Source organism: Coffea arabica, chromosome 6e (genome assembly GCF_036785885.1).
Source record: "Coffea arabica cultivar ET-39 chromosome 6e, Coffea Arabica ET-39 HiFi, whole genome shotgun sequence".
Lineage (NCBI taxonomy): Eukaryota > Viridiplantae > Streptophyta > Magnoliopsida > Gentianales > Rubiaceae > Coffea > Coffea arabica.
Genome location: NC_092321.1, coordinates 2,501 through 72,089, shown reverse-complemented (window position 1 = coordinate 72,089; position 69,589 = coordinate 2,501). Strand labels below are relative to the sequence as shown.

The window sequence follows — 69,589 nt, the reverse complement described above, 5'->3', positions numbered from 1 at the left end:
GACATAAATTGCTCCTAAATCTAATAATGTTCCAAGGACAAATGTTGTCTTGCCTGATGACATGTTAAAATAGACTAGAAACTGGAAATATTCAGAAGTAAACAATATTTTCTGTGACATTCATCAACTACATTTTTTAAATGGAAAAGCAGAGAAAACATTATTAAATACTTAATTAAGTAAGATGAATCAAATAAGCTAAAACCACCTGTCCCATGATATCTTAAAAAAACACTCTCCTTCTAAACGTTGCATGAAATTTGGATCCACAGCAACTGCCAAGTGGGCATAACCTGAATTACCTTGAGTCTTCCTAGAGCCATTGTGACAGCACTATATATCACGTGAAAGACAGCTAAAAAGAATATGAGGATGTGTAACTGATGCAGTCCATCAACAGATATCAGTGGTACTCGCCCCTGTTGAATATTGTCAGATTAGTTTGCAGTAGAGCCTTATACATGCAACTATCTCATGATTTAGGGAGACCCATGCATAAAAAACTCTTTATCAAACAAAATAATCTCGTCATGAAGGAAAATCTACACTCTAGGTGTGGATGGGTTTAAGCGTTTAGGCAAAGGGAAAAATTCTGAAAAGGGCGTGCTTGGAGGCCAAATGCACAAGGAAAGTTTAACTTTGGAGTATTCACTATGAAGGGTATTTTTCCTGATTTCTGTATAAAACATACAATTACATTTTATAATGAAGCTAGTAAAAGTGCCCTTTATAAAAAGTAGCAGAAACTTGCGCATTCTCTACGAAATAAGGCTCCAAGGGTAAGTGAGAGGGATGGGAGGGAGTGCAAGTGAGAGGTCTCGGGTTAAAGCCCCCCTACTCGCACTTAAACAAAAAAGCTCCAGGATACCAGTTTTACTAATTTTCCCTGAACTAAAAGCTATTTGCAAATATATCATGGTAATCAAGAAACAAACGGTGCAAATCGAGTTCCACACAAAGATAGGAAGCAAAGATTAATTTACCTGACACAATGCAAAGAAAAAACAATCAGACAAAATCAGCAACCAAATTAAGATCTCCCTCATGAAGGAAGGAAATTATAAACAAGAAGAAGGAGAAGAGGCCATCCACTACATCTAGAAATCAAAAGCACCATTGAGCAACATTTTCTTTCAACCATTTGTGTCTGCAAGAAAGTTGTAAATTTTCTCTAAATCTGCTTAAAAATACAAATTGGGCCTCAGATGATGAATTTTTAACTAGGAAAATGTAAAAGAGAAATGAATAATTAACTATATTTTTATTTTATTTTATGTTCACTTTTTTAAGCAGGGGAAGGGTGGGATTACTTAGCGAGGAGGGGGAGGGGCATTTGAACCCAAGAACTTTAAATCTTGGGGCCTCAACCTTAGCAACTAAACCTAGGCCTCCTCGGCTGAATAATTAACCATAAAATTCAAGAATCATGGAGAGATTGTTAGTGTATTTCCATAACCATCAACTATGTATTGAGTTTGTCTGCATCTTAAGGGAGATATTAAGGATGCATACGTACAGGTAAGTTTACTAGCTTGACTGATCAATGCTTGAAAATGAAAAAGACACTCCTAAAATGCTAAAAACAAGTATAAACAACAATAGAAAAAGGATGTGGTATTGTGCAAATATGTCATTTCATCTCATCAACAGAACAGAGATGATTTTGAATTCACTCTAAAAGAAGGCAGCTCTTGCTTATTTTCAAATGAATCTGTCATATAGTTGAGTAACATCATGAAGAACCTGATCAATAACATTCTCTTCTGTTGTCCTCTAAGGATAGAACAACAAGAGAAAGAATTATCTCCTGAATTGCATTTTGTATTGAAAAATTTCACAGTTTTTGTGACTCCTATTGGTTGGGAAATTCTGACATGTGAAAGGCATATAGAAGCATCTTCATTATCCCATTCTCCTTGGTTTATTCAAGGTATTATTAAAGAATATTCATGCATGTTGACTTCTAAGAAACATCAATTCTTCAACAGTGCTTTAGCTAATAAGAGATCATCTATATGGTCAGTAATCATCAGTCGCTCAACGAGTTTTACAAGAAAGCCCAGTTTCACCTTTGTCAAATGAGCAAGGAACATGAATTACCTGCTTGCAAGAAGGCTCTTTAGCACCAGCAGCCAGAACTCTACGCTCGTACCCTATAAGCCTCCGACGATGTCCATCATTTTTAGTAGCAACTTTGTCACGTGCACGACAGGGCAGCATAGAGTCAGCAACACCAGAAGGTACACAGATTTGGGTGATGTAATACTGACTGAATACGAGAAGTAGTGAGATAAAACCGAGAATCATCAACTCTGCCCATTAGATCACGTAAGGTTAGTCAAAGATTGAAATGCTATCTAGTAAACGTTTTACTACATTACCTAAAAAGAAAAAAACCACGGACATGGTGTGAAATGACAATAGAGAAGTTACACTGCATACCATTTTTTACCTTCTCCAAAGCTTCATAAAGAGCTTTCTTGTGCCTATCCGTTAACCACTGATGAAGAAGAAAAATTACGAAAGAAGAATTAGCAAGCAGGAAGAATAGAGGTCAGAGGGGTGGGGGAAGGCAAAATAATAATGACAATAATCGAAGGAAATTGCTTATAGTCTATAGAGAGCATTGCGGAATGTGAGAAGAAAATTAAACAAAAATATCCACTAAAAGGGAAAAAAGAAGAAGAAGAAGACGACAGAGAAACAAGAAAAACAAACGTCAAAAGATATTGTCAATACTCCAGAGCAATACGTTTGCGAGAAGTATATATATATATATATATTGAGATCAGGGGGGCAATAATTGGTTGAAACTTGGGTTGAACAATCAGTTACTTGTAGCACAAATTAAAATAATAACTCGGGCAGTTAACAACAAAAGAAAAAGAAAAGAACTAAGAAGTCAACAAGCATGCGAAGTAAGGAGACACTGGAGGAGGGATTGAGCTGCAAATGTGTGCATAATTTGCAGACTGCAACTATCTAAAAAGTGTTACTCACAGTTCCAATTTTGTGGAGAAGTTTCTCCAAGGCAATGGAAATGAGGATGATGACAGCACAAACACCAGCCACAGCCCATGTGGGTGTCTGGTCAAGCTGCCTTGAACTTCCTCCACCTCCACCTGCCATGGTTTTTCTATATCAATCCAGCGGTTTCAGCTTTCTTTGGTCTTCAGCACTTGGAATCTTTTTCTTCTTCGGCTCCGAAACAAACTTAACACCGCAATTTAGAAATATCCTCTCTTTCTGCACAAAAAATTTGTTCTTGTTCAACTAAGGCTACAAACAAAATACTCTATTACCACTGGGATTAAATATGGCATAGTAGTAGTAAACAATATATATGTATATATATATATATATATATATATATATATATATATATGTCTGGTCCGATCTGGTGAATGGAAGTTGCAATATGAAATGCACGCGCATTCACTGCACGTCTTGATGCCACATTCACACACCGGTATTTACATTAATATATGTATCTATTAGTAGTAGGAAGTAGTAAATAGTGCTCGTAGAGAGCATTTATTGCTCCTCCTAGTAAAGCGAACTAAATCTACTATAGACAGCCCAGCGAACATAGAACGCGGCGGGCGGATTGGGGTGTCTTCTCTTACTGATACCATTACAGTAGTAATTACTTGGGGGAGCCTGGAGTTATGAATCCGTTATCCAATAAAAAGACGACCAGCAAAGTCTTGATGCCTTTTAGTCTTATACTCCTCTCCGATTTTTTTGGGGTGTGTTCGTAGAATAGGTAAAAGATTTTTTTGAGTATATTCGTTCGTCTTTGATAGGGTGCATTTTGTTGGTAATTTTGTGAATATTTTTTCCTTAATTTTGGACTAAATATTGTATTAACTGCTAAATTCTATTTATATTTGATTAATGGCATTAATTGCAGGAAAGCGGAGCAAAAATTGGTTAAAGGAACAATTTTTCATTAAACTTCGAACTAGTTTGACTTAAGCGATGTCAAGACCTGCTATCAAGTTCCAGAGACTCTAAGATTTTTTGTGCGTGGAAATAACCTAGTTCGAGTTAAACTCTGACTAGAATGATCCTGGTTGTATGGATAGAGTATTATTTGGAATATTATTGGAAATAATTATTGTAACACCTTTTATAATATGAGGTATGTGAGATAAAAATATGATTAAAAATATAAAAAGATGAATTGAAAAATACATTTATGATGCAAGCGAAATATTATTTAAATAGTACTTCTAAGGAAAGGAGAACAATTGCATCGTGTCTATTGGTTTTGGAAGAAAACAAGGATGCATCTCTTGTATCTCTGGTAGCCGCATGTCGATGGAAAATCGTCATACGTCTGCGTTGGGATTTTTCTAGGCGATGGTTTTTCTTGCTAGTCAAGGGTAAAATTGAAGATTTGATTCCAAATATTTGTAAAATTGAAATGATTTTTATTTATTTCTTTTAATTCATTGATATTATGATTTCGATTTAATTTCTTATAATTATTTTATTATTTGAATGTCAAGGGATCGATATTCTAATTAACCTAATAATCTGCTGCTATATTAACCAGCTAAATTGAGTGTGTTTGGATTGAAATGATTTGAAAAAAAATAATTTGCTTCACAAATCTCAATCACCTTTTTGTCTCAAATATATCACATCACAAAAAGTACTACAGTAATTATCTCAAATAAATCATCCAAATAAATTCCTAATCAAACAAACTTAATTAGTTGATATTAGTTGTAACTAGCATGATTAGTTTCATATTAGCGAAACGTATGATTTAATTTAAACAAACTCTAGTAGTGTGAGGATTCGTAAAATTTTCTTATTTTATATCATTTTATTCTACTTCTTTTCGTGCATTTTCTTTATTTTATTTTACTACCTTAATTTTCTAAACATTTTATAAGTGAATATAGTTTTAAAAATATTTTTCTAGTATAAGTTAGTTCGTGTTAATTTGGAAGTGTATTAGGGACGTGGGACCCGCTAGTGCGTAAAGTGCGGTAAATTTCGACGACTAAGTAAAGTTTTGCATAAATGAAGATTATTTATAAGGTGTTAAGAGATAATTAGAGATTAGTTAGATAAATTAACCTTTGGTAGACAAAAGGATGAGAATAAGCTTAGGATAGCTAGGTGTCATGAAATCATTGGTTGTGGACTTTGACCAACCTTTCTTTACCTTTACTAAAAATCAAATTTTGACTAAAATTCCCTTCATTTTCCTTCTTGCTTGGCCGGCTATTGAGAGAGAAAAACCAAGAGTGAGACTTCACTTTGTTCTTCAATTTATTGTCCAAATCTTGAGTTCCAACCGATTAAATCGCAAACCCCTCCATAAAAATACTAACTAAGGAGGAATAAAGGTTTTGGTAGAGGGATTTTTGTAAAAGAAACCCTAAACTACCATCTTTCCTAAGGTTCCAAGGTAACTCACCTAGAAATTTCCTTTTTGCTCTTAATAATTACAAATTAGTGGATTAGAGTTGTTAAATAAGTAATTTTCTGAGAAAGTTTATGATTTGAAGTAGGGTTATGGTAAATTTCAGTTTTTATAGTGAATTTTCTGTCCTCATGTGATGATTGATGATTAGCCATGGTTTGGTAGTTTGTTATGTGTAATTTTGAATTTGGATATGTTAGTTTCACTTGTCTACAAAAAATTTCAACTTGTGTACCTCAATTTCAGTTTAAGGTTTTGAATTTAGGGCTTTATTATCGTTGGTTTTAAAGCTCTTAAATGGCTAAGATTGAAGGGTATTATGACCCTAAGGAAGTGTGTTTAATAGCCTAGTATTTGTATGTACAATTGTGGTTGAAATGAGTTGTGATTGGTGACTATTGTAGGGTGGAAAAGTAGAGAATTAAGGGGAGGTGTTGTCCAATTGTTTAGGCCGTTTGGTTCCTTTAAGTTTGAGTTGCATTTTGGTAGAAATGAAGGGTTTTTGTGTTGTTCGTATCCCTATGACCAACTATTACCTTTTTTACTCAAAAGTTACATTTTATCTCTTTGTACTAGTAGTTAACTCGGAGAGGCATACAACTTGTAGTCGAGTCTCATTTATGTATTCCGTTTATTGGGTTTGTGAATGTGGGAACCCTAATTATCTTGTCATGGTTATTTTAGGATTTCTCGGTGATTAAAACCATACTTTGGGCGAAAATTTTTGAAGTTATCTTTACTTGAACTGGTGAGTGTACCATTCCTTTGATTTGTTGATTAACTGGTTTACTTGTACTTGAAATCTGTGACTTGAATGACTGTGAACTCTGTTTATTCTGAATGAGACGAGAGTGTACTTTATCACACTCGTTCTCTTGCCTATGTGACTGTTTACTGTATAAATTGGAATATATTACTGTGCCTGATCTGATGTCATTTAGAAGTGTATCCAACGACCTTCTTGTTAAACTTGAGTTCAACCTCATGGGGAGTCAATTGAATCGAGCCAGTAAGGGCTTGGTCGAGAAAAATTGACAAACCATGGGGACTGTTTCTGGGAAATCTTTGGGTATTGAAGATTCTGAATTCCCGGTATATTTGAGTATTACCATTTTTGTTCTTGTTTGACGTTCGGGCCCGGTAAGGGGTATGTTTGGCGAACGGAATTTAGCGTAAGAGGAGTCTACGGACATGTTTGTTCCATTAAACGTTGACGGAGGGTTAACGAGTTTGGATCAAGTATTGCAATGAAAATTTTGGCTCTTGAGAGCCACCAGTATCCTTTCTATTTGAAATGTTTATTCATTTCCCTATTTGGCATGTATATTTGATTGATTAAAAGGATGATCCATGATTCTCGATTGTTTGTATTTTTTGATATTTAATTGAGCGTAAACTCACCCTTTTCCGTTGCATTTGTTTTCCTTACAGGGAACAATGATTTGGAACTATGATGTTTTGAGAAAAGAGTCGAGCTAGTTTAAATATTCTTTTGTATAGCTCCTCTGTAATCGGAAAACCCTAATTGTATCTTAATCAAATGTGTCCCTTTTGAGTTGTAAATTTACCAATGTGTGTATATAAAAGTGTTTGGTCTTGTCTATGTGACTCATTTGATTGGGAATGTACATTCTCTAGTATTATATATAGTTTGCTTGTACTTGATTGGGATTCGGACGAGTGCAGAGTTTGGATGTGGAAAGAAAAATTTTGGCGGGAAACTATTTCACTGAATCCGGCCGTATATCCGGCCAGCTCTTGGCCGGATATCTGGCCGGATTAGCAGGGGAATTTGAAAAAAAATTTTGGTTGCTCACTGCCTTGAATCCGACCGGATTGTGACGTGGCAACTACTGTTCATTTTCATTTTCGTTTTCGTTCTTCATTATTCGTTGTACGTGAATCGTTTGATCGCAGTGTTATCGCTTAGAATGGTTTGACTTTCGTGTTCTCGGCTTAGTAATCTCCGATTGTGGGTTTCTTGGGGTTCTATCGTGCGTTACGTAGGGTTTGTGAGTGTTTTGACTCCGTAGTCTTGTCGAGAGTTGGGCAGGCGGTCCGCCGAACCCTCTGGTTCGCCTTAGGGGAAGGTGGGGCTGTGACAAGTAGTATGTTTGTTGGTTTTAGTTAAGACTTTTCTAATTTTTAATGTAATCGAAAAATTAAATTCCACGGTTCTACATGAGATTATTTCTTGGTTAGGAAATAATTAACGGTAGTACTTTAATTATCGATAAAATAAGTAAGAGTTGGCTGTCAGTCTGTCAGAGTTTGTTTATGATTATAACCAATTTATTAATAAATAATTGAATTATTTTGGCATTGATGATCCGTTTGTGAACCGTATCTGAAAAGTTACACCTTTGAATAGAGTTTTTCTATTATTGATTTATTTCCTATTTATTTTTGTGATTTACTTTCCTTAAATTAGTTAATGAGTTATTTTCTAATTTTCTAAAATCGCCCCATAATTCTCACTTTAAACAAAAAAACAAAACAAATTTTTTCCAATTCCTTCTGCTCATAGCCATACGCAAAATCTATAATTTCTTGAGTAAGTTTTATTATTGTACAGGCGCAGCCCTTTCCCCCGAAGTCACGATTAATATTTGACTCCAATGAAGGCGTGATTAGCGTAGAAGCCGGCGGAAAAATTCCAACCTAGTAGGGATTAACGTCTATTCATAGTCCCCCAAACTTTTTTGTCCGTACCTACTGTATCGCTGTTGATGGTGTCGCCACTTGCCTGTGGTGCTCTCCAGCTAAAAAACTAGTACTTGGGGACCACATAAGCATTGCATGGGTTCAAAGCGCAATCATACGGGATCAATAGTTGCAAACTAGTCTCCGCTTGATAAAATCATCTTTGAAATCTGAAATATAGGTGTTGAACGAATTAAGCTACTTAATTTTAAAAATTTATTTTTATTTGATAACTAGCTAAATTTAAACACTAATTGGTATGAGAATTTAAACATTGAATTGAAATAACGTTTAGAGAGGGCAAAGGTGCCTGTGCATGTGATAGAAGAGAAGGTTTATGTATATACTTAATGGGGGCGTCCGGGGGGGGGGGGGGAGCCTGCAAAATGCACAGGAGTGAATGCCTGTGTTATAATTTGTCAAGTATCATGAGATTAAAAAAGAAAAGAATACTATCAATATCTATAAGAAAATGATAAAGTATAGTGATGTTTAAATGCACAAATAGAATCAAATATGCTAATTTGTTTAAGTGGAGAATTGTAAAAGTAATCAAATGGTCATTTAATCACATTATCATAAGTCGGTAGGAATTTTCACAACGTTTGCTGAGGAAATGTTGACAAAAAGTTGAATCAGTCTCGTTCTTGCAATTGTAATGATTAGAAAGAAAATCAAACATATTTTTGCAGTACTTTCCTTTGTTATCAAAGGATTATGAAATTTCACTACAATAATAAATTCAGCATAGTGATTCTCCGCAAACAATTCGACACAATTTCGATTCAGCAACAGTTAACGGGTAATTTTGGAGTATGCTAAATCTTAAGGCTATTTTTTTTTTTGAAACATAAAAAGAAAACCTCCATTCATGTCAAATCTTCAAATCTTAAGGCTATTAATCTTGATGTTTTGTTGAAAGAGATAGAGGTAAGGTAAGGTGATCCGAATTTATCTCAGCCAATAACCTCCGACTACAATAAATCAAAAGAAAAGGGTTTGTATATTCTGACAGAGCAACTATGTGTGTAAGAGTAAGACGATGACTGTGTATGCAATTACAGAAACTGGAACAGTATTCCGAACAGAGAGCATCCGACCCGGCCCTATGTTTTGTCGCGGAAATGTTCATCCATTTGGAATTGGATTTGGTCATCATATATTTCATTGATGTTGTCGTGCTGGGCGCAAACGCATCTAAGAGCCTTGAGAATTCAGCCCAAACAAGAGAGTCCGACAACATTACAGACTCCGCAATGAGAGGGACAGGCGGGGTATGTATCTACTGGCTACTGCATCGTACTCTTCCAAAACTTCCCCTCTTCTTGGATAACAACAGATTTGAGAATCCAGTTCCAGACTTGTTCCGCTCAAAATGTCTAGTGGTATTTACTTGGACAAATCTTCTTCTTACGAGTGAGGAGCACATCTTTAATTTTGATTAATTAGACTCATAGAGACTCCCAAGTCACTCATCAGGATATCCTAGTACCCTTTATTCCGACAGGTGCTTCCTCTTCCTGCAGTACCACCATACTCGCATTTCATTTCCATCGCTCCTCCTTTCTAGTTTTTCTGATTCTTTTTTTTCCATAACAATAATAACCCAGTAGTATTATCAGGTACCGGAATTCACCATTAGTCACCATGTCCAAGATTCATCCGGCTGAAAATCAAGGGCGACACCGACCGAGTCGACATTTAACAACACCTATACCTGACCATCCTCTTCGTCCTGGCCCTAGTCCCTCCGTGCTCACCGTCTGGAAGAAATCCAGCATGAGTTTCCAGGGAACTGATGGTTTCACGGTTTTCGATCACTGTGGAAGATTGGTTTTCCGAGTAGACAACTATACCAGAAAGAGTTGGGCTGCTGCAAGCGCCGGACTCCTCCTCATGGACGGATCCGGCAAAGGTCTACTCACATTGAAACCCCAGGTACCTACCTACCACACCTACTTCTTTACCAATCCTCGGAATCCTGGGAACAAAAAATCATATCAAGCTACTAGTTTGTTCTATTCTCTGCACCATAATGAATCTAACCGCATGCTTGTTTACCTCCCTTTTATTTCATTCTCAATCGTGTTGCCAAAGTTGCTCAGCGTGCAACATCAGTGGACAGGATATCGGGGCGAGGACAACCGATGCTCGAGGGCATTTACCATGAGAAGACCACCATCGCTGCTGATTCCCAGAAGTGCATGCGAGGCTGAAGTGTTTATAGGAGAGAACATAAAGGAAACCAGCGAGAGGAAACCTGACCTAAAAGCTGAGGGATCCTTCAGAAGGCGGAATTGCAAGATCGTCACTACTGCCACCGGCGAACTGGTTGCCCAGATTTCCCGGAAACGAATAAATACTACCCTTCTGCTGAGCGACGATGTTTTCACGCTCGTAGTACACCCTGGATTTGAGCCTGACCTTGTTATGGCCTTCGTAATCATCCTGGATCGCATTTGTTGCCAGACTCATTACGCCCCCATCCTCTGTTCATAAAACATTTTTTCTGTACATCTATTTGAATAGAGTCAGTTGACCCATTCCAAATGGCACTCCACTCATCATCAACTGAGCCGGACGCCAGGCACCCACTTCAACAACTCAGCTCCTACATCCACCTCTTTCTAATATGAAATCATCGTAGCAGACCCCCAAAATACTCTTCCGTGGCCAGCAGGCATCATGGAGTATGATGATGCTTGCCATGGATTTTGAAGTTTAGACACTTTTTTTTTTTTTGTTGGCGGGGGGGGGGGGGTGGTGTATTTAATCCTTTCACGGTCTAGAACTCTTGCTGCATGATCTGGTACAGTGCAGCTACTTTATTGACTTAATTTCTCAACAGTTATTTATTTTGACGAATTGAAGCCGAAATACAGTTACATAAATATTGGTAAATCTCGAAAGCCCGTGCTCGGGCAAGGTCATGCAATACCAGCTCACAATCCGAGTTCGGAGTAAAGAAACCTGATTGTTACTATTACACAGTGATGCGTCAGTGTAATAATATAGCAAGCTGTTGAGTTATTATTTCTTGATCCTATGACGCATAATGAAGTAACCACCACTAAACTAAAATCAGTGTCAAAAATATTAAATTGCCCTCTGCTCTGGAGGTCAATTTGAACAACCAAAATATACATGACGCGAGACAAAGATATGTTGCTTTGCTAGGATGAGATCGGCAAGGACAGCTCGCCTTCAAAGTTAGTTCAAACCACAGATCTATTCCTCTTTGAAGTAATCTGCAGAAGTAAAGAAAAATAATAGTACTGGTGATGATGATATAATGATAGTAACAAAATGATTATTAAACCTTCGATAGTAACAAAATGATTCTTAAACCTTTGAACCCTTTAGAAAAGGATGACTAAGACAGGACACATCAAATATTTCTTATTACCTTGATCAATCACCTGAGACATATATCTTATCCTCATAATACCTTCTCTCACTTTCTGTTTTCTTTTCATTTCGCTTCTGAAGGGAAAAAAAAACGAAGTAAATTGCAGCAAAAGATGAATAAATTAAAAATACAAAATTTCAATCAAATGTCAAAATATCAGATGAATACAGTGAAAAATCTCACATGCAAAACTGAAAACAAATCTTAGGATAAGAGGGATTGTAGAGCCTAAATTTGCTACTTTATCTGAGATTAGAAATTTCAGTAGAAACTATAACTCCATATCCAAGAAAATGCCAGATAAAGATTTTTTAGATTTCTCGACTAGCAACAATGACAAGAGAAGTCATATAGAGGATATAGGGAAACCTGGTATGCCTCATGATTAGAAACAATTCTCCTAATAATTGTGCTGGTTGTAATATCCAAAGGACTTTCTAGCAATTTTAAAATGCCCATGCTGATTGGGACGGCATATGGATTGCTCTTCTCCTGCAAGCCAACAGAATGAAAAGCAAAGATGTGGGGTCCCAGGGAGAAGATAGCCGAAAAAAAAAGAGCATCTTAAAGAAAATGGAACAGCTAAAAATGCAGCATAAACACTTGGCATACCTTCTGAAAATCATTATCCTCAGCTACTGTTCCATGGACAACTAAAGAAATATTGAAAGTTGTTATCTGCAATCGTGAGAATCTCCCATCAACAAGAAAACAAATGAGGGAAAGTTTCTATCTACAAGAAAATGAATGAATATGACAGTCATTCTCTTATACATTTGTTTAACTAGAAAATTTTCAGAAGGAAATACATGGTAATAGATAGTTGATGGGTCAGCATCACAATTGAGCAAATGTAGAAAACTTTCCAGGAGAAAAAACAAAAATCAGGGAAAATTTTCCTGCAAAAAAAGTTCAGCCCTCAAACTCTTTTGCTAACCAAATGTGCATGTGGGAGAAAATAACTGCTTTTTCTGCACTTTTTATTCACTTTCCAGTCTATAAAAGTGAGGAAACTGATAACTATTGAAAAGTACATAGCACAAGATCAGAAATCAATCAACCAAAGGCTCCACAAAGGACAAGGACAGCAGTGCAGGTTGCTGCAGACACTGCAAAGTGAACAATTTCTTTTGACAAAACTTTCGTGTGGAACAGTTACCAAACATGTTTGACAAAAGAACTTATCTTTTGTGTTTTTTCCTCTTGGGGATAAGCCCAGTATCTAATTTATACCTTTTCTCAAAAAGAGAAACAGAAAAATCTCTAAAATGTTTTAAAATGATAAAGCACACAACTCAAGCAGCCAATAAGCAGGTGCTACTTTATCCTATTCAAAAGTGTGAAAATACATCAAAAATGAAATAATGACCGAACATTATCCCAAAAATTTCCTGTGAATCTTCATGATTATTGCTAAACCTAGGCCAAATCCATCATTATTTTTGGAACTCTAACAGGCTTCAAATGACAAGATCTAAATGTGTACTGCTAATCTGTTACTGCTAAGATGAAAGATAATGAAACATTCAGATAATCGTATGCACTAGATTTTGGCAAGAAATTTATCTATTAGTAAAATAAACACACGGCGCAGTGGAAACTAGTTTTCCTGTAACATATAAGAAGAAAACAGTTAAACAACTGTATACCAATTGGTTAAATCTTAGAAATAAACAAAAGAAACAGACTTTTAACTGGAAATTAGTGCAGAATTGAGAGCAACAAGATGAACTGGATTAGAGAAGTGATTTCTTCACGATTAACAACCAATTTTACTGCTTGTACTATGATGAAAATATTAAAAACCAGCACAAGAATGTACCTTTTACATGAAAAATTACATGCAAGGAAAAGACGCACTCAAGGAATGAGAAATGCTAACAGTTGAATGAGTAGGCCATAAATAACAAATTTTCAATTTACCAATCCAAAGTGTCTGAAATTTTCAGTGTGGAAAAATTATGTAAACAATAATTTTGAGTCGCTCGAGACAGATTAAACAGAAAGTCAAGACTAAACCCAGAAAACGGGAAACAAAAAAGGACGGAATAATTGCAAATAACAGCATTATTACAGGGAAAGAAAGGCCAGAATAACAAATAAAGAAAACCTCTAACGAGTCATTATGACTAGTGCAAAAGATGTTAGAAGTCATAAAAGCAAAAAATAGAAACAGCTGCATGCAGTGAAAAAGAGTATAAAGCTACAAGGAAGCATCAAAGAAGTATGCAAAATATAAGATTGTTTCTCGCCTACAATTCTTCACATAAATAACTATCAAACTAGAATATGCCATATTCCATATAAAATGCAAAGAATTGGCAGCTACAAAAGACCACCATATTCAATATGCCATCATCATTATGCTTACCATATCTTTTGACACTTCCCAGGGAGCACCAATAATCACCTCATCCACATAACGGCAAGCCAAAACACTCAGGCTCCTTTCATGAAGATTCATAATTGGACGATGAGCCCCTCTATTGGCACTAGAAAAGCCACAAGAGTAACAGGAGATTCAAATATCTAATATATCAATAATTGTTAACTGTATTCTATATTTTAAGTTCACAAATAATTGAATGATTAAGAACCAAAGAGATGCTCACCACTTTCTGAAAAATCACAATGTACAAAATGAAAAATACACATAGACATGTATACACAAAGTTGCATGAGCAATCTTACTTGATATGTCACTAGAGACCTAACAAATGGGCACTGTATTTCACATTTGCTAACATCCTGTCCCAAATTGTTTACACATAAGGCTTCATTACTACCTTATAGGTATCAAATAATGAACTTAGCATTTAAACCCTGTATGACATTCCCTGGCCTTGGCTCAATTTGCTTTTACTTTGTGAGGAATACAAACTGTTCCATTTTTTATATGAGTAAATCTTATATACACTGATGGTGTATACACCATCACGGTTGGATATACGACACACATACAAAATTTGAGTTTCAAATCAAATTCGGATTATGTGTCATGTATCTAATGGTGAAGGTGTATACACTGTCAGTGTATAGAAGATTAATCCTTTTTATATTTGTTACCCTTTAGTTGTTTTGCCTATATATAATGACCGCTACTACGTCCCTCCCCCTCTCCTCCAAAAGCTCTCCTGTCTCATTCCCATTCACTGTGATATTGCCCAATAACATTAAAACTAGCAAAAGCGGAAAGCCATACAAACATATTTATGCATTAGATAGAGAGAGATAATGATTACTTCCACAGTTTGACTAACAATTCTGAAGTTTATTGTGACCGAGGTTATCGTCATTGAGGTTTGACATACTTGCTGCATGTTAGGAGCATTGGCCCATGTTGCTTTCATGATTTTTTGGCAAAAATTGCACCATAAAACCCACACATTGAAATTGCTTTAAACTAGAGATTTTTTAGCCAACCCTATTTATAGATCTGCCTGGTATTTTTGTGTCCTTTTCTAATTATCCAATTTGGCTTTAATTTCCATAGTTGCTTCAAGTTTCATTGTTGTTTTTCACTATACAGTGGATGGCAAAAGTTCTCATACCTAAGAGAAAGCTTGTTTTTTGGATTTTGGGAGCCATTTGGCTCAAGATGCAACAAAGCCACAACATATGGAAATAACTGAACTAATCCACAAAATGTACTCTATTCCATGCATTAAATCAGGACAAAACGAGCACTAGTCCCTCTTGGAACCTGAATGTAGCAATAATTACACTTGATCACATCTATTTCCCATCAATTATTGCCGCCTGTTGATATGTATAGCCTCATCCAAATTAATCATGAAGCCTGTGATACCTAGTGAGGATTGGGGGTTTCATCTGAATCATGTTCCTTCTGCAGCGGCCCCTTTCTCTCTCTCTAGAGAAAGCCTGGGGGAGGCGCGAAAAGCCAAGACAATAATGCATAGGCAAGCCAATTGAGATGATCGTATACATTCACCAAAAATACGATTTTTAGGTGAAGTTATTAGCCATTGTTTTTTAATGAGCAAATGAGGCGCCAAGCAAGGAAACTTACAATGTCACATAAGCTTCCTCTCCTCTCCTATTCCTATATTTTCTCTAACTACCTACATCTGTTCTCAATCTCCGAAAGAAGTGACAGGGTTTTAAAGGAAAAGGAAGAAAACAAAAGGAAAGAAATCACTGCCAATCCTACATATTGTCTAACCCAATGAATAAGTGGAATCTAAGCAAGCAAAATTGTACTCATCATATCATACTAAAAAGAAGTCCCATTTTCAGTAAGTTCAAAAGATCCTTAGTCCCACAAGATTAATACTGACAACAATCCTTCACAATTTAATTCCACCTCGTCCATAATGATAAATTCCATCACATCATTCCCAAAAACACAGTAGTTTTATGATGTAAAGTAAACCATATACATTCAACTTAGTCAGCCTATGAATCCCTAAATTTTTTATTACAAATCTAAGCCAATATTCACTAATTCTCTCTCTAAAGCATTCAGCTTGTAATATACACACACACACATATTGGCATGGACAAAAATGAAGATAGATAACTTAGTTAACAGCAAGGTAACAAGATGTATTAGAAGACCTAAACTTAGTTAACCTTGATAGTTCACTTTTGATTCCCTTAATTTGTCATTAGCAATTCTCTTTCTTAAAGCATCCAGTCCATAGAACTGCATGCAATAAGACAATAAATTAGTTAGTTAAAAGCATGGCCACAAGGTGTATTAGAAGGCCTAAATAAGCTAATTTTGTCATCTTTTCCTTTTTATGCCAAACAACTTAGATTAAAAGATCGAGAACATTTAGTCAAAACACAGGAGGTACATTGAAGGGGGATACAAATGAAGATGTGTTGGGAGAGGTTGCTACCTGACAGTTTGATCAGTATGTATACCAACAAGTAAAAAATCACCGAGCCCTCTGGCAAGCCTTAGTATCTGTGGGTCATCAAAGAAGTCATAATTAAATGCTGCATTCAATTTTTGTACTTTAAACACAAAAAAAAGAAAAAAGGACACTAAGAAAACAACACTTCAAACAAAAATAATCATTGGCATACTATGTCACTTGTTACAGCAACATCATAAGAGATTTAACCATATAAAATGCCTTCATGTCTTGATCATGTACTTGATACTCACTACGCATCAGAGAGTATGTGAAGTTAATGCAATTCCACTTACCTCCACATGTCCAGCATGAAAAAGATCAAATGCACCATCAATGTAGACTATACGAGCATCTGGTCCAGGACCCTACAGGAAAGACTAAAAAATTAAACCTAAGAAAGAAGATCCAGTAAGGCCATAAAACTCAAAAGCTAAAGGGTTTTACAACTTAAAAAAGATGAACAGGAGCTTTTCACAGCTAAATTCTTTATTTAATAGTTCGTAATATTTTGCTTTTATGTACTGCAGCACATGACACCAGAAACTAAGGTTTTCACCCTCCCCCGGTTATACTGCACCACATGATACCAGAAACTAAGGTTTTCACCCTCCCCAGCTATATCGAATGCCTAAATTGTCTTTGGGTTTGTAAATGTTACATCTGATCCTCTGTCCACCATATCAAATATAAAGTGTTGTCTGTAACGATGTTCAGGTTTCCAAAATCATAGTATAAATGTTTCGCTGGCTGTTTGATTAACATGGAAATAACTGAACCTTGACATGGATTTCACCTTTCTGGCCTGTTTGGATCAAGTAGAAAGTCTCATTGGCAAAAGTATTTCAAACATGTCTGAGGCTTGGAGTTCTTGTGATGCTGAATTTTCCCATGTACCTTTGTAACAGTTTAAGAAATTTTTTTCTAGTTTCTTTTCTATTTGACAAGGAAAACAATAAACAAAATCTTCAACTGAGTTCCAGACTTCCCCCATACAGCTTCAGGATTGTGCAGACAACTATCAAGCATTAGAAGAATAAAGTTTATATAGCATATGACATTCTTAACTCCAACAATACCATCTACGGTGGATTTTCTGGGCAACTTCCAGATTTCCATACTTAATTATGCATAACCAAGAAATTATTCTGTCTATCTATCAAAATAGAGAGAATCAGGAAATATGAACTTGAATCATTAGAGAAAGGAACAAATGCTTCAAAGGGCATCCTTCACAGGCAATGCATTTATTGCACAAAATACACTGTTACTTCCTACAGATGGCATCAAGTTTTAAGACTGAAATGCATCAGGAAGAAAGAAAAACACACAGTATTATGTACAGAGATCAACAGCATCAACAGTAACTCGTCAACCAATCAAGTACGACATGCAACCTAATGAGAAAAGCATACTTTGATTAAAAATTGTAGATTTTTCCTAATTACAAATTTACCACAAGAAAATAATTTGACGTAAGAAATCAAGAGTATCAGGTTACATGGGGAGATGAATAACCTTTGAGTCGTTTCAAAAATCCACAAGACAGTGGCAAAGGTACTACATGATGGTAAATGATGTTAGAGTCCTTAGGATGGGTTGCATTTGATAATTGCGTGCACCTGCTTGATTAAGGATGATAGGGTCACTGTATTGCAGCCCCATAACTATTATGTCTTGTATATGTGGGCTTGTGAAACATTAGAAGCCATTTTCTATAATACTACGTATTCCCTGCTCATACTTTTCACAGGTTGTGCTGGGACAGGTGGCATTCTCCAAGCATCACCCATGAGAACTACAAAACAGCCTAAGCCGCTGGCAAACTTGTAAGTAATTCCTACGTCACAATTAATTCCCAACTAACTTTCCCACATAAAGAAAATGATTAAGAAAACTTGGAAACTCTCTTAAAAGGTCAACTCTTATTGGCAAAGTATTGTGAAACTCGTTAGGATTCCAAGAAGCCTGACCATGTAAAGGGCTTAGGAAGAAATTAGTAAGCAATATATATTACTAATATATGCATAACAGCTAAAAATACAGTCTAACGTGTAAGCTTTTGAAGTTCCAAAATGTTAACAATGATATCTTTACTGCATGCACAAATAATGTGATGATCTTTTATCGCATCAAATAGCTTTAGACTTGATTAGATCTTTTATCGCATCAAATAGCTTTAGATCTTTTGAAGTTCCAAAATGTTAACAATGATATCTTTACTGCATGCACAAATAATGTGATGATCTTTTATCGCATCAAATAGCTATTGTTGTGTTATCTCTAGACTTGAATTAGACTTGAAAAGAATATGCACTTCATCTAGCCCTTTATTCTTTGGTAATGCTGCGCAATATCCTAATGAATGGTCACTTCAACTAAAGGAATGCAATCAATTCGTCCCCACAATGAACACAGGGGCATTCAAGTTTGTATTCTGTGGTACCTTTACTGAGAGGGCAATGTCTTACATGAAACTTAATATTCCAAGCCTCCAATGCCAATAGAAAGTTCATCAATTAGAACTATGTAAGTACAAAAGACACGCAGCATCTCCAAAATTTTTTTTTTTTAAAATCAGAATTATGATGTGGAGGGATGATAGCCACCTTTCCATTTGAAAACTGAACAATTCTGCGAGAGGTAGGCAGAAAATGAGATACACGTGTTCCACTACCAGAACCACCATCTTCAGACTTATGGCTGTGGCCATGGCTAAATTGGCGTTGCAAGGATGAGTGGTTGTGGCTATCAGCAGCAGACCTCTCTCTCACACAAAGAAGCATACGGCCTATTTTAAACTCAAAAATATAAGCAAAGTCTGAAGTTAAAAATCAAGGTGCAAGAGAAAACAAACTCAAGGGTCTTAAACTTTCTAGCAAAAGCTTAATTCTCTAAAAAAAATATTTATATGCAAAAAAAAAAAAAAAAGTAACAAAGAGGGAAGGAGTGCATACCAACAATGTCAGTGCTTGACACTCCCTCAGTGCGCTTAATTTGCTTGTAGCGGCCAGCCTTCTTAGCTAGGGCATAAGCATCAGTCCCATCAGGAAGAATGCATGGATCATCCCCATGAATAATGTAATCTATATTGTACTCATCAAATAATTTCTTCATGAAATCTTCAGTTATAGCATAGGGTGCATCAGGAATAACTTCATCCACCCACTTCACGGCACTGACCATTATCATCCTATAACAGAATACCCCGCATTATTACAGGCATTACCTACTTCGTTTTCCTGTACAATATCCTAGTGTTGGCTAAAAAACAAAAAGAGAATTACCTTAACAACAAAATAGAAACAAATTAACATAAACTTCCAGATCTGGTAAAACAGTGTTTGAACGTTTAAATGCACCATAGCTGAAATCAATGTAAATGACTCATGTGTACCTTTATTCCACCGAAAAAAAAAAAAAAAAAAAAACTTCATCGGTTCATAAAAACTGGCATCCAACAAAATAAACTGGTGTGCTGTAGTAAAGATAATTACAAAGAAACTTGAAAAAAAACACACACACACACAAAAATTTGATGTAAATCCAATGCATTAAAAAGAAACATGTCTCCCTAAGCCTTTGTTTCTGTCCTTCCCTTCATACTCTATTCATTAATGCAGTTTGGACGTCCTTTAAACAAGAGTTGCTTATTGTAAAGAACCACAAGCATGGAAGGCAAGTTCTTCTTGAACAGTCAAATATATAGACGGTAATCTGCTCTCTATTTATATTCACTTCAAGAGCATTTTCACCCAATTTCAACTGTCAATTACTTTCCTCATCCCTACTCAACTATTCAAGTCATTTATCCCAAATTTCTCCCACATTGTGCTCTGGGGCAATATTGAAGTCAACCACATGATAACACATCAAGCTAAACAAGCAAGGAGTGTCATTAAATTCTTCTATGGAAAAATTTGGAAAATGGGAATATGAAAATTCATTATTCATAAGGGTGTAATTTTGGGAAAATTTGGGAATGACAAGTGGAGTATTATTCATTAATTGTAAAGAATCAATGCTATAGCCAAAACCACAATTTAGCCTTATGTTCACATGCAGGTGCTAATGCGTGCACATACAAGTGCATAAGTGCCCGTATATTTCAAGTGTGCACATCCGGATATACTCATATATTTTACCAAAGTGCGTATTCATCACACTAGCACACGCATACATACCAATATCTGCACGTTAGGGTTTGCACAAGTGCATGTATCAATTGATATATGCACATTCAAATTAATACCTATATTGACTAAAGTGTACATTTCTATCATTAAGGTGCACATTTCTATATAATGATATGCACATTACTACGAGGGTTACTCAGTCATTCATCAACAAAAGTCATTGACCTTCTTTTTGGTGAACATTAACGCATACCCCATTCACAAATTATCCAAACATTACACCATTCCTATAAAACCTTCCCATTCCCATCTTCCCAAATTTTCACGGTCTTTATTCACTTCCCCAAAAAAATTAATTAATTAACAAGTGTCAGAGGTAAATTTCATGCAGTTGAATGTATTCGTATGAATGTAAATAAATAATACTGATTAAAGCAAGATCACGACGGGAACTTGCTGATACTACCACAACGCAAAAAAGAAAAAAGGAATAGTGACGTGTTATACAAGAACAAAATGATATAATAGGTTCCAACGGGAACGACTATACATTGTTGGACAGGACAACGACCACGGAAAAGAAAATGCTTGAAAAAGCGCATACAACAACACACAAAAATGGGGCAGAGGCATCAAACTCTGAGAATAAGGTAAGAGGGAAAGGACATGGCAAACTAAACCTCTCATTGAGAGGAGTGACCGGAGGGCCTTTGTTAGCTGTGATTTCAGCATCGCTGACGACTCCGACAACCAATTGGTCGCCAAGGGCTCGAGCCTGGCGCAGGGCGTTGCAGTGGCCGTAGTGCATCATGTCGAAGCAGCCATCCATATATACCCTTACGGGCCTCTTCTTCCTCTTCCAGACTCCCTGAGGCAAAGCAAGCGAAAGGGCCAGCGCGGATAACCCAAACACCACCCCTCCGATGATCCACGTCGCCACCAATCGCGATCCCTGTTGTAGGTTTTCCGAACGACCCAACTCCGCAACCATTCTTTCCGCGGCTTAGACCCGCTGGGTCATATAAACGTAATACTCTTCGAGCACCTCTGCTTTGAGTGACTCGAGTGAGAAGGTATGATCATCTAATAGTACAAGAAGACGCAGTTGGGTAGTTGGTCTTGTAATTGTATCCCAACCCGGCCCTACCCGTTGAGGAGTATTCATTAAAAGGGTCGAATCATCGCCCTCTGTAAATCATCGTGATCATTTTGTTAAATTCTACTGGTAAAACAATCGGTAAATCATTGAATTTAACCATCTTTTTGACAAAATAATCTTTGGCAATCGGTTAATTTACTAGTAGAATTTGATAAAATGATTTTGCTAATTTGTTTTTGTCAATTTAGTGACCTTTGTGATTAAGGATGGCAACGGGGACGGGCACCCGCGGGGGGTCATTGGGGCGGGAGGTAGGGCGAGGGCCGGGGGAATTTTTTCCCCACCCGTTTGAAAAAAAATATATATGTACATAATTATATATATAATGATATTATCAATTATACTACTAATTATACATGTCTATTAATAAAAATTATTAATTATTTATACTAAATTTATTAATACATTTATGTTAAATTCCTAACTACACTTAATATAATAACACTTTTTTCTAAAAAAATATAATATTAATTTAGTGATTGTATTTGTATCAAAAGTGAAAACTTGATTATTTTAGTTATATTTGTTTTATCATATTAGATTGTATTCAAATAACATTTGTTTAATTATTTTTATGAGTTTCAATTGTGAAGTTACAATGAATAATAATTTAGTGATATGTTGATATTTTAGTACTTGATTATTTGCTCAAATTTAATTATAATAAAATTATATAATAAAATTTTTTAACACCACGGGTGCCTCCGCGGGGGAAGTTGGGCGGGACGGGGGAAGCCGAGGGCGGGGGGAATTAAAATGCAACGGGGCGAGGGTTGGGGGAGGTGTCCCCCGCTCCACCCCCGCCCCATTGACACCCCTATTTGTGATCACAAAAAAAGTTAGGTGACTAACCCGTATCATATTTAATAATTTAGAAACCTTTTTGACTATTCATTATTTAGTAACCTTTTTGATTAACTCGGATCGGATGATGAAGGAAGTAAGAGGAAAACGTAGTGGAGGGAGGGAAATCAGAGAAAAAGAATTAGAGAAAATTTAGAGAGAGAAAGTATGAAATTGTTGTTGCCAAAAGTCAGTTATTCCCACTTATGGATCCCACTATTTATAACAAACTCTAACAACCTTGCCAGGTGGTTATTAATCGACTTAACCTCCTAATTACAGTTAATGCTCAAAACTACATAGTTTTGCTCCTATATTGAAATCTAATCACTACAGCCTCTATTACAATAATTTCCTTTCCTGACAATTCCCTCCCCTTAAGAACAGACTTGCCTCAAGTCTGGAATGTAGGAAATTGTCGCTCAATAAGGATTTGTCCTCCCAAGATGCTTCTTCATAGTCCAAATGGTTCCACTTAATCAAGAACTAAATGACAGGCTTCTCATCTCGCAGAATAATTCTTCTCTTCAGGATTGTTTCTGGCTGCAATGGACACTGATCCTGTGTGTCTAACTCTAGTAGCTTAGGTGAACTGTTTTGAATTGGCCCCAACTTCTTCTTAAGTAATGACACATGGAACACAGGGTGTACTTTTGTACCTGCTAGTAACCTCAACTTATATGCTACTGATCCAACTTTCTCCTCTACCTGGATGGGACCATAATATATGGGGGATAGCTTGAGACATCTTCTAATTGCCACAGTCTGCTGTCTATAGGGTTGAAACTTCAGAAAAACCCAATCACCTACAGAGAATTCATTTTCAGTCCTATGCTAATCAGCAAAGTACTTCATTCTCTGTTGAGCCTTAACTAAGTTTTCCCTGATGCAAATTGAGATCCTGTTCCCCTCTTGGATCATGTTGGAAGCTGTAGGTACTACTGAATCCAAGTACAGCCCAAATGGTAGAAGCACTGGTTTATATCCAAACAAAACTTCAAAGGAAGCCATGTTAATACTAGAATGATAGGAAGAATTGTAACACTATTTAGCCAAGGCCATCCACTTGCTCCACTGTGAAGGCAATTCTTTTGTCATGCACCTTAGGTAGTTTTCCACACACTGATTGAGCCTTTAACTCTGACCGTCAGATTGAGGATGGTAAGAGGATGAATAATTCAGTTCAGTTCCAATTACCTTGAAGAGTTCTCTCCAGAATCCACTGATGAAAACCTTATCCCTATCAGTAATAATGGACTCTGGTAATCCATGTATCTTGCATATATTGTCCAAGAAGACTTAAGCCACCACTTTTGCTATGAATGGATAAGTAAGCATAATGAAGTAGTCAAACTTGGTGAATCTGTCAATCACTACCAATATAGTATGATACCCTTGTAATTTGGCCAGTTTCTAAATGAAGTTCATAGAAATATGGTACCAAACTTGTTTAGAAATTGAAATTGGCTGCAACAATCCAGGATAAGGAACATTTTCAGACTTGTTCCTCTGACATATATCACAGTTCTAAATAAAGGCTATTATCTCCTGTTTCATCCCTGGCCAATAGAACAAGGCTTTAATCTTCTGTCAACAGTTCTTTTGTCCAGAATGACCACCTATTGCTGAAGCATGGAGTACTTGAATGATATGATTTCTAGCATTATTAGCAGTTCCTACATAAACTTTACCTTGGTGTCTCAGTACTCCATCTACCAAGACATAGTCAGTGTGAGAGCTAGGATCCAACAACAATTGAGTCATTATGTCTTTACAATGTGCATCAGTCACATAACTCATTTGCAATTCTTCAATCCATCTAGGCCTAACCGTAGTAATGGCTAAACAAGAATTAAGTGAAGGTTTGGAGGCAGTTTCATGTCTCCTTGATAAAGCATCTACAACCTGATTCTCAGTTCCCTTCTTATACTGTATTTCATAGTCCAATCCCATCAATTTAGTTATCCATTTATGCTGAAGAGCAGTGTTCAGTTTTTGATCCAGTAGATGCTTCAATGAATGATGGTCAGTTCTGATGATAAAATGATTGCCAACCAGATAGTGTCTGCATTTTGTGACTGTCATTACCAGAGTTAGAAGTTCTTTCTCATAAACTGATAGACCCAAATTCTTCATTGACAGTGCCTTGCTCAGAAAGGTAATAGGTTGCCCCTCTTGCATTAAGACTGCACCAATGCCTCTCCCACTAACATTTGTTTTCACAACAAAGGCCTTCTTAAATTCTGGTAACTTGAGAACTGGGGCTAAACACATTAGTTTCTTGAGATGGTTAAAAGAAGCTTGTGCATGTATGTTCCACTTAAAGTTATCATTCTTAAGTAGCTCAGTAAGGGATTTATACACAAGTCCATAATGTTTTATAAACCTTTTGTAATAACCTGTAAGTTTCAGAAATCCCCTCAACTCTTTAACAGACTGTGGAACTAGTCATTGTAAAATATTATTGATCTTAGAGTCATCCATGCTAATTCCTTTATCAGTGATAGTGTATCCTAGGTAATCTACCTTCATTTGAGCAAATGCACACTTAGACTTCTTCACATACAACTGATTGTCCCTCAAAATACCCAATACAGTCATCAGATGCTGAACATAATCTTTTAATGTGGAATGGTATACTAGTATATAAAAAAAAATTCGGACAAACCTTCTCAAGTAAGGCTAAAACACCTGATTCATCAATGATTGGAATGTAGTAGGAGCACTTGTAAGCCCAAAGGGCATGACTAGGAACTCAAAATGACCACAATGAGTTTGAAAGGCTATCTTGAAGGTGTCCTATGGTTTAACTCTAATTTGGTGATACCCTGCAGTCAGATCCAATATGGTTTTGAACACAGAAACTGCTAGTTCATCCAACAGCTCATTCACATTAAGTATTAGAAACTTGTCTTTGACAGTGATCATATTTAGTTTTCTGTAGTTCAAACAAAATTTTCAGGTTCTTTCTTTCTTCTTGACCAGCAATACAGGAGAAGGAAAGTGACTGTTGCTGTATTTAACTATGCCTTTCTGTAGCATCTTAGCAACCTGATTCTCTATTTCTTTCTTGTGGCAATAAGGGTACCTGCAAGGTTTCAATTTGAAAGGTTGAGCATCTGGTTTAAGGGGCATCTCATGGTCTACACTTTTGTTTGGAGGTAATGAGTTTGGAGCCTGGAATTTATCTTCATACTCCTGCAATAATTTTTCCATTTCATGTGGTGTAGGCTCTAGCCTCTCTTCTTCACCATATTGTGAGTTCATTGTCATACATATCTGTCTTTTGTACTTGATGAATGTCTTTAAATCCTTGCCTCTGATTAGGTCCATATTACAATTGTCTGCTTGCCCGTGTAGATGAATCTCATATCCTTCATGGTATAATGATATCTTGAGTTGTTGGAAATCAAATGTAATGGGGTTGAAATGTGTCATCCAATTCATTTCCAGAATTGTATCTCAACCCCCAAGTTCCATTACCTTGAGTTTGAATCTAAAATTATGTTGGTTAATCTTCCAATATACATCAGGACAAACAACATTGCTGGTAATAAAGGTGTCAGTCCCCATGATAACTGTGGCGACCCCACTTCTCCCTAAGGCGAACCAAAGGGTTGGCGGGCCGTCTGCCCAGCTCTCGCCAGGACTCACGCAAGCATACTAACCCAAATCCTTTCGAATAATAACCTAATCTATTACAAAACAAATTTTCCCGAATGATATCATTCGTAAAATCACATTAACTTCAGAGATAGCAGTGATAAAAATAGCCAATTGAGGCTCTTAACATTCCACGTGCTACGTACCAAGGTATAAAGTCGTACCAATCCGGATAGATAATTACATACATCATTAATACAAACTTACAAGCCAAGCAATCAAATTAGGGTTTACACATTTTTCAGCTTCAAGTGGCAATCCATAAGGAAAGTACATTATCCCAATTAACGCCTTACAGCCCACCAACAAGTCATAGTATTCGAATACACTCCAAAAGGAAAACATAAGTAAGTATCCAAGCTTTCAATTTCCAGAACCTGTTAAGGAAAACAATAAACGTGGGGTGAGCTAAAGTTCAGTGGTGCCCCAAAATATGCAATCACATAATATCAAACAGCGGTTAATAACTTAGCAAAATTTAAACAGTTAGGAAAGCGTATAATAGCACAAGGTAGGATACAGGGTTTTCAGGAGCCATTTTCGTCGCTTGATCACCATTTATCGTAGTTGACCCTCCGTCAACTCTCACTACTTATATTCCATGTAGAGCGTCTCATTTTGATACCTAACCCGTCACCATTCATACCCCTGTCCCGGGCCCGCTCACCGACTAAGGACGCAGTATACTCGAGATATACCCGTAGATGATTGGTCAAGGGATTCACCCAACGACGTTATTGTAGTTAGATTCATGCGTCGAGGGATTCACCCAACGACGTAACTACGTTTAGATTCATGGTAGTTGGATTCAGAAGTCGAAGGATTCACCCAACGACGCAACTACATTTAGATTCAAGGATTCAGGAGAAAAATGATTCACGCAAGTCACCACTCGAACGGCTAGTGTGATAAAGTACACATCGCTCACTTCGATGGATCAAAAACTAGTTTTGCAAATTATCACTTATCGAGTCTAGAAAGCACTTAATTCAGGTAGGAAAAGAACAAGCAGGGACACTCACCAAGAATGGAGTTCAGATATCAAGTTGGGAATCGAATTCCGCGTCCTCGCAATATCCTAAAAACCAAATTTTGAAACTATAAGTTTCTACTCAGTTTTTAAGCTTATAGACATCGAGATATACCTAATATACTACTAGTTTACTTCCCTTAGAAAAATTAAGAATCCACTTAGGATGAAACTTGACAAAAGTAGTAAAAATGTTTCTTATAGTTTTCCTTGAGATACTTTTCCTTATAAAAGGGTAACTAGAATTATTTTCTTGAAATAAATCGACAAACCTCTTAATATCAAAGTTAGAAAGATATATTTGAAAATTTCTTTAAAGCTATGGTTCTTGCAAAAATTATCACTAAAAACTATTTTACCTAAAATAAGGTTTCTTGCCGAGCAAGTTTCTATGCTTTTTAACTAAAATTATTAAAATTCTTATTTCGGAACTTTTCCTACCGACAACTATCCAAGTGCAAAAACTTAATGAAAGAAAAGGAATTAAAATAAGATTTAGGGTTTTCAGAAGCTAGAGAATTTCTTTACTATAGCTACCAAGGCTAGTTTGAGCTAAAGGAAATATCGGGTTGGAAAAATTTAGGCAAAACACTAGATACTAAGTTTTATAATCTAATACTAGCTGGAAAATATTTTTGATTAATTTGATCACAGTTACTCGAGTTCGCAAGGTAGAAACGACTTCCACAGCTCCGATTCCGTTTTGAAATCATATTATGGATCAAATATGGCAAAATCACATAGCAAATTACTAGGGTTTCGTCAATCATTAGCCCTAGATTTCAACAATTGCATTTCTGATAAAAATAAAATGAATGACCAAGGCTTCATCAATCATTAGCACTTGGTTTCAGCAAGCTCAGCTTAAACAAATAAAAATAAAAGCAAGGCCTCCAAGAAATTCTAGCAATTAAATTTCATCACCCAGTAATACTTATAAAATCATTCAAATGGCCAAGGGTTTCATCAATCATTAGCCCTTGACAACACCAATTACTTCCAACCACAATTCAATCAAGAATTTAAACCACAAGTAAGCTAAAATTTCAATCCAAATCCAAATTCAGTTTCACGAAAAAACAGGACATTCATACAAAACAGTCTACTTTGAGGATTCACAGACAGCAGTACCCATGGAGGAAAAATACGAAATTTCTACAGAACAAAGGCCTATGATTCTAGTTTCAAATGCCACTGACGGCGCCTTAAACGGGTTTTCCTACACCAAGATATAAGCATTTTATTGAGACTGGTCAGGGACATCCGAAAATCTGAAATTTCAATTTTTCACTTGTGAAAACTCCTTTTTCTCTTTTAACACCAAAATGTTTTTATTCAAACCATCCATACATTTCTTATAGAACTCCAAAACAACATATTCCAAGCATTTCCATCCATCATGATTCAAGGAAAAATTACAAACCAAGCTAAGATTCCAACTCAACCTTTGACTATCACATAAGAAATTCCAGCAACTAATATATTTTAGATCAAATTTTCCTTTGGTTTAAACATGGTGTTAGGTACTCAAATTCAGCATTTAACACTTAGCTAGCTAGTAAAAATTTCCACTTCAAAACTAGATTCATTCAGCAACTAAAATCATCCAGAAAAATCCAGAAATTTTGTCCATCAGCCACGGATGAACATGCATGAAGAGATGTTCTGTTTTCATTTTATTTTCTGGGTTAAAACATGCTTTTAAACTCTCAACTCCCTCATGCAATTACTTAGATAGAAAATAAACATTTCCAGTTCAGAAATCGAGTTCAAACAACAACCATGAATATCAAAATTTTCTAAAATTTTCCTGCTTGACTCGGATGAACATGCATGGCAGATTGCACTTTGATTTTATTTTTCTGGTTTTAAACTAACTAATTATCTACATGCAGAGCCTAATTAACTTGTGATTAACTATCTAATTATGGTTATAAGCTCAAACAACAAAAATTGAACCAAATCAGGCTGCAAAAATCAAGCTAAGCTCTCGGCAGCTCCAAAATTTGCACTCAACAGAAATTCTTTTCTTAAAACTCTCATCCGGCTGCCTATCATTAACATGCAAGTTCTTAGATGACTTAACCTTATTGTTATTAGTTGGTTAAACACTTAATTGAGCTCAGATTATCGCAAGAAGTCAGAAATAAAACTACAATCCCAAGCCAGCTCCTCGGCAGAAATTTTTAACCACAACAGAAATTTTTCTCTGCTTTAAGCACATCATCCGAATGCACAAATCAACATGCATGGTCTTAATCTTCAAATTTTCACTCAGCTAATGACACTTAGGTGTTCAGATTGCCACGGATAACAAAAATGGAGTTGCAATATCACTTCAGTTTCTCAGCAGCAACATTTTAACCGAACAGAAATTTTTCTAATGGTTTGATTTCAACATCCGACTGCACAATCCTTACATGCAAGCTCAGATATAGCTTACTCTACTAGTAATCAACCTAATTGGTCCGGAAATTACCTCAGATAACAGCTAATCTCGCACACGAAAATTTCAGAATTTTCCTTCCTTGCTCTCGGCTTCAAGTGCAGTCGGTTGTCCTGGTTCCTGAGTTGCGGCTGGAGTGGTGTTGTGGTGAGGTTGAGCTCGGTTGAGTGGAGTTGGAATTGGCCACAGCTAGTAGAGAAAAGGTGCGATGGTTCCTGGTATTTTCCCTCAGCTTACGGTCAGAACAGAAAGGAAGAACTGGCAGCTTGCGATCCCTCCTCCCTTGCTCTCGGATGCAGCTCACCAGGTAACCCTCTCTCTCGGATGCTCTCGGTCTAAGGTAGAAGAAGAGGTGAGGTGTGGTTGTGGAGAGGAAGAGTAGCAGCTGCGGTGAAATTGTGCAAAGGAAATGAGATGATGAAGAGGCGGTATCTCGGTATTAAGAAGGAAGGAAATGGTTTGCGGTTTGTTTGTGCAGAGAAGGAATTGGAATTGTGGTTTTAGAGGTGAAATAAAGAGAATGGTATTGTGGTGCCGTGGTTTAAGGAGCAGAGGTTTCGTGTAAGAATCGATTGCGTATAGAATTGGTGATAGTTGCAGTGATTTAACTTGCGGTCAGAGGTTTCGTTTGGTTTGCATGAAATTGTAAGGGCATTTTAGTCTTTTCACTTTGCTCCCTAACCTCAACTTAATTTCTCAATTCTAAATTAATTCTAAAAATTATTCCCAAGTATGATTTGAACGCCTAATCATACCCTAATATACCTAAACCATTATTATCGAATATTTATCGATTAAACATTAATATTAAGGTTCCTAGTAATTCTTATATTATTTAGCGATTAAATTAGTTATTAGAATTTCCAATTATTAATTCTCAAGGAATAGAGTTAGTCTAATTCGAAATTTATCGATTTAATAATATAAAGTCAAGTGGAATAATAATTTAATCCAAGGGTGTCAATTTGCACATAAAAATTATTTTTACGCACTTATTGTGAAAACAAAGAGAGATAAGGATATATTTATCGAAATTTTCACGCCTTAAGTATGTTTAGTATATTAGTATCATATTTATCTAAAATTCATTCATTTTTATCTTAACGCGGAAATTCTTATTAACATTTAACATTAGTAACTAATTGGAATTAATTATAGGGATTTAAACAATTTATTTTAAGATAGTAAGTCTATCGACTCAAGTACCATTAATTTAGCATAAAGGAATTAAGTATTCTAACATTTTATATTAAGGCGAAAAAATTAATCTAACCCTAAAGATATTAATTTAGTCTAATAAGACCAAGAAATTTCATTATGTAAGAAATATATATTATTTTTCACATAAACCTATTTTTACGTACTCAAATGCGAACAAGTAAAAGTAATGCTAGAATTTATTAAGGAATAAAAGAAATGCAAATGAAATATGCACTAGCTTATATTTCCATTTTCAGGGTTCTCACAATAACAGAGAAGGGTTGATCAACCCACTGGTATTTTATGTCCATTCCAATGACCAACTCACTACTAATATAGCTGTCTGAGCTCTCAGTGTCTACCAATATTAGCACTTCCTCCCCATCCAGAATATCTGTGAGTGTGATTGTTTTCCTTTTCAAGGCTTCAGATAAGGCATGCAAGGACATTTTCATAGTCTACCCAGGATTTTAGTTTGTTCATCATGTTCTCCTAAAATATCTTCAAATGCAGAGTCATCTTTCTCTTCCAATAACATATAATTCGAATTACCAACCTTACACTAGTGGCATACTCCATATTTTTCCCCATACCTGAATCACTGTCCATTACTCTTCCTATACTGCATCTCTTGTGCAGAAAGTTTCTTAGAATCTCTTTCATCCTCTGTTGAATTTCTAAACTTATGATGTTTGGAAATACTGTTGATAGGGAGCTTATATGAGTTAGTGTCAGTCGCTATGGTATTGTTCCTTGTCATACCAAACCTGTTTTTCTCCAAATATTTGGTATGTACCCTAAACCCTATTCTGATTTTTTAAGGAATGCTCTTGCCATTGAGACAACTCAAAAGCTTCAGATAAAGTAGCAAGTTTCAACATCCAAACCATAGGTTTGATCTCTTCCTTCAGTCCACTTATGAAGCTAGAAATGAAGTAGTTTTCATCCAGATTTCGATTTTTGATCATCATTAGGGGCTTCACTTCTTCAAAATTCTCATGATATTCATCAACATTACATACTTGTTGCAGTTTATTAAATTCTTCCACTACATCTCTGCAACTCCTATCATTAAACTTTCTACACAATAGTTCCCCAAATTCTTCCCAACTCAGTCTAGATTTCTCAATTTTCACTCCTTGAAACCATCTATCAGCTCTACCTTCCAAATACATTTCAACTACTTCAATTTTTTGATCTTCTGGAACTTGATAGTTCAAAAAATACTTGTTACATTTGCGCAACCAATCTCTAGAATTCTCTCCAGTAAACAACTGTAAATCAATTTTAGGAGGATTTGGAATCTGAAACTTACTCCAATCTTTCTTAAAGATTTTCTGAGCTACTCCTTCCAGTTGTAATCTTTGATGAGCTGGTGGAGTTGGCAAAATTGGTGTCTGATCTACCTTCACTTTGCTTCCTCCTTCTACTGTCCTCTCATTTTCAAGAGTCATCTTCCGTAACAAATTACTGAACTTTTGCTCCAGAATTCTATTCTATTCCTGTCAGCAGGCTTTCCATTCGTTTGTTGTTTTCCTCAAGTTCCAATTTCATGTCATTCTTAATCTGTCGTTACTCAGACTATGATGCATGAACAGCTTCCACTAATTCTTGTAGCTTGACTTCCTATTTTTTTACTTGTTCTTCTAAAGTTCTGAATCGAGTGCTTTCTGTCATGATTTGTGGTATAAGTTTCAAGGATCTACTGCTTTGATATCAATTTGTCAGGAACTACAGTGCATTATTGAAATTAATTGGATCGGATAATGAAGAAAGTAAAAGGAAGAAGTAGTGGAAAGAGGGAAATCAGAGAGAAAGAATTAGAGAAAATTTAGAGAGCGAAAGAATGAAATTGTTGTTGCCAAAAGTCTATTATTCCCACTATTTATAACAAACTCTAACAACTTTGTCAATTGGTTATTAATCGACTTAACCCCCAAATTACAGCTAATGCTTAAAACTACACCGTTTTGCTCCTACATTGAAATCTAATCACTCAAACCTCTATTACAATAATTTCCTTTCCTGACAATAGGCAAAACTGTAATCTGGACCAATAGACAGGTAAAAGGCTGTAGTTTAACGAGCATGACAGGCAACATGATTCAAGGTAAAATGATGAAAAGACCCTAAAATGATCAAATGAAAAGCTGTGAACAGTAACAACAGAAGTTTCCTTTATATAATATAACTGGTGCCCGTGCATCGCGCGGGTGTTTGATGCATATAATTAAAGAGGATTTTTCATTGGACAAATAATAGTACATTTCGAAAAGAAAAAGTCATCAAATATGACAAAACTAATAATAGTATATTCTAATTGTAGTATACAGTTGTACACTTTGTTTTATTAATACTTTTACAATTTTACCATTTTCAAACGGCCCTACAGATATCAGTTGAAAATCGTCTAAGAGAATATATAAATTTGTTTCAGATAAAGAAATACCCTCCAACGGCTAGTTATAGCAATGTGTTGATTGCACAACGTGTTAATATATTTTTGTGTTAATTGCATAATAAAAGCTACATTTCAATTAAATGTGTCTATAATACAATTTCAGTAATTACACCAACACATAAGTTTATATGAATTTAACTCGATGCAAAAACAATTACAAAATAATTTCATATTTCATAAATACCCAATTATCTCCATAAATCAAAGTTTTAAATGTACCAAAATGAAGACATTTCGATAAATATATTTAAACACATGCTACCCTCAGTTGTATCAAAAGTTTTTAAAAAGACTACACGACATTTTACATTTCCAAAAAGTCTATATCCATGCGGTTGAAATTCAAACCCCCCTTTGACCACAATTTATTTTTATATAATATAAGGATATAAGAATGTAATATCCTATCCTAACTATATAAAAGCGGGAATGAGAGTTTGCTACAGTTCCCAGATTGCCTGATTTGAATAGTAATCCTGTGGACATTGATAGGCATTTTTGGGTTTTTAGACTATTTGTGTGTATTGCTGGTGTTGTGCGATGTGCTTTGAGTGTTGTACATTATTTTGAAAGGACTAATGTTAACCTTTGTGATGGGCCTCTTTGTGTTTTAGCAAATTTGGTTGGTTGAATAGGTTTTTGGATATTTTCATGTTTTCGGTTGCACCTTTGTGCTTTACCTTGTGCAGTAATTTAGGCCAGTTTTAATCGTTTGCTTTCTTCTATCCATTTGCCTAATTATTTGGATGAGCATATTTATGATTTTCTGTTAATAACCGACGAAGATCATTAGCATTTATTGCACATCATCAGAGGTTATATATATTTTTTCTTTGCCTTTCTTTAGGGTTAATTACACTTTGCCTCCTTAAACTTGGGCCCTTGTAATACTTTGTCCTCCTTAAACTTCAAATATATACATTTTATCCTTTGTGGTTAACTTTTTGATAGGATTAACATGAAGTTATGTTTTTCATGATCAAAATATCCCTGGTTAATTCTTAAACACACATAATAAGTGTAATAAAATAAATACCTATTTCTTTAATAGTTGTTAAATGCATTGAACACAATTATACAATGCATTTCGATCTTTTAGCACTAAAATGAATTAGATAATTCACAAAAAAAAAAGAAGTTTAAGCAACTTAATGTATTTATTTCAATGCCATAGCAATGCTTATTTAAAAAAATAAAATTAATTAGTGCATTTGGAATAAAAATTATTTGCTTATATTTTTTTATTGTAGTACTTTTTAATTTGTTTTATATGACATAAAAACATGATTAAATGGTATATATTTAAAGTTCAGAGGGCAAAGTGTTATAAATGATCAAGTTCAAGGGGACGAACTGTAATTAACCATTTTCTTTACGCACACTCTATAAGCTGTTGGCATGCACTTCCCAAACTCCTACTATCAACATAAACTTATAATTGTGCACATGTTTAATTAGACATTTACCTCTATCTCTAATAAAAGTATTATTTTGCTTAGAAATCAAACCCACATTTGACCCAAAAATTATTTACGATCAATAGACAAACTATCACTATGTCTTTAAACAAGACAATTAACACTTTTAATCATGCACTAATGTAACAAAAATTATAAATTTAGTTAAACAGATACAACCCATAAAATTTATTTCTTAACAATTAAACTATACATTACTTCACAAAAACAAACAAAAACCCAGGACAGACTTAAATTCCATACACCAAATTCATAAAAAGACAAGTCCATGACATTTCTATCATATTCTACTACTAAATTATAAAGACACAACTAACAATTGAACTCTATCCCTATCAACTAACAAATTCAAATTTCAATCACAATATTGTACACGACCTACATGCAGGGCACCAACGCGGGGACCAAAAGTTAATAATATAAAAATAAGGATATGGATGTTTGCTCTTTTTTTTTTTTAAAATGAGAGAGGTTTGTTGCTTGCAATGCATGTACCTATCAGTTTGATTATTTGAGCCGAGAAAATTCGGGGGGTAAACGTAATTTTCTGAACTAAAGGGATACCAGATGAGATTATAAGACACCTCGAGGGATATTTGTGAAAATATATAGAGATAATTTCACAAACCTCTCCCTTGAGATTTTTAACAATTACAAACAATTCCTCTCAAATTTTAAAAATTACATATACCTTCCCTACTTTTAATGTTTAGTAATAATGTAGGTCAAATAAGATAGATTTTCTTACAAAAATTCTAAATTGCCCTTTTGTGCAAAACTAAGAAAGAAAAATATAATATACTCAATTATTTTCTTTCATACTTTACATAAATTAATAAGTCTAATCCCTAATAATCATTCAAACATACGTTCTAAAACTAAATAGCCATCCAAAAAATTTCGAATTGCATGTATAAGTATCAATGCTTGCCACACAAAAAAAAAAAGAAAAAATAAAAAAATGCACACAAACTCCATTGACAACCAGTTGTACCTAAAAATTAAATGTCAATACTCAAATACCTTTTCAATGCAAGTTAGTTTGACCTATAACTGTTATTATAATTTTCCTATGACCTTAAAAATATTAATATATCAAAAGTAGAGAATAAATTCTACCTTCATAATAAAATCATAATAAAATATTTATAATCCAATGAAAGAAATTCTTATGTAATTATTGACATTTTATAAAATATTTTCTTGACAACAAACAAATTATGACAAATTTATATCTTTAGTTCTTATAATTTCATCAATTTCATTGTTTATTTTTGTACCACTGCGAGTCTTTTTATTTCCTTCTAATTTGACACATAATCTGCTATCTCTATTGATTTTGTAATTTTAATTTGCTAATATCTATAAAATTGAAGATAATAAAAAGAAGTTATATTAATTAGAAAAGAGAGCAGCGAAAATAGATAAGAGACAAAAAAATAGATTTTTTCTGGATTTTGTAAATTTATTGTCATAAATTTAAAATTGTCTACCAAGTAGAGGGTATTATAGGTATTTTACTATGCCAAGAGAGGTAGATATAATTTTTTAAACTTGAGGGGAGCCGAGTGAAATTGTTAGAAACCTCAAGGGAGGTTTTGAAATTATCCGAAATATATATACCAAAAATAGAATGGAAGCAAACGAAACGAAGCCCGGCAGCGACCGAGTAACCGGTAGGCGGTAACCCACTGAGTCAGTATTTTCGGCACAAAGAATAATCCGCTCGGAAATTCCCCTGCTTATTGCTACTGGACTGGCTCACACTGGCCTTTCTCCGTACGAAACGACAGCATCAGCCACAGCGTACGCGTCGCGTCTAAATTATTAGTAATTCTCCTTTATTGTGTGACAAATACTCGAACAGTCTCCGGCGTTAGAGAGATCGGCTTTTACGTTGCCGGCGAATCTACCGTGAGGTTGATCAAATCTGACGCAACAACCACCACTAAGTAGTATAATAGGAGCGGGTTGCAAAAAGAAAACGGAGAGAACATTGATCGAGCGTGGGTGGGTGTAAAAGAGAATGGCTTCAACTGAGGGTCTGGTGCCCATAACGAGGTCATTCTTGGCGTCTTACTACGATAAGTACCTGTTCCCTCCTCTATCGGATGATGTCTCTCGCCTCTCTGCTGAAATTCGTTCCCTGTCCGGCGATCTGCTCAAGGATTCCCCGCCCTCCCAAGGTTCTGAATTTTTTTTTTTGGGTGCTGCTAATTTTATCGGTCACGACGACGTCTATCATGGACTTGTTTTCAACAATTTTTGGTACCAGTGCATTACACCTTTGCTTTGTTTGTCGCACTTCTCTCTCTGTTGTTCACATATTCCACTACTTTTCCTAGACTAGATGGTTGTTTCAACGATATGCACGTACCTATCGATGAACACTTGTATATACTCACAAAGCATACCAATGTCTTATCTGTGGTCGTATATTATTGCGTTAGGCAGTTCAAGTCTTTGTTCGAGTAATGTGAATTAGAATTTCAAGGTTTTATATGGCAGCACTTCTTATAGGAGGCTTTGTCAACTATAAGAAGCTTGCCACATGATCTGATTCTCATTTAATAGCCATATATGCGTCTGCTCTTCATTTTTCTCCTTTTTCACCAATTTCGATTCTTACTTATCTACATAGATATAGATGCAAGGATTTACATTCTCCTATTCAACAATTACATGGCTATTTGCTTTATGATTCAAGTGTTATTTTTTCAGGGGAAACATTGTTGATACGTGAGTCTGAAAAGCAGCCTCCGCATAAAATTGACGAGAATCTCTGGAAGAATAGAGAACAAATTGAAGAGATCATATTTCTGCTGGAAACCTCTAATTGGCCGACATCGGTAAGTGGATATTGGGAGCATTTCTTCTGATTTCTAGCTAGGGTGATGTTGGGTGTTTGTTTTCGTTGAATTTGAACAATGCTTAGTGTTCCATCTCCATCCTGGTACTTGTTTGCCCCATTATCAGATTCCTTTGCTTACCAGATGTTGGTTTTTCCTTTGTCTTCTGCACACAGCTTCAGCAACAGTTGACGGGTGAACATACTGAACTTGTTTCTCTTCTTTCTCGGCTAAAAGAAAAATTTGAAAGTATCTTCAAGCTTTTGGAACATTTTCAGTCCAGAAATTCAGAGTTTGTATTCAATACAGGTTAGCTGTAAAACATTTTAAAAAGTTCTTTGTGAGTTTCATTGTCTGCCTGGTGATATTTACACGAGTTCGGATCATTTCCCATTAACTAGAATGTTTTTTCATTTCCTTTTTTTTTGTTTTAGGGTTGTATGTGCTATACTTGAACTCGAACTTGACCCAATTCTGTACTACTCGAGCTCGACTCGTGAAAACTCTAGCCTAATTGAGCTCTATAAATCAATCCCCACTTGAACCATAACCAAATATCAACTTCCAGGCTCCATTAACAAAATTGCTACAAATTTCAACGATACAAAGTTTTTGTTCTTACAAGAAAACCAGATTCAACCAAATATAAATTACAAACAATCATCTGCAGCTTCTTAAACTTTACATCACCAAGTAAAATGAAAAAAAGTAAAGAAACAAACACGCAATGACTGCTGGAAAAGAAATACTTATTGTGGAACTCTAGTTCTTGATTTCCCAATCTCTGTTTTGATCCCAACTTGAGAATCCCCAAATTAGTTTGAACTGCATGAGGTAAGCAACGATTCCCTGAGTCAGAGGTGATCGAGAGAAAGAGAAACCCAGAAAGAAAGACGGGTTACAGATAGATGGTTTGAGTTTCTGCCTACCTTTGAGAAAGAGAGCCAGACAGAGAGACGGGGTCATAGAAGGAGTTGGGTTTGGAAATTGGTAGGCTCAAGCTTGACTCGAACTCGGTCAATGCTGAGTTGAGTCGAGCAGTTGACTGAGCTACTTGCGAGCTTCTCATGAGTAGCTTGGTTCGATTGCAGCCCTAGTTTGTTTATGATACTGTTGTGTCAATTATTCTGACAGTTAACACTTAGTAGCCTTACAAAATGGAAAGCCTTAGTTCCTCTTAAGAATGAAAACAGAGAGCAATGGGTTAGTCATTAAAATATTGAGAGTAGGAGTAGTTGTGGTATGCCTAGGGTTTTTGAGTAGTTGCTTGTTGTATTGGTATGATGAAGGCGAGCCTGAAAGTAAAGTAAGAGAAGAGCCTTTACTTAGGGTCCATTGCTACATAAGAGGACATCTTATCTCCTTTCTTTCTTCTTCAGTGAGAGGATGTACATGTCATGGATAAAACCTGCAACTATGTCCTTGTTCCTTTTCCTTTTTGCCTATATCAAATCAGAGATGGATAGGATGCCTATCTGGTTCATTTTCCTTTTTTAATGTTTTGATCTGGTTCCTTTTGACGTTTTATCCAACATTTCTGTGGAAAAGTGCATTTTAGGATCCATGTTACAGCTTCAAGGCAGTTCATGGGGCATAAGGGATAATTGGTCTCTCCTGCTATTATGTCTGGATTTTTTTTAATAGTTAATTACTTAAATTGCAAGAAAAAGAATAAAACCAAAGATAACGAACTAAAGAAGGAATAATTATTGGTTATTTAGTCCTGGCTATGGTTTCTTGCTTCCAAGTTCCAAGGGATATTTATCTTGCTTGCTCTTATCTGAAGACATTAGTGAGTGAATTTTAAAAGCTCCAGAAAAGTTGGTAGCTGTACATATTTAGCTGTTTGTGCTTGTATTTACTATTTAGCCCTCAGGTATACATGCATACTTTCTTCAGTGTTATGTGCACTAAAAGTTCTGGTTGCCTATTAATAGATATCATTTACCATAGATGAACACGCTTGAAATTTACATAAGTAGCGATTCCTTGCAGAACAACAAGAAGGAAAGGGCTGGTCCTTTGCCTTCTATCCCTATCCATGATGCTGTCAGAAAAGCCTTCAAAATAAATTCCTAAATATGGCTGATTTGACAATTTGATTGCAGACATGTGACTTGGAATAATTGAGTGGCTACGCTTTCTAGTGGTTTGTTAGTTTTTTAAAACTCAGTCATTCTGAAAGCAGAGATTTTTCCAAATGCACATTCTTATGCGGTGTCAATTCAATTCTGGTCAATTCATCAAACTACTTGACCTCTGATTTATTTTGTAGTAATTGTTTAATTTCCTTCAATTTTTAACCCCAGTTTTTTGGATTGCTTGTAGTTATGACCTATATGCCACAAGATTTTCGAGGCACGCTAATAAGGCAACAGAGAGAGCGCTCTGAGAGGAATAAACAGGCTGAGATTGAAGCTTTAGTTAATTCTGGTGGAACTATACGTGATAGATATGCTCTGCTTTGGAAACAGCAGATGGAACGGTAATTTTCTGCTTATGTAGCATGATATGGTACAAATTTCTGATTGATTTTAAATGGCTGTTGATGTAATGCTTCTCATACAGAAGGAGACAGTTAGCCCAGCTCGGTTCTGCCACGGGTGTATATAAGACCCTTGTGAAGTACTTAGTGGGTGTTCCGCAGGTACTTTTCGGATGTGCTGGCGAACTCTTGTAAAAGTTACGGCCTTGTCAGTTTTATTTATTGATAGTTCTTCATATTTGCTGTTCTGTAGTGTCTTCTGCATCTTTTTAGATCTGTCAGATGATATGCATTTCATCCCCCATCATAGTGGCATGATTTTTTAAACCTTTTGTATTCTTAGTAACATTAGCTAAGAGGTTATTCTTTTTTCATCTTGTGCAGGTTTTGCTGGATTTTATTCGGCAAATAAATGATGATCAGGGGTAGCAACTTTACCTGCATTTTGAAAGTCTAGTTGTTCTATCTGAGTATATTTTGTCTCTTGGGGCATTGGTAGAGGGTTAAATGGGCAATAACTATCCATGACTTTAAGAAAAATTTTCTGACCAGGCCCATGGAAGAGCAGCGACATAGGTATGGACCACCTTTGTACACCCTTACAACCATGGTTCTTAACATACGGCTTTTCCTCCTCCTGTTGTGGGGACACTTTGAGGCTCAAAAAGTGTGAGATTCTTGACGTATTTCTTGAGAATATTGCTCAACTCTATCTATTGTGCAAGCTTTGTGCAACTTTCACCTGAATTTCTTTTTGTCCCTTCTGGACAAACCAGACAGGGGAACCAGATATCTGTCTTGGAAGCAGCTGTTGATGTCTATACCTCTGAATTTGAAAGATTTATAAGTTTTATTGGGTACTGTTTCTGATTCTACTTCTGTTCCCTGTGCTAGGTTTTCTTATTCCTGTTATATTTAGTTAAAGCTGCCTCTTTTAGATAGCTGTCATGGAGTTGATGACTGATTTTGTTGCACGAGGAGTATGCCCTCGTGTGGGGGCTGAAATTCTAAACCACACCGAAACTCTTGATATGCTTTTAAGAAAGAAATTAAGCAGGTGTAATCCAGCTCATTTAGATTAAACTTAATTTTTCTGTGGTAAATGACTTTAATGATTCCTGAACTTTTACCAGGGTTAGTATTTTGGTACCTCACCTTTTAAAATTGTCTATTAGGTCGTTAAGTTCCTTAATTTGGTTTTAAATGGTCCCCAAGTCCAAATCCAATTAGGTTAGTCTTGAGTTCGCATCAGTAAGATTTAGTTTATGTCGATTTGTCCCCTGACGAGTTTAACATTTAGGAAGCTTTTTCTGCTTGAATGGATGTGGATAAATTCTATCATTTACTCTTTTGAACAACAAAATTGATGAAATAATTTTTCAAAAATTTTATGCAAGTCTATATTGTGTTCTAATATAGTTAGAATATAATTTGCTATTATGGCTTAATCAAATTAGATCAATTCTGATGATAAATTTAGTGAAAGAGGAGTAACTATTTACGATTTATGTACCTGATAATTAGAGAAGCAAACAAAGGAGAAACAATCTTAGTAAAATAAACTAGTGAATGGTACTCTAGTTTTATCCTTTTGTCATTCTATATTATCTATAAAGTAAATGATGTTGCCTATAATATTGCTACCCAAATATATTAATATGAAGAAAGAAAAAAACTTTATTGTATACATTTTGCCTAAAGTTTTTTTTTTTTAATTCAAGTTGTATTAGTTGTGTGAAGAGTCAGCAAAATTTTGTAAACGTAAAGCATATAATGTTAAACTTTTAATTTTATAAAAATAATTTTGTTTTAGTTTATATAAATTGTTACAAAGGCAGGGTTGTTATTTTCTTTTTGTCAAATTTATCAATGATTAAGTATTCAAGCAAAGATATTAAAATTAGCTAATATGGCATAGCCTAAAGGGACCATTTAGAACGAAATTTATAAGTTTAGGGACCTCATAGGCACTTTCAAAAGTTTGGAGGAGGGTTAAATTTGCATATGGGCAGAAGTTGAAAGACCATTGGTGTCATTTACCATTTTTATTTTGGGTTTAATTTATTAACGTATAATTAAGCTATATGTTTAACATAGAGTTTGTTTTTTCAACATAGCTTTGCTGATCATGACTGAATATTCTGATTGCTTGAAAATGAACTGTAACATTCACTTTTGATAGCTAGATATTGTAATAGCTGAGAAAAGAGTCTAATGTGGCAAGGTAGACTTTTGGCTGGATGCACTTCTTGCTGTTAATGGATTGATTTAAGTTTCTGTTGAACAGGGAAGTTTTTGCAAATTCCCCCTTTTTTATTACAGCCGAGGATGCAGGTGCCCTAGAAGCGAGGTTTGTCTGGTTTTGCTATTGCAGTATTCAAGGATTTGTTTTTGACGTATGAGCTGGGCTTTCATCATGCTTTTGTTATAGAATTTTAATTTTCCCAAAAAAAATGCAGGAATAACGATGACTTCAAGGAAATAAACATACCCGCTGGCAAAATTTATGAGGTTTATGTTTTGCATTATCATGAGTTTAATTTCTGATTATTTGAAAGTGATGCTAGTTAAAGAGTAATTGCCTTGTTTGGTGCGCATGAATGTCATTTTTGTCTCATTGCAATCATCAATGAAGAATCCTAAGCATTTCACTTATTGATGACCATAGCTGTATTAGGACTTGGCATGCAGAGTGCACCATATATGAAATTGGTTTACTATAGCTGGAGTAGGACTTGCATACCGAGTGCACCATAGATGAAATGGTTTACTATGTTATTTTGTCATAACTATTGCCCTGGGGTTTGATTTTTGACATGGTTGTGTCATTAGCTGGTAAAGATCTTGCTATACCATGTTAGCTTTGACATAATGTTGTTTGCGATGCTGACATTACCCAATTTATCAGCTTCTCCATCCTTATATTATTCTTCCAACTGATTTTTGAAGGTTGACGGGGACTGAATTTTCCTGGTAATAGCATGCCTTTTGAAAAGACTTGCACTATTTGGAATTGGAAATCTTATTCATATTCAACTCTGCTGGTTGTCCTGAAATTCTAAATGAATTGGACTAATGATGCTCTAATCTCTGAAGAAATCTAACATTGTGGCAAATATTGTCCAAGTCTTTTCTGGAGAAGCTTTACTATTATATCTTAGGACTTGGTTCCTCTCCAGTGGATTCTCTCTCCATTTCCTACAGTTTACATTTGGATGCATAACAGGTGTCTTCATTTATTAACAAGGGTTAGGATTAGTCAAATTTGAAATGATCATTGTCCCTTCCTAGTAATTGAAGACATGTGTCATACATTTATATGTGCATTGTGGGAAATGGAGAGAGAATCCTCTGGAGAGGAGCCAAATTCTTATTTGTTACTCCTAGATGAGCATGATAAAACACTATTACTATACCACAACATACAAAGCTACATATCATTTTATTAAGAAAGACAAATGACACAAACTCCACTGCTGTCACAACTAAGATTTGTTATCTGATGAAGGTTCTTGTACACATGTTCTATAGCTCAGGTATTTGCTATTTCTAAATCACTATTTATGATGCTTTGAAGTGAAGAAATGAAGGAAGATAGTTTTAAAAATTACAAAAACAAGACCGAGTAAAGGGGAACATGTCATTAAGTTGAAAAGCAAAAGCGAAAGAAAAGCATGCAGAACTGGAGGAGGGAAGTCTTTTTGTTTGCTTTTTTATATATGATGTTTTTTAACTTTTTCTAATATCCATAGATTGGTGAATAAGTTGATCACTTGGGACCATATAGAATGTTGTCTGGATGTTGCTTGTAGTAGTTGGTCATAACTCAAGAAGGTTTGGAGGTAATGAACCCATCAAACATATATTAGGTTTACGTTTGCACCATAATTTGCTATGACCGTTTCACTTGACTATGTTTGAGGCTAATACATAGAACTGATCTTTTTAACGTTGTTTTTTTTTTCCCCGGTTTTTAGTACTTTTCAGTAGGACATCAAGAACAGAGCAGTTTTTAAAGTCTTATTGTGTTTGACATTTCTTTTTCTTTTCTTTCTAGGTTTCATTGTCAGTGGATTCTATAAATTCGTACATTGGTTGGGACTTCTCATTGGTTCAAGGTCGAATGAATATGGTATTAACTTGGTATCTTGTCATGGATTTGTTTCTTGATAAATTTGTTCTAGTCCATTTGTGTATTCGGACAATATGCATTTCCACAAGCTCATTGGTTGATCTTACACAAGTTTTCCTATTCCAGCAGCCATCTATGCTAGAGCAATAGCAGGGGGTTTGGTGTTAGTCTTTTATGTCATTTTTGATTCATTAATACCCTCTCTAAATAACTTCCACCATTTTTTCTTTTCTCCTTATCCTTTTGATAAAGTTTTGCACTGGGTATATCTTTCCCACTAGTACTAATTATACACATCCGTAGGTGTTTCATCTGTATCCAATCTCCTATGATTTTGCTTTGTCTGAGAAATCTACCATAAGATACTTGCTGCCCTTCTGGACTATTTGGACAAATTTATTGTCAAGAACTGGGGTAGTGAGGAAAGCATAAAAATCTGTACCAGTTCTGCTATATTGACTTAGAACATGTTTGTTTGAGCTTCTAATGCATTGGTATTGCTGTAGTATGGACATGCTGCAATTATCAATGGAAAGAGAATTTATGTTGACTGCCTATAGAGAACACTTGTGGCATTTAGAAATGGCATTGGCGTCTTGAGGAGGAGTTAGAAGAGTATAATGAATATTTCTAAACATGAAATGATCACACAAGCCTTTGCCCTTATTACTCAATGAGCTTGATCTATTTTGTTACAGGACATTGGGTTCAGTGTAGAATACACAGATGCGGCTGGACAAAAAACTGTGAGTTATATATGCCTGTCAACAACCTCCATACCCCCCACCCCCTCAAAAAAAAAAAAAAAGCCGGTGCGACCCATTCTTCCATGAGCCTTTGCCCACCACTATCCCTTCCTAAAATTGGTTAAAGAGTTTTCCTATTAGAATGCAATTTGCCTTGTATTCACTAATATGAATTTGCTTCCATCTTTCATTTTTTCTTCTTGATATTTTGCTTATGCCACAGCTTATCTTGCCCTATGGCCGATATGAATCTGACCAAGTAAGCTCGCCTTTTTCTGCCAAGTTACTGCATATAACATGCAATGTTACTGTTTACTTGCTGAGTCAGAGAGTTTATCGCAGGGTAACTTCTGCACATGCATGGCTGGGAACTACAGGCTTGTCTGGGATAATTCGTTCTCAGCATTTTTCGGGAAGGTATGTAGATGAATTTTTACCAAGCTGACTTCATCTCCTGTTGTGATGGGAGAATGTGATGTTTGTTGTGCCTGCATTTGATTGACTGATCACTAAGATTCTTTTCCTGTTACCACGGTAAGTTCTGCCCCTGGTGCATTTTCCTAACCCCCGGGGGCTGGCCTCCACTTTCCCATGCGGGGAAAGGAAAAAATCTATGGTTCTAATTTCCGTTTAAGTTGTTGAGTTTGAATGGCCTGTTTTTATGCTTTGATAAACAGTGATTTATTCCCTCTTAAATGGCTTTTCATCTGAAACAGGTTCTGCGTTACAAAGTTGACTGTATTCCTCCAGTTGTGGAGCCGGTTAGCAGCTGATCAAATGGAAGAATGAGAACGATTCTATATGTTGATTGATCAAAATATATTTGTCAAGTTTGTTCGTATTAATTTTTCACTCAACAGGCCGTCTGACCCTCCCTCCTCACCTTGAACAAAGCAGAATGGAAGAAATTTAAATACTCTGGAGTTTGAAAAACTTTGCAAACATAATTAATTCTTTAGAGTTAAACGAGGAAGTTTGGGACGTGGGTCTCTCTCTCATTCTGCGTATTACATATGAAACCTCTCACAAGTCTAGATCAAGGTCTTTAGCTTGTATCAAACGAGTAGATGAAAAATAACCCAATATTATATGGCTTAATTGCACTAAACCTCCTTAAAATTTTGTGTGAGTATCACTGTGCCCCCTCAACTTTTTGAACCACTTTACTTCTTGTACACATTTCTTGACTAAAATGCCCTGTAGTTGAAGACTTTTATAGTTTATTTTCATAATTCTGTTTTTGCTTCTTTCTTATTCTTTCAATTCTTTTTTTTTGTTTTTCAATTTGGCTTCACCCTCTTTCTTTACCATAATTTTAGACATCGCGAGAGTTTGCTTGGTATCTTTTCCTCGCTCTGTCTCTGTCTCACTGGAAAGTAATTACACTAATACTAGGAAAAAGTTGAGATGTAGCAAAATGCCCATTTCATGCTTCCATGGTTGATTTAAACATAGTTGAGTATATTTAAATAACAAAATAGATGCAACGGGAAAACAAATTCCACATACTTTAAAGGTGAAAAATATGGAAAAATTGACTAAATGTTTTTACCAAAAAAAAAAAAGCAAAAATCAACCAAACATATATGCATGTCAAAAGGTTGGATTTTTGTGTAAAGCCAACATATATTTTTATGAGTTTGGCTAATTTTACCAAATCCAATCTAAATCTAACATTTTTATTTTATTAGCTAACTTATAGTGGTCAATATGTTTCACAATACAAAAGCAATGAATATTAAGTTTGAAAATAATTTGGTAATAACGATAAATAAGAATTGAAGATGAAAAATGATAAAAAAGGGAATGTATATTGTGCCACAAGCACAACATTAGGAAACGATTGGGTATCTCACAAAATGATTGGTTTTTTTTCGTAGTTTTTTGAAATGCTTTCTTGAAATTATTAAATGTTAGTTATTACTGGGTGATTTGTACATTTCGTAAACATTTGGGGTAAGCTGATGTTGATCTCAACTTATAGGGGGTAATCTATAATTAAGCCATTGCTTTATTAGAAATTTAAATTGTTTTGATAGCTACCCATTGTTATTGGCAACAAAAAAAAAACGACTAATTCACAAAGTTTTATTTTAACAAAGATTCTCTTACAAATTGATTTTCAAAACGTAGAACTAATTTCTATAAAAATTTTTGGATATATTATTACTTGTACACAGTATGTATATATATAAGGCATGACCTTTATCATCAGCATAAAATGGTAGAATAGTCTCATGATTAACCTCCTATCTTTTACTTTCTTTATTTTTTTCACGTTTATCCACATTTTTTTTTGTATTTATCCACTGGTTCTTACGCTTTCAAAAATGTATAACAAAATATCACTCATGATCCCTTACTATTCTTTCTTCCTTTTTCTTGGGTTGTTCTTTAAATCACCTCAACTCATATAATTTTTTCACTTTAATACTTCAATTTGAAAGATTGTTATTAATTGCGCACAATAGGTGCCTTAATAACTAGTAGCGACTTAATTAGTAGCAAGTATTATATAGAGACGTCCAACAAATTTTTAGGTTTTAGGCTTGTGACTATCACTTACAATGTCGCATATATAATTAGGCAATTTTTTCAAAAAGCTATTAAATAAAACAATTACATGTCTCTGATTGTATTTTTTTTAAGAATTGTTTTGAATAATTTCTCTTTTTGATTTTTGACCTTTCATACATTACATCTTAAATGATACAGTGTATTTATTCTATGAAAGCTTCCCAAAAGTACCAATCCAAATTCCAAACGGCTTGGAGGAATATCTTTGGAGACTATAGTCACTGTTAACAGTGGAGTACACAGACAGGAGCAGAAAAGGGTAGGAAGGGAGTCGGAGAGGCTGCAATAATTTGGGGAAAAAAAAGATGGAAAAAATTGCACCGTTGCGGGTCTGGTAGGAAGATTTTCAGCCAACTTCTTCGCTTCTGTCGTCATTTCGTAGATTTGGTATATTGGTATAACTTATCCCAAGATGTGAATAATTACAAGCCAAAGCAGAATAAATTTCAAAATTAATTACAAGCCAAAGCAGAATAAATTTCAAAATTAATTTAAAAAGATAATTTATACTTAATAAAGTGGAGAAGATCGGCGTGGGAAGAGAACAAAGTGGGAGAATCAGGGGACGGGCCAATGAAGGGCGCGGTTGGCGGTGGAGGTGGTGGCTCCTCTTATACTCTTCCGGGGAAGAGGCGATGGAAAGGTCTGGTAATTGGGGTGTTGGGCCTCGTATTGCTTTCGATGCTGGTTCCCCTGGTCTTCTTGCTCGGCCTTCACAATAGTTTCCAATCTCATTCTGGTAATTTTCCTCCCCGTCTTATCCTACTCCTCCTTGTCCAATGGTGTATGCTTTTCTTTTTTCTGCTTTGTGTATATAACAAATTGATTAATCTTCGAAGATGATGGGAGCATTTGATAACGGGGTTTACGAGCGTTTCCGTTTTAGATCTACTAGATTCATACCGTGATCTGCGATTGAGAGAACTTATACTTTCCAAAACTGGGACTGTATTGGGGTTTCTCCCTTTTTGTCCAAATGCCTCCCATTAGCAATGCATTTCTTGTACTCTGCATTATTAGTGGATCGGAAGAGTAGCTTCCGCTCTAATCCACAGAATGTAGTCCTCAATCTGTTTCTTTTCCTCACGAAATTGTTTTTTCCTAAAATTTTTTCGGATCTTTTGATTTGCATCATCCCATTATTTTTTCTACGCTTAGGTACCATTTTAAGGATCTCATGTATGTCGTGGCATGACATCATCGTTCCCCCCAATGGGGACAGATCGGTGCTAAATATATCTTACAGCTTTGGAGGCTATACTAGAAGTGTGTGTCTGCACGCGTGCTTGTTTCTCCTTCTTTTTTTCATTTTGGTTTAGATATGGTTGCATGTGGTTGTGTGTTTAGATAGATTCTCCTTTTACAATAATTAATTGTTGGTTTTTGCAGGGTTCGACTCTGGACAACAGATTTCTGGCACTGTAAGAATATGACTTTGTGTTACTTTAATTTACTTTCATCGAAGATGCTTCAGATTACCTCCAGTAGATACTAATGGTCATTTTTCATTTTCAATGCTTCTTGACGGGAATTAGAATGATATTACAATTTTTGGTCAAACTAGTGATGCCGACACCAAAAACAACTCAACGGTAATCATTATTTCATTTCAGCAATATGGCTAGTCATGCCTGAATCACCATCATTTTGGAAGTATAAACTTTTATTCTTTGAATTTTACTGTTCCAAAGAATTTGCACAAAGACACATTCTGAGGAACAGAGAGAGTACTTTCTGATTTATCCTTTTCTTTGATTTTTCAGGATGAGCAATCAAGACACGTTGATGACCTTATAAGAAGATTAGAACCTACTCGTCCTAAGGTTCATTGCATACTGCTTTGATGGTTAACACTCAACTTCTTGCACTATTTGTGCTCATTGCTAGTTCTGTTAATGTTTTTCTTGCGCTCTTGTTATTTGTTCTCTTGGATATGAGTGGTGGTTCGGCGTGTAATACTGAATACTAACTTCTTTGGTGGTCAAAACTTTTCTCCAAATTTGAACTTTCTACTGGTCAGGTTGGATGTTTGTGTAGAAAATGTTTTATGTTGACGTCATGAAACTTACTTTGACTAAACGAAGAAAACAAAGGAAGATAAGAAGCCAACTGAGAGAAACAAAATAATTAAGAAGAGATATCGTAGCCATTTGAAATCTATTGTGGTCAATGTCCTGTTATGACATGCAAGCATATTACCTCATAGGAGTTTACATATTTCACTATTATGAACTTATAATGACCCAAGGAAGCTGTAAACCAATGAGATGACTTGGTTTTTTAAAAAATTAAGCTGAAGAAAATCATACCATATTTCTCGGTTCAGACGCCAAAGAATTTTCTTTTGTGCTGAACCTTGTATTCTGATCACTTTGTTTTAATGCAGTGCAGATGCCATCTTATAAATACTGTTATCAGTATAGTTTTCAAAATATAGCAAAAGCTGATAGTTTTCAAAATTTTGTGCTAATCATGGAATCTTGACATGTTTGTGTTGATCTTCAAGATCTTGGATGGAGTATAGTTGTTGTATAGAATTCAATAAAGCTTCTGTAAAAGTATGTTTGGGACTTACTGCCAAATGTAAAACATTTTAGAGAAGAATAAGTTTGTAATGGATATCATAATAAGTCGATAGTTCGTTCGTAGTGCCTGCCTTAAAATTATGTTGTGAGAATGGGATGATATCTGAGTCTCGCAGTAGATGATGGTGGAGTCGTCGATTGTAATGATAACTATTGGTGTGAAAGCAGTCATTGGAGGCAGTGTTTCCTTGACACAGTATAAAGAACATCATTGACTGTATTCATGATATGTTGGAGTATTGCATGGTAAACCTGTAGAAGAGAGCTTTAAGAATTGGAATTCAACATATTTATCTTGAATAAAGAAAAAAGAAAGGGAATACATACCATGGAGAGGTGGTGGTGATGCCTTAGTAAGCTAAACTGCCAACGTGTAAACAGCATAGATCTCTTTGGATTTTAACAAATTCAAATATTTAGACAACACATCATGGGTAGAAAGAAGTCCTGATTATCGTGCCTGTCATAACCTATTGGAGACTTTTGCATAAGTGCATCCATCTCTTTATGTTGGACAATGAAATTGAAAAGTCAGGTTTATGTGCCAGATTAGATATGGAGCCTATAAGAGATCACGGAAAAGCAAGTGCGATTGTCAAGACTTTATCCCACTTCGGAGGAGTCCCATTAAACATCTAGGTTTATGATTGATGTATGCTTTGTTTGAGGATGGAAACACAATCATTTAGTATGTGAATTAATTTTCTTTGTTTTATTGGCCATTTTTTTTTTGTTGATTATGGTATACATATGGGTCAAGATATGCTTTATAATTGCTTGAAATTTTTGGGGCAATTCTGAATATGTGCTTTATAAAGCTTATCTTTTTTGACAAGGTCTTGAAATCCAAAGAAGGAAATAGGGTTAGAGCTGATAATGTGCATCTTTCTTACAATCTTGTGATCTCAGTGGCAGAACATAATGAGAATGGACTGCCACTTAGGGAATTTCTTGTGTTTGTTGGACAGGTTGATAAGGAGGGTCATTGATCACCTTATGTGGACTTGATTGCTCAAAAAAATTCGATTTCCTTGCCAACTAATTTGAATTGGAGAAAGCCTCTTATTAGGCAGTTCAATTTACGTTGACTTCACATTTCAATTTTTTTTTGGTTCCTCGTTGGAGTTCTGATTTTGTCATTGGAGTATCCAAGGCGAAGGCTATCACAGATCGATCCCTAACCAATCTGAATGTCTCCTTAAAAGGATAGGAGAAGCCAAGGTGGAAATTTTTATGCGCAAATCAGATGAAGAGCCCATATCTTACAGCTTCATTGTTGAGTAATTATTTGAATCTCTGGTTGAATGTAATATATTTCAGAGTGAATGAGGTCAAATTTTGAGATGGAGATGGTTGAAATAGGAAGAGAAAATTTAAAGGCTGATGCTGCAGACATGCTTGATGCCGGGCTGCATATCAGGAAAACATCTTTAGTAAGTCTTAAAGAAAGGTGGTTCCCAGCAACAAGTCTGAGACATATTCCTCCCACCATCCCCCAAGAAACTTAGGACAAATTGGAGTTGTTAGTTTTACAGATATTTTAAAGAAGATTGAAGTTGCATTTAAAGTGGAAGCACCTTTTGTGATTCTCTTGGGAGTACCTCGGCCAATTGAAAGTGATAGAATTTGAAATTATCAATTTTCTATGTTCTCTTGCAGCTTAGGTTCTTGCCTTTTTTTTACCACATATACCACATTCCCCTCATGACTGATGTGTGGATGTAGAAGTAGTCATCATTCTTTCTTTCTTTTTTTTTTTTTTTTTTTTAAATTCAGATATTTGGCTGGCAAATATCTTTGTCGGAATAGTAAATGAAAACGGGAGGTGTGCCATCTAGAGCCATTGCCTAATGCTCTGACTGATATCATTTCCTCATTTCATTGCGTATATCGTAATTCTGTAGTTTGTGAATTACCATAGTTCTTGTTTCCTCATTGAACTCAGTTTGTATCTGCTCAGGATTTCAGAAGGAACTCTGTTGAGGAAGCTAAGAACAGATCAAATGGTATAATACCAATAAAAGTCTCTCTCTCTCTCTCTCTCTCTGTGTCTTGTGTGTCTGTCTATCACTCATATTTCAATGACTGTTGATTTAACTATTTTCTTAATGTGTTGGTCTTTTGGTATTGCATCTCAGTTGGTTTACTTACTATATTCCCCTTCTCTGAAAATATTGCAGCTCTTATTTTGCTACCTGATATGCCAAAACCAGGCCTTAAAGCAAATGTATGCCTTTGATCAGAGCTGGATGAGTTTGGCAAACCATTCAAGGTGGTTTTATTCCACTGGTAGTCACCATTTAATTAGTTCTGACTTGGTTTTGCAGAAAAATATATCCACAAGTAAAGTCGAGATGGCTGACAGCATGAAAGGCAGCAGTGAGAGCAAAAACATATGTGAGTTAAGATTTGGGAGCTACTGCTTATGGCGTCAAGAGCATAGGGAACGAATGAAAGATCATACAGTGAAGAAGATGAAGGACCTGCTTTATGTAGCTCGGGCATACTATCCGAGCATTGCTAAGCTTTCAGTACTTGACAAGTTGTCACATGAACTAAAGCAAAATATTCAGGATTTTGAGCGGGTTCTCAGTGAGACTACAGCTGATAAAGATCTCCCTCCACAGTATGGCTATTTCCCTTGTTAAATCTGTGAATAACATGTTGAAAGGATCCTCATCTTAAATTAATGGTTGACAACTGAAAACAAATTTAACATTCCCCTTGTATGCTTGAATCCTGAAGGCACGGTTAAAAAAGAGTTTCTGGTTTCTCCAGCAGCAACTTCAGTCTTTTGCTTCATGTCATCTATTAGTACTTGACTTGTCAATGCAATTGAGGAAATTCTTCTAGTAATGTTTCATTAAAATGTCATATCTTTTGATAGTATTACAGTTTATTGAATTTTTGTAGTAATTGAATATCAGATTGAACTTGCTGAATGTCTTTTTATCAGGATTGAAAAGAAGCTGGATAAGATGGAAAGTACAGTAGCCAGAGCCAAATCTCACCCTGTGGACTGTAATAATGTTGATAAAAAATTTCGACAGTTAGTTGATTTAACAGAGGATGAAGCAAACTTCCACATGAAGCAAAGTGCTTTCCTATACCAACTTACAGTTCAGACCATGCCTAAGAGTCTTCACTGTCTGTCATTACGGTTAACTGTGGAGTATTTTAGATCTCCTCCACCTGATATGGAACTTCTGCTTGCTGACAAGTTTCAAAACCCAGATCTGCATCACTTTGTTATATTCTCTAATAATATACTAGCATCATCAGCTGTAATTAACTCAACTGTAATGAATTCAAAAGTATGCTTCTGATTCTTATATCTCTTCTTTTATTATTTTGATTGAATGTTTCTCAACAGATTTTAAAAAGGTTAGTTTGTCTCACTAAATTTCTACTGCTTTCAGGAAACCTCGAGTCAAGTTTTTCATGTGCTGACAGATCGACAGAATTACTTTGCTATGAAATTATGGTTCTTCCAAAATAAGTACAAGGACGCCACAGTCCGAGTTTTGGATATTGAAGGTCTGAAGTTGGATGAGCATGAGAAGTTGTCTCAAGTCCATCAATTGCTGCCTGAAGAATTTCGTGTTTCGTTTCGTTCTGTTGACAAATTGTCAAGAGTTTGGGTTCAAACTGAATATTTTTCTCTTTTTTCACAGTCCCACTATCTTCTTCCTGATATATTCCCCACACTGAGGAAAGTTATGATTTTGGATGATGATATTATTGTCCAAAAAGATTTGTCAGCACTTTGGAGCCTTGACATGGGTGAGAAAGTGATTGGTGCTGTGATGGTTTGCACAGTGAGATTGGTGCAGCTGCAGAATTATTTGGGTGAGAATAATTTTGATGAACAATCTTGTGCCTGGATGTCTGGATTGAATATCGTTGATTTAGGCAGATGGAGGAAGCTCGATCTTACTAAAAGTTTTGAAAGATTAGTTCTTAAGGTGAGCTGAAATTTTTTCATGTTGATTTCCTGTAGTCTGCTTTCATTAGGTACGTATGTCAAGTAATATGGTTTTGATTATTCTGTGGTGGGAAGATATGCTAAAATGTGAAAAGTATGCCAATTATATTTTGGTTAGATTATAATATACCTCCGGTTTAGTAGACCTACCTATGAGCATTTTATGGTTTGATAGCTACATTTTGCCCCCTTAAAGTTGGGACCATCAAGTAACACAGAGAAATAGGTAATAAAACTGGATTTTTTTTGGAAGTGGCTAAATTCATCCATATGAAGGCTTCTTGTCCCTTTTCTTTATCTGTGAAGCTACCATATAAGAATTGTATTGAGAGCATGTGGTCTTCGCAGGCTAGTCTTGCGCTCAGGCTAGTCTGGGGCTCTTTCTGGTGGTGTGTTGTGACAATTTGTTTAGTTTAATTGTCTTCCAGATCTGGTGATTTGAGACCCCTCCCCCAGGAAGAGGAGGGGGGGGGGAAGAGTGTTGTTGGATGATTTTTTAGTGGAGAGAAGGGTGGTGTGAACAGTTGGAGTGGAATATGCTGTGATGCTACCTAATAAAGGGGTTGGTTATTATATTTGGAAAAGATGGGGTTTGGTGGGGATGGTGGTGTTGAACCAAAAAATAGGTATTCGAATGGGTTATATATAGTCCTGAAAAGTTTGGATATTTAACTGAGATGGTTGAAGAAGGGTATGTGAAGAGTGGAGGGGCCTTTTGCTGTCGCTAAGGATTTGGCATTGGGGATGATGCTGGGGTTTGGCGAATGTTGTTGGGGAAGAGAGAACATCTTTTTGCAAGAAGACACAAAATAAATAGATAGAGGGGAAGAAGTTGCTTTATGGGGTAGCTTGGGGATTTGCCTCTGGTCGACGATAGCAGAATGAAATAATTGTTCCATGATAGATGTTGAGAAAGTTAATAATTTTCAATGATAAAAGTGGGAGTGGATCAACAATGGTGTGTGGAATTTGTGATTTGGTGGTTTAAAAATTTGATTTCAGGTTAAAACAATGCTTAATGGTTGCTCTTTAGGAGTACAAGTTGGTTAAAGATAGTTTTGAAATCGTAAAGTTTTCATGTGTAGGTAAGATGAACCAGTGGGAGGAGAGATTCAATAGTTGCCTGACAATTTTGGTTGCGTTTGGCTGGCACAGTATTAATCTTAAGCTGACATTTTGGCCTTTGTAGTTTGTCCTTTTGGGTGGTAGTTTACTTTGAAATTAACAGTAACATGCTGAACTTTTTCGTTGACCTACTTTACAGTCCGTTGCTTAAAATTGGCTTTCCCTTGGATGTATTTGGATCATTGACCAGATTCAGATTTGATTAGTTATGTAAGTTTTAGAAGTCCTTGGCTAATTGATGTGAGATCAGTATTCTTTCTAAAACAGTTGTCTTCTTTCGAATTTTGGACTGGATAATGAACAAGAAGTTTTCAGAGGATAAGCTTCCTAGGACGTAAGTAAGCACAGTTTCCTAAGCTTGAAGCAGGCGGTTAAGGCTTTTCAAGATTATATACGATAATGTATACGCATGGTACAAAGCTTAGGGGTAAAATTGAATTTTGTAAATTATCTCTCTCATGGAAGGTTAGAAACAACAGGTAATACGCCTTAGAATTGTATAAAGAGAATAGCTCCATGACTTCCGTTTAGAAACAGGCGCTCAGAAGGTATTTTGATTCCTCAATGTAATTAGGGTTGCAGTTTTACTACTATTTATTTCCATAAGACATGCCTACCGCCCTATACTTACTGATCTTCTGGCTTTTGTTCTTAATATGAATCGCAGCTGACACCCGGAGGTGGAATATCTGAAGCTGCTGCAGTGCCAGCCACTTTGCTTACATTTCAAGGCCTTGTTTATGACCTTGATGATAATTGGGTATTATCGGGACTGGGTTACAACTATGGGCTGGATCCTGAGATTGTTAAGAAAGCAGCAGTCTTGCATTTCAATGGGAACATGAAGCCCTGGCTTGAGCTGGGCATTCCCAAATATAAAGGTTTCTGGAGGAATTTTCTGAACCCAGAAAACACATTCTTGAGCAATTGCAATGCGAATCAATAAGGGGGCATACTTCAGGTTCATAATTGAAATTCCTGCAGACCTAAAGAAGTGAGAAGCAGAAATGCACAATTTCTTCTTCCATGGTGCCCCAAGGAACTGCTATCGGAAGTAAGGGAAACTGTGCTGCAAATGACGGCAAAGCATTCACTTTCTCTTGCGTTTCTTTAATTGGTTAATGATGGTTGAGAATTATCTCCTGGCAAATCAAAGGTTTTGATCGATGCGTATCAGTTGTTTGGCCTTGGAGGTTGTTTGATGACACACAGACATCTCTTGGGTCATGAATGGAGTAATGGTAAGAAATAACAAGCAAAGTCAATGATGAAGTTTCTCTTCATTACTAGGGGCCTCAAAATTTTCTTCCACTGCTTTTACAATAGCCAAGTCATGACCTTTTGGAAAAGTTCTATTCTTTGGAGCAAGTCTCCCATTTTTTCCCCCTTGTTAGGGTGTTAAATGTGTCGGTGATGTATGTATCTTCGTAGTCTGTAGGAATTGAAATTACATTTTTAGTTGTAGTTGCGCTTTAAGCTTTTTCTTTGCTACAAGGTTTGACTTGATTTTGGACCGTCTTAAATTGTTTGCGAATAAAAAGTTTCTGATTGCCGGCGACAGTCATTCACAAAGGCCATTGGAAATTTCAGTCATGTATATTGACACACTATGCCGCATTTTCGGACGGTTCTAGGACCAGTTTCATTTAAATTTTGGACGCCAATTCTTGATGATTTCACGTGAGATTGAAATTTGAAAGCCACATAAGATGGATTGGCTTATTTGAGGTTTAGTAGCAATAAGGGCTTTGTCGTCCTCTGGTCTGCTCGTTTCCTTCTTTTTCGCTAAGTCTGTTTCAGCACGCTATAGTGGGTTGGATTCGCTAGAAAACGTCTCTTATGAAATCGTAATTTCCTTGTTCAAGTCTTTTACTAAATCCTTTTGGATAAATTTATGGGTTTTGATTTTTATTACTAAATCCGCTTGCTTGCAAGTACACATTATCTTATTCGAATAGTTTCAAAAAAAGAAGAAGAGGGGGATGCTTTTATAAAGTTAAAATTGATACATGTATCATATCAAATTAACATATTAGGTTCACTTGTAAATTTGGGTAGAACCATAGAATAATAAGGAACTTTTTTGCAATCAATCAACTACTCCAGTGGGATTAACATCATCAAGTGAGTAAAAACAAATTAAACATTACAAAAATAACTATTAGTTTCGCGTGTGATGAAAAACAGAAAGGGTAAAATACAGTAAATCTTTACTTATTGTACACGAAAACTTTCTTATTATTTAAAAATATCCAGATAAAACCCCTATGCTTTGGACTTCTTTGGCAAATGGATGGAAATGATCTAATGACGGAGGGTGAGTTACACACACTTCACAAGCGAATGTGATAGCAATATATCAAAGATAATTTGGTAATTTGCTATTTTATATTTTTATGCATTTTCTTTTTTCCTTCTTCTTTTTGTTCTTTTTTTTCTTTTTCATTTTTTATGCTTTCCTTCCGGTGCAACTGTGACGCCCCACATCTCCCTAAGGCGGACCAAAGGGTATCCGCGGACGCCTGCCCAGCTCTCGCCAGGACTCAAGCAAATCCATTCAATTTAAATCCGAACTAAACATTTCGAAGGGAGCAACATGAACACAAACAACGCGGAAGCGTTCGAACTTACCAAGTCACTTAACATGTGTAGACACCAAATTTTTGGTGTAATTTTATTTTTAGTTTTTTTATTTGTTGTGTTGGTTTTATTCGATTTTTAGTTTTCAGTTTATATTTTTATTTCTCAAAGGAAAAAGAAAAGTGTTCCAAAAATATGTTTCTTTTAAATTCAATCTTTTAGCATTTTATTTATTTTAAGTTACTTTGAAAAAAGAGGAAAAAAAGAAGAAAAACAATGAAAAATGGAAAATGAAAAGAAAGGAAAATGGAAATTACACTTTGTTGCTTCTAGTTTATTTATTTTATCCAATGTTAATTAAATTATTTTTGTTATTTTTATTTTTATTATCATTTGTGTTAAATTACTTTTTATAAAAAAAAAAAAAAAAAAGAGAGAAAAGAGCTTCGGATATCACGAAAATTGCAGCTGGCCATTCCTTCGATTTTTCACGCATTTTCCGTCGCATTTTGTTTCCTCCAAGTACTCTCAGTACAAGGCCACATCACTCCACCAAGATCTATCAAGAAGATCCTAGGAAAAATGAGGATCAAGGGCTCTAAAAAGGCAACAGAAATCTTTTTTTTTTCTCTACCATCCAGATGAGGGTTTGGGGAGTTGGTTTTCTATATATAAGCTTAAGAAACAGCAGCCGCAAAGGGAGAGGTTGAGAGAGTTGACGGGCTGTAGGTAGAAACAAGGGGCTAGGAGTAGCAGCTGAGGGTAGAGGGCTGCAAACAAAAAAACGGGGACGACCAAGGAGAAAACTGGGGAGAGAATGGGGACAGCGGGCGAGAAAAACTGAAAGAGAAAGAGCCGGGGTTGAGGGCTGTAGCAAAGGGCTTGGAAAATCTGGAAAAAGAGAGGTGTACGGGAGAGTTGAACGGCAAGAAGAGAAACGGGAAAACAGCAGAGGGAAAAAGCTTAGAGGGGAGGATCCCAAAAATGATGAGAGGAAAGCTGAGGCTTCGGTAGGTTGAGAAAAGGAACCAGAAACGTTGAGAGGGAAGAAGGGTTGGCAACGGAGTAAAGAGCAGCTGGCTTGGAGGGAGGAGGAAGCAACTAGGGAAAACAAGGGATTTGGTGGCTGGGTAGAGTAGCAGAGGCCGAGGGAGTTGACGGCTGGGGACTGATTAAGAAAAACAAAAGGAGCAGGAGGGGAGGCCGTAAGCTGCAAGACAAGAAGAAGAAAGCTTCGGCCGTACCCAGATTCCCGTTTTGATTCAAGTCTTTTGAAGGACCTTTTGATTCCTGCACACTCTTGGGAGGCCATAGAGGAAATCTCGTTCACAAATCTCTGGGGAAAGATCACAGGAAGACCGCTAAATCAAGAGCCAAGGTGACAGCTTCATCAACGCGAATTTCTGTAGCAGCGACGTCCGCGGCTTTATTTCTGGAATCAGCAGCGCTTCCTGACATTTTCCATTCTCAACGAAACCCGTAATCATCCTCTTAGAAGTGATTTCACTTCATTGGGGCCCAATTGCAAGGGAGGTAACCTCTATCTCCTTGAATTTCATTTCTCCTATGTGATCCTACGTGTTATGTGAATATGCATGTCTACTCCGCTTTCCTTACCTCCTTGCGTGCATTTACTTGCTTTCACTTTTATTTAAGTTTTATGGGGTATGTGTACACCTCTTGGCTTGTAATAGATAGGGCTCAGAGAGCATCTGGTCCATTTCCCCTTTCCCTTTATGCTTTTATGGGGTATGTGTACACCTCTTGGCTTGTAATAGATAGTGCTCGGAGAGCATCTGGTCCATTTCCCCTTCCCCTTGGTTGCTTGCTTTTGTTGTTACATGTTAAATTGCTTTAGTAGGCTCTTGCATCTAGTCGAGCATGCTAAGTGCTACGTGCTACGTGTTTACGAGCGTTTTGGCATGTCTACTTGCTTTCATAGCCATGAATGAATGGAATGGATGAATGTACGTCTCCGCTAGTCCAACGCTAGTCGGAATTCGTAGAATGGGCTAGTCCAATGCTAGACCCTTAGGGATTTCCCCTCATTAGCATATCATTTGCTTGTTCACCACATATCACTCATTTTCCTTAGTTTTATCATTTGGCATGATCCTCGAACCCGTTTTCCCTCCATTTTAGGATTTTTGCATTTCACGCTAGTTACAGGGTTCATTTTGCTTGAGTGTCCCCTTCTGATAAGGGAAACGAGCGAGTGTGGCTACTCGATAGCCTTAGCACGCTAGTTTTGCCTTCTAATCAAAGGAAAAATCAAGTCGAAAAGTTAGGAGTCCACCCCCGTACCCGACTTGTTGCATTCCTCTAGGGTCATACTTTCATTTTTATCACCTACATACTCCCTCAACCACATTTTTTCACATTTCTCAAACCATACTTCATTTTACTACATTTTACCCATCATTTGCCTATTTTCACTTCACAAATGACATTCCACTTTACCTTACATATCTATTATTCTATTTTCATACATTTGCACACGAAAAACACTTGAACTTTATACAATTTCACACAAGCACCTTTATACAATTTCACACACTTGCACTTACATTCCTTGCATCTTTCATACACTTTCACACTTGCGCACTTGAATCTCATTTGCATTAATCGACCTCTATGAGATTTTCCTTTGTTGGCCGCCACAATTCATGTGGTTTGGGACCAAAAGCCTCACAAGAGACATCGTAGAGTCTAGGATTGCATTTTTCTTTCCGTTTTGCATTCATATAGTCATATCCAACGTGCGAACATACATTGGGTAGAAAACTAGGAAAGGTAAGGTTAAGTCGCGCAACTAGCCTTGGCTAGGTCGGAGGGGTGCCTTGGATTTTTATCCTTGCCTTCCCTTTCGTCAAATGTGACTCCCGAACCTTTTTCGTTGGTTTACGTGGACTCGGAGTCGTTTTAAAAAGGGTTTTTTACTACTTGTCTTTAAAAACCACTTTTTTTGGGTGACTTGGTACACCCCAAATCTATACCAAGTGGCGACTCCGTTTTTATATTTAAAAACCCTTTTTAAATTTCATTTGGCCAAATCGTCGCTTTCCAAAGTCCCATGGCCTTTTACTTTTCATTTACACACGTTCACATTCCACTACTCACACACCACACACATCATCATCACACTACGATCGAAAAGTGGGGCGCGACAACATGTAACCAGTACATCGGGTAATCATAATACGACTTAAATTCAAAATACACGTCAGGGCCCAAACTTTTCAAATTTACAATTTCCAAAAGTACAACCCAAATCAGGGCCTAGTCAAAACATAGCAGGAGTCTTAACAAAAATACAACGAATGGTTTCTCCATACTTCTCCAAGATTCGGTCCTGTTAAGGAAAACAAAACTATAGGGTGAGCTAAACGCTCGTGAGGCCAAGAACACACATGCAAGCACTTTGTTCAGATAGCAATCCCAAATTTAATAAATAAAATCATGTCCCTTCAATAATCAATCATTCGAACAGGAAAAGTAATCAGAAACAATTCAAGGATATAGTAGCTCTCAGGAGCTAAGTTCCACTCGCTCTGCCGATGTCATTCGTATACCTTCCCGCGTTGACCCTCCTGTCAACCGGGTCGGTATTTCCATTTCCGTAGATTACCACTTATTTCCCTCCGTCCACCGTACACCTCAAGGGCCCACAAGTCATGTATAAGGCGATACTCCACGAGTATGCCAAGCAAGACCTCTCATTAGGTCGAGCTCATATATATCTCATGACTCGCCTAAGTCCCCGACCAAGCCCATTGCTGGCTCGAGTCTAAGGTCGGCCTATGAGTTTGGGCGTCCCCCATTCATTTGAAAGTCGAGGAGGTTCACTCCAACGACTTATGTAATCATAACATAACATTGCATTTCATTCATTCATTCAATACATTTCAATCATTCATTTGAAATTAGAACGAGTGCGGTAAAGTACGCACCCGCCCTTATCTTTGAAACTTCCAACAATTACCACAAATAAGCAAGTATCACAGATTCACACACTTGACACTCACCGAGCAATTCAATACGAATTATTTTCTGGGAGTTCAAGTGTCCACAGTAAGATCCTCTTGAATCCCTTCTTGCGCGCCTGGCAATTAATAGCGGATAATCACACAAATAACCCACTTGTCAAGGAAGATTGTACACTAGTACAATCTAAGGAATATTTCACGAAATGAACCTCAATTACTCGTAAATCGAGGTTCAACTTGCCTTTTATTATGTACAATATTATTTGAGCTTTTTTTTTATCATGAAAAGTGAGGGCAAAACGTTTGAATAATACTAAGAGAATTAAGATTTTTGGAAAAACTCCTTTGCCTTGAAAATTGAGAAATTTCAGTTTTATCCTAAATCTTTGAAAATTCGTATCTCTCTCGATATAAGTCCAAATACTACGTTTTTCCAAAACAGGGCAGTCCACTTGTTTTAATCACAACTCAACCAATTTAACTCGGAATGAGGCATGGTTTATGGCGTTAGAAAATACATTCATAGGACTAAAGTTTACAGAAGAAAACGTTCTGAAATTTGGCAAGCAACCAGCTCAAAATTGAGCCTCAAGTTGCTGCCTCTACAAACCATTCCAGCAAGTCCGAGAGACAGGACAGCTATTTTAAAACATTTGGTTCGGCTCACTCACAAAGAATCAGAACGTGCATTTTATCTCAAATTAAAGCCAGGAATGTCTAGTTTCAAACGCCACCAACGGCACTTGATTTTGACACCCGAGGACAGAGTTATGGTCAAAATGCTACCGCTGGACAGGGTTACCCGAAAATAACTTTCCAGCTTGCCTAGTCCACGAATAAATTCATTTGCCCATCCAAACGTTAATGTTTTGCAACGAAAATTTTTACACATATAATATAACATATAAACATCAGGTTCATGCCAATAAATCACCAAAAATTGGCCTTATCATGGCCGAACAAAACAGGGGCAGTTTCAGAAATTTCTTGTCATGACCTCTACTTTGAGTTTCCAACAATAATACTCCATAAATCCATCATTATAACCATTAAACTACCATTAAATCCAACATTAATCCTCTAATCAGCAACAACAACCCAAGTGTGGGAATACAAAGAGCCCACTTTCACATTTTACAACCATATCAAGCCACCCATACACATGCAATAGCTTAAAGATGCATTTCTACCATCATAATCCAAGTTTAAGGTGTAGGATGAAGTTATACCTCCTTAGTGCCTTAACCCAGAAATTTTCGGCCCTCAAGAGCTCCAAGAAACCGTGAAATGCAGCCCTTTAGTTAGCTAAATTCAACCTCCAAGTAGTTTGCTAGATGATCTTCAAGTTTGGTGAAGATTGGTTGAGGTTTTGGGTTGATTTGATGAAGGATTTTGTGAAGCAAGAGAGTGAGAGAGAGAGAGAGGTTGGCCGGCTGCTTGGTGAGAGAAGATGGAGTGAAGTTTGATCAAAATTAGCTTCCAAGAGAAGATTAAATGAGTGGTGCACAATCACTCCAAAGTCAACTCTTATTAGGGCTCGTTTGGCACGTTTTAGGTTCGATTTTCTCGCGCGTTTGGTTCACTAGTGCACTGGACCTCCAATGCATTTATATTCATGTAAGTATTATTCACTCTTAATTGTCCCGAAGTAAGGGTCTAAAGTCCCTCAAATAAAGTCGCGCGTGTGAAAACGCGTACCGTCAATTTTAACGCTATAACACGAAACTTCCAATAAATTCTTATAACGATAGCACTACTAACTATCACTTGAGTATTTATTCATAAGATTACCTATTTTAGAACCATAGTACAAGTCTCCAATATTCCAAGCTTATTGTGCTACTACGCGGATAAAATCTCCAAGTACTATTCACTATTTTTACTAAACGTACTCCAGGAAATTAATTTTTAGAACGAGTCACTTTAAAAATATAACGAAGTTATATTACCATGTATTTAAGTCTAATAAGACTAGAAAATATTCCTTGGGATAAAAATCCAATTAAATAATTTATTATGCCACGAATTAGGCATAAAATAATAGTTTTTTTTTTTTTACGAGTCCTCACAGCAACTACAAGCAGAAACCCAAAGCTCCATGACCTTTGACAAACCTTTTCAAATTGGACTTGAATTTCTCTCATCATCTCAAAATCTCCCTTGAACATACAATCCACTCGATTCTTGAAGCCAGAGACACTAGCATCTCACGGCCTCCAGGTGATCCCTTTTCCCTTCGTCCTTGTCCATCGCCACCACCAATTTTGTGTAGCCGCTGTTGCCATTGACACTACTACTTGGATTTCCTGGTGTGGATTGCATTGCCAAGTTTGTCAATGGCAACAAGGCCAGTCTAAATCTCATTCCGATAGACAATATGCCCAAACCACTCACCATTGCAGATGTGTCTCCAATTTCGATGCATGGCTTGAAGCTCCATATTGCCTACCAAGGTGTTCTCGAAGCTTTCAGCGAAACCGCTGCCGACAAGTTTATCTGAACATGTGAAGTGGGTTATAGGGGGAAATGCTTAAAGCAGTGAATTTTAGTGTGCAAACATTTTTTGATCTAGTGATTTTCATGAAGAAATTTTGTGGGTTTTAGTTGAATTTTGCTTTCTCATTGCCCAAATCAAATACGAGTTGACTTCAATTTGGTGGTTTCTGCTTAATTTAGTATCGAGATTCTTGGTGTTGATATTAATTTGATTTGATCGATTTTAGTGTGAAGGACGAAAAGAAAAAAAAAATGAAGAAAAAAAGAAAAAAGAAAAAATGAGGCATGGTATAAATGATTGATGGTTGAACCTAGAAATGATGACAATGGAAAAGACATTAGTATTCACAGCGCGAAGGAGGGAAGGTTGGAGAAGATGACCGTTTGGAAATGATGAAATCTTTTTAAAATTTCAATTTGGCCCATTAATTTACTTTTTGTTCACAAATGAATTAAGAAAGTCAGTAAAATAACAGCTAAATCCTAAATCAACTATTGGTACATTTTGAAAATGGGGTTAGTATTGGAATTTTACGTCTTTCTGTCAATTTGGATGATTTCCATCCATTTCCCCAAAGAAGTTCAAAGCACAAGGAATTTATACGTGTGTTTTTAAATAATGAGGGGGTTTTTGTGTACAAAAGGCAAACAATAGGGGGTTTAGTGTGTTTTATCCAAAGAGAAAGGATGTAAAAAATTCAAAATTATCGAAATTATGGAGTTAGTAAAAGAATATGGGTTAATGTATAAATCTGCTAAAATTTAAAGGTTAATTTATAAATTTGAAAAAATTAAGGCCAATTTGTAATTATACAAAATTATAGGGGTTAATTTTTAATTTAATAAAATAGTAGGGGTAAATTTTTAATTTAATAAAAATATAGGGGTTAACCTATAATTTGTCTAAAATATTAAGGTCATAATATAATTTTGTATAAATTATAGGGTCAAAATAGAATTTTGTATAAATTTAGGGTTTAGGGTTTAGGGTTTAGGGTTTAGGGTTTAGGGTTTAGGGTTTAGGGTTTAGGGTTTAGGGTTTAGGGTTTAGGGTTTAGGGTTTAGGGTTTAGGGTTTAGGGTTTAGGGTTTAGGGTTTAGGGTTTAGGGTTTAGGGTTTAGGGTTTAGGGTTTAGGGTTTAGGGTTTAGGGTTTAGGGTTTAGGGTTTAGGGTTTAGGGTTTAGGGTTTAGGGTTTAGGGTTTAGGGTTTAGGGTTTAGGGTTTAGGGTTTAGGGTTTAGGGTTTAGGGTTTAGGGTTTAGGGTTTAGGGTTTAGGGTTTAGGGTTTAGGGTTTAGGGTTTAGGGTTTAGGGTTTAGGGTTTAGGGTTTAGGGTTTAGGGTTTAGGGTTTAGGGTTTAGGGTTTAGGGTTTAGGGTTTAGGGTTTAGGGTTTAGGGTTTAGGGTTTAGGGTTTAGGGTTTAGGGTTTAGGGTTTAGGGTTTAGGGTTTAGGGTTTAGGGTTTAGGGTTTAGGGTTTAGGGTTTAGGGTTTAGGGTTTAGGGTTTAGGGTTTAGGGTTTAGGGTTTAGGGTTTAGGGTTTAGGGTTTAGGGTTTAGGGTTTAGGGTTTAGGGTTTAGGGTTTAGGGTTTAGGGTTTAGGGTTTAGGGTTTAGGGTTTAGGGTTTAGGGTTTAGGGTTTAGGGTTTAGGGTTTAGGGTTTAGGGTTTAGGGTTTAGGGTTTAGGGTTTAGGGTTTAGGGTTTAGGGTTTAGGGTTTAGGGTTTAGGGTTTAGGGTTTAGGGTTTAGGGTTTAGGGTTTAGGGTTTAGGGTTTAGGGTTTAGGGTTTAGGGTTTAGGGTTTAGGGTTTAGGGTTTAGGGTTTAGGGTTTAGGGTTTAGGGTTTAGGGTTTAGGGTTTAGGGTTTAGGGTTTAGGGTTTAGGGTTTAGGGTTTAGGGTTTAGGGTTTAGGGTTTAGGGTTTAGGGTTTAGGGTTTAGGGTTTAGGGTTTAGGGTTTAGGGTTTAGGGTTTAGGGTTTAGGGTTTAGGGTTTAGGGTTTAGGGTTTAGGGTTTAGGGTTTAGGGTTTAGGGTTTAGGGTTTAGGGTTTAGGGTTTAGGGTTTAGGGTTTAGGGTTTAGGGTTTAGGGTTTAGGGTTTAGGGTTTAGGGTTTAGGGTTTAGGGTTTAGGGTTTAGGGTTTAGGGTTTAGGGTTTAGGGTTTAGGGTTTAGGGTTTAGGGTTTAGGGTTTAGGGTTTAGGGTTTAGGGTTTAGGGTTTAGGGTTTAGGGTTTAGGGTTTAGGGTTTAGGGTTTAGGGTTTAGGGTTTAGGGTTTAGGGTTTAGGGTTTAGGGTTTAGGGTTTAGGGTTTAGGGTTTAGGGTTTAGGGTTTAGGGTTTAGGGTTTAGGGTTTAGGGTTTAGGGTTTAGGGTTTAGGGTTTAGGGTTTAGGGTTTAGGGTTTAGGGTTTAGGGTTTAGGGTTTAGGGTTTAGGGTTTAGGGTTTAGGGTTTAGGGTTTAGGGTTTAGGGTTTAGGGTTTAGGGTTTAGGGTTTAGGGTTTAGGGTTTAGGGTTTAGGGTTTAGGGTTTAGGGTTTAGGGTTTAGGGTTTAGGGTTTAGGGTTTAGGGTTTAGGGTTTAGGGTTTAGGGTTTAGGGTTTAGGGTTTAGGGTTTAGGGTTTAGGGTTTAGGGTTTAGGGTTTAGGGTTTAGGGTTTAGGGTTTAGGGTTTAGGGTTTAGGGTTTAGGGTTTAGGGTTTAGGGTTTAGGGTTTAGGGTTTAGGGTTTAGGGTTTAGGGTTTAGGGTTTAGGGTTTAGGGTTTAGGGTTTAGGGTTTAGGGTTTAGGGTTTAGGGTTTAGGGTTTAGGGTTTAGGGTTTAGGGTTTAGGGTTTAGGGTTTAGGGTTTAGGGTTTAGGGTTTAGGGTTTAGGGTTTAGGGTTTAGGGTTTAGGGTTTAGGGTTTAGGGTTTAGGGTTTAGGGTTTAGGGTTTAGGGTTTAGGGTTTAGGGTTTAGGGTTTAGGGTTTAGGGTTTAGGGTTTAGGGTTTAGGGTTTAGGGTTTAGGGTTTAGGGTTTAGGGTTTAGGGTTTAGGGTTTAGGGTTTAGGGTTTAGGGTTTAGGGTTTAGGGTTTAGGGTTTAGGGTTTAGGGTTTAGGGTTTAGGGTTTAGGGTTTAGGGTTTAGGGTTTAGGGTTTAGGGTTTAGGGTTTAGGGTTTAGGGTTTAGGGTTTAGGGTTTAGGGTTTAGGGTTTAGGGTTTAGGGTTTAGGGTTTAGGGTTTAGGGTTTAGGGTTTAGGGTTTAGGGTTTAGGGTTTAGGGTTTAGGGTTTAGGGTTTAGGGTTTAGGGTTTAGGGTTTAGGGTTTAGGGTTTAGGGTTTAGGGTTTAGGGTTTAGGGTTTAGGGTTTAGGGTTTAGGGTTTAGGGTTTAGGGTTTAGGGTTTAGGGTTTAGGGTTTAGGGTTTAGGGTTTAGGGTTTAGGGTTTAGGGTTTAGGGTTTAGGGTTTAGGGTTTAGGGTTTAGGGTTTAGGGTTTAGGGTTTAGGGTTTAGGGTTTAGGGTTTAGGGTTTAGGGTTTAGGGTTTAGGGTTTAGGGTTTAGGGTTTAGGGTTTAGGGTTTAGGGTTTAGGGTTTAGGGTTTAGGGTTTAGGGTTTAGGGTTTAGGGTTTAGGGTTTAGGGTTTAGGGTTTAGGGTTTAGGGTTTAGGGTTTAGGGTTTAGGGTTTAGGGTTTAGGGTTTAGGGTTTAGGGTTTAGGGTTTAGGGTTTAGGGTTTAGGGTTTAGGGTTTAGGGTTTAGGGTTTAGGGTTTAGGGTTTAGGGTTTAGGGTTTAGGGTTTAGGGTTTAGGGTTTAGGGTTTAGGGTTTAGGGTTTAGGGTTTAGGGTTTAGGGTTTAGGGTTTAGGGTTTAGGGTTTAGGGTTTAGGGTTTAGGGTTTAGGGTTTAGGGTTTAGGGTTTAGGGTTTAGGGTTTAGGGTTTAGGGTTTAGGGTTTAGGGTTTAGGGTTTAGGGTTTAGGGTTTAGGGTTTAGGGTTTAGGGTTTAGGGTTTAGGGTTTAGGGTTTAGGGTTTAGGGTTTAGGGTTTAGGGTTTAGGGTTTAGGGTTTAGGGTTTAGGGTTTAGGGTTTAGGGTTTAGGGTTTAGGGTTTAGGGTTTAGGGTTTAGGGTTTAGGGTTTAGGGTTTAGGGTTTAGGGTTTAGGGTTTAGGGTTTAGGGTTTAGGGTTTAGGGTTTAGGGTTTAGGGTTTAGGGTTTAGGGTTTAGGGTTTAGGGTTTAGGGTTTAGGGTTTAGGGTTTAGGGTTTAGGGTTTAGGGTTTAGGGTTTAGGGTTTAGGGTTTAGGGTTTAGGGTTTAGGGTTTAGGGTTTAGGGTTTAGGGTTTAGGGTTTAGGGTTTAGGGTTTAGGGTTTAGGGTTTAGGGTTTAGGGTTTAGGGTTTAGGGTTTAGGGTTTAGGGTTTAGGGTTTAGGGTTTAGGGTTTAGGGTTTAGGGTTTAGGGTTTAGGGTTTAGGGTTTAGGGTTTAGGGTTTAGGGTTTAGGGTTTAGGGTTTAGGGTTTAGGGTTTAGGGTTTAGGGTTTAGGGTTTAGGGTTTAGGGTTTAGGGTTTAGGGTTTAGGGTTTAGGGTTTAGGGTTTAGGGTTTAGGGTTTAGGGTTTAGGGTTTAGGGTTTAGGGTTTAGGGTTTAGGGTTTAGGGTTTAGGGTTTAGGGTTTAGGGTTTAGGGTTTAGGGTTTAGGGTTTAGGGTTTAGGGTTTAGGGTTTAGGGTTTAGGGTTTAGGGTTTAGGGTTTAGGGTTTAGGGTTTAGGGTTTAGGGTTTAGGGTTTAGGGTTTAGGGTTTAGGGTTTAGGGTTTAGGGTTTAGGGTTTAGGGTTTAGGGTTTAGGGTTTAGGGTTTAGGGTTTAGGGTTTAGGGTTTAGGGTTTAGGGTTTAGGGTTTAGGGTTTAGGGTTTAGGGTTTAGGGTTTAGGGTTTAGGGTTTAGGGTTTAGGGTTTAGGGTTTAGGGTTTAGGGTTTAGGGTTTAGGGTTTAGGGTTTAGGGTTTAGGGTTTAGGGTTTAGGGTTTAGGGTTTAGGGTTTAGGGTTTAGGGTTTAGGGTTTAGGGTTTAGGGTTTAGGGTTTAGGGTTTAGGGTTTAGGGTTTAGGGTTTAGGGTTTAGGGTTTAGGGTTTAGGGTTTAGGGTTTAGGGTTTAGGGTTTAGGGTTTAGGGTTTAGGGTTTAGGGTTTAGGGTTTAGGGTTTAGGGTTTAGGGTTTAGGGTTTAGGGTTTAGGGTTTAGG

At 36.4% G+C, this 69,589-nt stretch overlaps 5 protein-coding genes across 11 annotated transcripts in view; 3 read left to right on the top strand and 2 right to left on the bottom strand.

Annotated features, from left to right (window-relative positions):
- LOC140004300 (MLO-like protein 8) overlaps nt 1-3,676 on the bottom strand; it is a 7,147-nt gene extending 3,471 nt beyond the window's left edge. Inside the window, exons 1-4 of one of the 4 annotated variants that reach the window (XM_072054113.1) lie at nt 3,001-3,676; nt 2,443-2,500; nt 2,101-2,312; nt 303-419 (exon numbers count right to left, since the gene is read on the bottom strand). In XM_072054113.1, coding sequence (XP_071910214.1) covers nt 303-419; nt 2,101-2,312; nt 2,443-2,500; nt 3,001-3,129 — 516 coding nt within the window. In that variant the 5' untranslated portion in view covers nt 3,130-3,676. The remainder of the gene's footprint in view (nt 1-302; nt 420-2,100; nt 2,313-2,442; nt 2,501-3,000) is intronic. The other 3 variants (XM_072054114.1, XM_072054112.1, XM_072054115.1) reach the window with 3 other exon arrangements.
- A 5,595-nt stretch (nt 3,677-9,271) lies between these two features.
- On the top strand, nt 9,272-10,696 carry LOC113695953 (protein LURP-one-related 5-like). The gene is made up of 3 exons (XM_027215191.2): nt 9,272-9,653; nt 9,769-10,084; nt 10,244-10,696. Exons 2-3 carry the CDS (start codon nt 9,794-9,796, stop codon nt 10,643-10,645), a joined length of 693 nt encoding a protein of 230 aa, XP_027070992.2. The 5' UTR covers nt 9,272-9,653; nt 9,769-9,793; the 3' UTR covers nt 10,646-10,696.
- Nucleotides 10,697-11,011: 315 nt separating this feature from the next.
- LOC140009236 (ethanolamine-phosphate cytidylyltransferase-like) lies at nt 11,012-21,700 on the bottom strand. The gene is made up of 10 exons (XM_072054110.1): nt 21,255-21,700; nt 19,396-19,631; nt 19,048-19,229; nt 16,735-16,806; nt 16,421-16,488; nt 13,927-14,047; nt 12,168-12,233; nt 11,925-12,047; nt 11,553-11,629; nt 11,012-11,394 (listed from the first exon to the last, which is right to left on the bottom strand). Exons 1-9 carry the CDS (start codon nt 21,563-21,565, stop codon nt 11,558-11,560), a joined length of 1,251 nt encoding a protein of 416 aa, XP_071910211.1. The 5' UTR covers nt 21,566-21,700; the 3' UTR covers nt 11,012-11,394; nt 11,553-11,557.
- A 14,800-nt stretch (nt 21,701-36,500) lies between these two features.
- LOC113695078 (uncharacterized) lies at nt 36,501-46,064 on the top strand. The gene is made up of 15 exons (XM_027214038.2): nt 36,501-37,040; nt 37,576-37,703; nt 37,880-38,012; nt 40,032-40,188; nt 40,272-40,350; nt 40,573-40,613; nt 40,741-40,857; nt 40,965-41,045; nt 42,476-42,538; nt 42,648-42,699; nt 44,246-44,320; nt 45,019-45,066; nt 45,290-45,325; nt 45,409-45,483; nt 45,783-46,064. The coding sequence occupies exons 1-15, from the start codon at nt 36,881-36,883 to the stop codon at nt 45,837-45,839; spliced, it is 1,302 nt and encodes a 433-aa protein (XP_027069839.2). The 5' UTR covers nt 36,501-36,880; the 3' UTR covers nt 45,840-46,064.
- Nucleotides 46,065-47,769: 1,705 nt separating this feature from the next.
- On the top strand, nt 47,770-56,931 carry LOC140009235 (probable galacturonosyltransferase 7). 4 transcript variants are annotated; one of them, XM_072054106.1, is made up of 10 exons: nt 47,770-48,382; nt 49,033-49,064; nt 49,179-49,235; nt 49,407-49,466; nt 52,189-52,234; nt 52,409-52,455; nt 52,556-52,854; nt 53,185-53,542; nt 53,648-54,193; nt 56,006-56,931. In XM_072054106.1, exons 1-10 carry the CDS (start codon nt 48,217-48,219, stop codon nt 56,282-56,284), a joined length of 1,890 nt encoding a protein of 629 aa, XP_071910207.1. In that variant the 5' UTR covers nt 47,770-48,216; the 3' UTR covers nt 56,285-56,931. The 4 variants fall into 4 exon arrangements, with proteins under 4 accessions (XP_071910207.1, XP_071910210.1, XP_071910209.1 ...); XM_072054109.1 differs by lacking the exons at nt 47,770-48,382; nt 49,033-49,064 and having other exon boundaries at nt 49,407-49,489; XM_072054108.1 differs by lacking the exons at nt 47,770-48,382; nt 49,033-49,064; nt 49,179-49,235; nt 49,407-49,466 and adding exons at nt 49,496-51,449; nt 51,549-51,661.
- Nucleotides 56,932-69,589: the final 12,658 nt, after the last annotated feature.

Excerpts from the sequence above, each read along its gene's own strand:
- LOC113695953 (XM_027215191.2), top strand. The coding sequence starts at position 9,794 with ATGTCCAAGATTCATCCGGCTGAAAATCAAGGGCGACACCGACCGAGT. Across the intron at positions 10,085-10,243 it reads TACTCACATTGAAACCCCAG|TTGCTCAGCGTGCAACATCA; the intron begins GTACCTACCTAC and ends GTGTTGCCAAAG.
- LOC140009236 (XM_072054110.1), bottom strand. The coding sequence starts at position 21,565 with ATGGTTGCGGAGTTGGGTCGTTCGGAAAACCTACAACAGGGATCGCGA. Across the intron at positions 12,048-12,167 it reads AGGATAATGATTTTCAGAAG|GAGAAGAGCAATCCATATGC; the intron begins GTATGCCAAGTG and ends GTTGGCTTGCAG. Across the intron at positions 11,630-11,924 it reads CTAATCATGAGGCATACCAG|AAGCGAAATGAAAAGAAAAC; the intron begins GTTTCCCTATAT and ends TTTTCCCTTCAG.
- LOC113695078 (XM_027214038.2), top strand. The coding sequence starts at position 36,881 with ATGGCTTCAACTGAGGGTCTGGTGCCCATAACGAGGTCATTCTTGGCG. Across the intron at positions 40,189-40,271 it reads TGGAAACAGCAGATGGAACG|AAGGAGACAGTTAGCCCAGC; the intron begins GTAATTTTCTGC and ends CTTCTCATACAG. Across the intron at positions 42,700-44,245 it reads CCGCTGGCAAAATTTATGAG|GTTTCATTGTCAGTGGATTC; the intron begins GTTTATGTTTTG and ends TTTTCTTTCTAG.
- LOC140009235 (XM_072054106.1), top strand. The coding sequence starts at position 48,217 with ATGAAGGGCGCGGTTGGCGGTGGAGGTGGTGGCTCCTCTTATACTCTT. Across the intron at positions 48,383-49,032 it reads TAGTTTCCAATCTCATTCTG|GGTTCGACTCTGGACAACAG; the intron begins GTAATTTTCCTC and ends TGGTTTTTGCAG. Across the intron at positions 49,467-52,188 it reads TAGAACCTACTCGTCCTAAG|GATTTCAGAAGGAACTCTGT; the intron begins GTTCATTGCATA and ends GTATCTGCTCAG.